The sequence below is a fragment of the Alexandromys fortis genome, unplaced genomic scaffold (genome assembly GCF_014885135.2).
Source record: "Alexandromys fortis isolate MF-2015 unplaced genomic scaffold, M_Fortis_MF-2015_v1.1 scaffold_140, whole genome shotgun sequence".
In the NCBI taxonomy this organism is placed as follows: Eukaryota; Metazoa; Chordata; class Mammalia; order Rodentia; family Cricetidae; genus Alexandromys; species Alexandromys fortis.
Window position 1 is genome coordinate 3,518,960 of NW_026068048.1, and position 52,601 is coordinate 3,571,560.

At 48.9% G+C, this 52,601-nt stretch overlaps 2 protein-coding genes across 2 annotated transcripts; both read right to left on the reverse strand.

The window, feature by feature from the left end:
• Window positions 1–3,997: 3,997 nt before the first annotated feature.
• Pdcd2l (programmed cell death 2 like) lies at window positions 3,998–18,235 on the reverse strand. The gene is made up of 7 exons (XM_050118998.1): window positions 17,225–18,235; window positions 16,958–17,124; window positions 16,800–16,860; window positions 13,591–13,967; window positions 12,084–12,194; window positions 6,375–6,523; window positions 3,998–4,285 (listed from the first exon to the last, which is right to left on the reverse strand). The coding sequence occupies exons 1-7, from the start codon at window positions 17,330–17,332 to the stop codon at window positions 4,155–4,157; spliced, it is 1,104 nt and encodes a 367-aa protein (XP_049974955.1). The 5' UTR covers window positions 17,333–18,235; the 3' UTR covers window positions 3,998–4,154.
• A 3,028-nt stretch (window positions 18,236–21,263) lies between these two features.
• On the reverse strand, window positions 21,264–49,337 carry Gpi (glucose-6-phosphate isomerase). The gene is made up of 18 exons (XM_050118977.1): window positions 49,120–49,337; window positions 48,210–48,300; window positions 47,921–47,989; window positions 46,109–46,228; window positions 39,191–39,274; window positions 38,962–39,108; window positions 37,306–37,377; window positions 36,387–36,431; window positions 34,210–34,263; window positions 26,978–27,038; window positions 26,571–26,614; window positions 26,306–26,458; window positions 25,199–25,328; window positions 24,994–25,070; window positions 22,697–22,825; window positions 21,902–21,977; window positions 21,721–21,787; window positions 21,264–21,636 (listed from the first exon to the last, which is right to left on the reverse strand). Exons 1-18 carry the CDS (start codon window positions 49,239–49,241, stop codon window positions 21,501–21,503), a joined length of 1,677 nt encoding a protein of 558 aa, XP_049974934.1. The 5' UTR covers window positions 49,242–49,337; the 3' UTR covers window positions 21,264–21,500.
• Window positions 49,338–52,601: the final 3,264 nt, after the last annotated feature.

Sequence of the window (52,601 nt, forward strand, 5' to 3'; positions counted from 1 at the left end):
CTCCTCATGAGGCACCCACTTATCAAGCTTTTTCACCTTTCCGATTTGCTCAAATGACCATTGATTGAATGGTCCGTGTTGAATTCCCTGGAAACTCCTCCTGCAGCTGTCAACTCCTGATGTCAGCCATTACCAAGTGGAACTCAGTTAGCAGTTCTGGAACCACTGCTCCGTGGACTGTTCCTTAGCCAACCAAATTTCTGTGAATGTCCAGAGTCATCTCTGCTGCTTCGCCACCTATTCTGAACTCAAACCACAAAATTATTGCAATCTGTTTGCCTCTGCCTTCCAAATGCCAGAAGTAAAGGCATGCGCAACCGCAGCCCAGCTTTGAATCTCAAGTTTGTCTAACACAATTTCCATAATATAAAATAAACCACAAGCAAGTCATTAGAAAAAAAGTAGAAAATGCATAGTAAAATGGTATACAGCACAGCCACATTGATCAGCATAGTCCAAGGGCTGGAGGGAAGACTCAGAGGTTAAGAGCATAGTGCTACTGCAGAGGACCTGAGTTCAGTTCCCAGCACTCATGTTAAGGCAGTTTACCACTGCCTGTAACCCTACCTCCTGGGCATCTAAAACCCTCTTCGGACCTCTGTAAGAAAGCACACACACGCACGTACACGTGTACACACACACACTCATACACATAAAAAAATAAAAAATAAACTGCGGCCAGGCGGTGGTGGCGCACGCCTTTAATCCCAGCACTTGGGAGGCAGAGGCAGGCAGATCTCTGTGAGTTCGAGACCAGCCTGGTCTACAAGAGCTACTTCCAGGACAGGCTTCAAAACCACAGAGAAACCCTGTCTCGAAAAAAGCAAATAAATAAATAAATAAAAATAAACTGCGATATTAAGCAAAAACTTTCGGCGATGCAAAAACTGCAATTACTTTTGCACCCACCTGATACATACTGTGGCTTTTGTCAGTCATTCTCAGCTGGTAACGCTCTCAAGGCAGGCCACAAAGACAGATAGACTGCCTCTGATGGAATCAGGTCACAGAAGCTTTCATTGGCCCATACTTTTCTGTCTTGGAACTAACTGGCCACAAAGAAGTCCCGATTTACAGACGCCAGTATAGTCAGCATTCGTCAGGATGCACTGCTGTGTGTGTCTGGGCGCATGCACATGTGGAGGCTGGCGGAGAACTGTGGTACTGTACTCTCTCTCTCTCTACCTCATTTCTATTTTTACTGAGTTCCTGTGCATCGGGTGCATACAGAGACTGTAGAGTTCCATCCAGATGCCTGGGATCTACCTTGTGGGTGCTGGTCCTCTGTAAGAGCCGTCAGTGCTCTTAACCACTGAGCTCACCCTGGTTGGTACTTTTATTTGTCTGAGGTTGTTTCTCAGTTCATGCTCATCACAGAAAACAGTAATTCTAAAGACAGAAAGCAGAAACTTTGCTATTTGAGCTGTTGTCTTTCTCTGCAGGTGACTGGCTCACAATCACACACACATTGGCCTAGAGGATTTTTTATGCACTACCTGGATACATTAAGTATAGGAAAGAAAAGACAGCTTCAACAGGGTGGAGGCACTCCTGCATATGGGCTGAGTTCTCCCCAAAACAGGCCCAATGCTCAAAAGTACCACTCTGAAGCTAATATAACAGATGCCCTTCCTAGGAGGCTGGATATTTGCCCTGCACAACAAGTTCTAATAGGAACTTATGCTGATAGGTGCAGGAAGAGCTGCAAGCCCCTCTCCCCATGCAACAACCCTGGCCTACTGTACCTCTCTATTCCCGTGTCTTTAACAGAGTACTAAGTGTGTAACTTCCTTTCTTGACATTGCTACTTCTGCAACCCATGACCTCACGCACAGTGTTGCATCTAAATGGGTTTAGAGCAGGCTTGTTTTCTTCACGTCATAGGACTGTAGGAAAGCTTCTGTCCACCTGTATGCTTTAAATAGGTAACACCCACCACAAGGGCATATAACCAAACTCGAGGATGCTTGAGCGGGGCTGGAGAAATGGTTAGGTGTGTAAGAGCACTTGCTATGCAAGCACAAGGTCCCGATTCAGATCCCAGCATCTACATAACAAGTGGGGTGTGGGCTATGAAGGCCTGTAGTTCTATAATATAGCAGTGATGGGGACACAGAAAGATCACTGGGGCTCGCTGGCTGCCATACTAGCAGAAGACATCAGCTCGAGGTTCAGGGAAATAAGATGGAGAAGCACAGAAAAGGCCATCACAGCCCCCTTCTGACTGCTGTGTACACCTACAAACGCACACGCGGGTTTGGTCAGCAGCCTACCTTCCCCAGAAAGTAGTACACAGAGAGGCAGAGGGAGAATAGGTTAGTATGAGACCAGCCTGGGATTGTGACTCAAAAAACTAAAGAAGGGTCTGAGGTAAGTTGGCATAGTGCTTGCCTAGCATGCACAGGGCCTGGCTGTGAACCCCAGTACCCTAAAATCCAAGCATGGTGGTACATTCCTCTAACTTTGATGTGCAAGTAATCATCATTAGCTACACAGCAAACTGGAGACCCTGTCTAAAAGACGCTAACAATCCGTAAAGGTATGAATGGCTTTGTTTTCTTTCTGTAATGTCAGGAATGTAACCAGAGCTTTGCCAAACTCTACCATTAAGCAACCTCCCAACCCAGCTAATCCCATGTACCATCCCCACTAGCACCTGACTCAAACTCTTCTTGTTGTCAAGATGCCCCTTGACCAGAGCAGGACGGCCCTGCCCATCTGAATAAGCTCACATCGCCACGGCTGTGATGTAATCAGTTGGAGTAACTGGTCTAGCCAGCTGCGGTAGTCTACAGCCACAGGCACGATAGAGAAGCCGGCGGGGACTTCAGGGCATGGCAGAAAAGGAGTGGACAGCTCTCTGCAGAGCTAAGGATGCTCAGGCAAGCTCTGCAGGAACCTCACTGACCAGGGCCTTCTGTCTGTGCACACAGCCACTTTCCTTAGAGAAAATTCTCACTAGGTACACTGTGCACATGACCACACCCCACACTCATCAGGGACAGTTCTCCCCATTGCATAGAGCCAAGAGCATGCTGGAACATGATCAGCGGGAGAGTTCCCAAACTGCTGTCAAGGGAGAAGAAATGGAGGTTAGTAACAGAGAAACTGAATACAGGAAGGGGAAACCGGGCAAGTGGAAGGTGGATGGGGGTCATGGCACAGAGATCCTTCCCGGGATGCTGCAAGAGCAGAATGCTGACTGGGGAAGCACAGGACAGGTCAGGGCAGGATTTCTGCAAGTCTGGAAAAGGGTGCAGCGGGGTACACTGGAGGGGGATGGAAGATGCTGACTGCTATGCTAGCGACAGAATATCCGCCAGGGTGTCTGTGGATGAGGTCACGGGCCTCCAGGCCAGGAGGGAACATGTTGTAATTGCTACCATACAGACAGTCCATTGATCCGTGCAGTCAGGAGGTAATGCATCAAGCCCATGGTCTCCAAAAGAAAGAAAAAGGCAGTATTAAAAATAGCTGTTAAGCCTGGTGGTGATTCACACCTTTAACCCCAGCACTCAGGAGACAGAGGCAGGCTTTTTTCTGATTTGAGGACAGCCTGGTCTACAGAGTGAGTGAGTGAGTTCCAGGACAGCCAGGGCTACACAGAAAAACCCTCTATCCAAAAACAAAAACAAACAAACAAACAGAAAACAAAAACAAAAGTTAATACCCGGACAGTGGTGACTCTTACCTTTAATCCTAGTATTTGGGAGGCAAGGGCAAGAGGATCTCTGTGAATTCAAGGCCAGCCTGATCTACAGAGAGACTTTCAGGACAGCCAGAGCTACACAGAGAAACCTTGTTTTGAAAATAAACAATAAATGAACAGACAAATAAATAAATCAAGATGGGCATGGCGGTCCTCACCTGTAATCCTAGCACTTGGGAGGCTAAGGTAGAAGGATTGTTGAGCTTAAGACTAGCCTAGGCTGCACTGAGAAACCATGTCTCTAACAAGACAAAATAAAGGAAAAATAACAATAAATCAAACAAAAAACATTAGTTAAAAATTTATATGCTAGTCTGAGGCAAGAAGATTGCCACAAGTTCAAGGCTACCCTGTCTCAAGGGAAGAGAGAAGCTAAAATAAGGTAAACATACATACATTTGAATATGAAAATTTGTTTTAATTTGTATAAATAAGACAAAGTGTTCTACTTAAATAAAAATTCATCTGGGTCTTCCTGTATAATACAGAATTCTTCCATGGGAGTCTTCTGATTCGCAGGCCAGCAACTCTGCTCACATGTGTAAACGAGAATTGTTCCAAACTCCACAGCAAGACCTGAAAAATACCACATGCTCTAGATTCCAACAAAGAGAAAGTTAAAAGGTACATTCATGACGAGGTGAACACAGGTTACCATCCTTGGCTAAACAAACAGTCAGATCAAGCCATCCAGGGCTACACCTTACCCCTGCCTCAGAAAATAAAAACAAAAGTCAGTTTTACTGGTAACTGCTCATAAATAAACTTTACTTTAAAACAAAACCAAAAAACCCACAACATGTCTCGGTAGGTAAAAGCTCGTGCTGCTCAAGTCAGTGATCTGAGTTTAGATCCCCAGAACCCTTGCAAAGCCAAGACAAGCCGGGCAGTGGTGGCAAACACCTTTAATCCCAGCACTTGGGAGGCAGGTGGATCTCTGTGAGTTCGAGGCCAGCCTGGTCTACAAACTGAGTTCTAGGGCAGCCATTGCTACACAGAGAAACCCTGTCTTGAAAGACACCGCCCACTATCCCCGCCAAAAAAAAGCTTTACAAGGCAAGGTCGGTATTCCCAGCACTCCTGGAGAACTGAGCTGGAGGTGGAGACACAAAGTCTCCAGGCCAGCCAGTCTGAGTACACAGCCAGCAGCAAATGAGAAAGATCCTGCCTCACACAAGGTTAAAGGTGAGGAACAATAGCTGGGCTTGTCCTCTGACCTTTACATATGTGCCATGGTACTTGAGCACATTCACACAAGAACACATGCATGTACACATACAAATACATATTAAGAAAAAGGAGGTTCAAGGGGTGGTGATGGCGCACGCCATTAATCCCAACACTCAGGAGGCAGAGGCAGGTGGATCTCTATGATTAGAGGTCAACCTGACGTGGCCCAGTGATTAAGAGCCCTTGTTGCTCTTGGAGAGCTCAGTTTGACTTCCAGCAACTTCGGGATGGCTCACAACCATGTGTAACTCCACTTTCAAGGGATATGACACCCTCTTCTTACTTCTGAGGGCACAGGCATGTATATGTGTTTTTTTTTTTTTTTCGAGACAGGGTTTCTCTGTGGTTTTGGAGCCTGTCCTGGAACTAGCTCTTGTAGACCAGGCTGGCCTCGAACTCACTGAGATCGCCTACCTCTGTCTCCCAAGCGCTGGGATTAAAGGCGTGTGCCACCACTGCCCGGCTAGGCAAGAATATGGTATACATACACACATGCAGATGAAATAAAAAATAAATCTTAAGAAAAAGAGAGAGGACTCAAATGAAAAATGGTGACGCTGCTATGAAATTTATGGAAATAAAATGATTCTGGACCAGGTAGTGGTGGCTCATGCCACCATGGGTGTGTGTGTGGGGGGGGGGTTGCTTGCATGCCACATACTCCATGTAAAATCTGGAGGATAACTTTTGGGAATCAGTTCTCTCCTTCCACTGTGGGATTCAGAGAGCAAACTCAGGTTGCCGGGTATTTGGGACAAACTCCTTTAACCACTGAGACATCAACTTTATCTTTGAGCCATCTTGCTGGCCTCTAAGCAACTTTGTTAAATGACAGTAAGTCTCATTATACAAAATTGGGTATTTTGGCACATACCTGCAAACCCCAGCACTCTGAGGTAGACACAAAAGAATAAAAGTTTATGGTTATTCTCAGCTATCTGTCAAGTTCAAAGCCAGGGTGGGACACATGAGACTCTGTCTCAGAACAAACAACAAAAATGCCACTAAAACCTGCCTGACTATAATATGTGATAAAAATATTAAGAGCAGCAGAGATGGACCAGCAGAGAAGAGCAGTGACTGCTCCTCCCGAGGACACAGCTCCAACTGCAGCACCCACAGGGCAGCTCACAACCTCTTCAACTCCAGGAAAACCAGAGCTCTCTTCTGGCCTCCTCAGGAACCAGGCACACATGTGGTGCACAGACATACTGGCAGGCAACACACCCACACACATAAATAATAAACATTTTTTAAAAGGTACAAATTAGCATGTTCAGTCTTAAATTACCAAAATGGTTATTGTTAGTGATGGTATTAGAATTTTGCTGGATTATAAATTTCTCACCTTTTCTATAGATTCTACATTTAATAATTAAAGAAAGCCTTTCATTCAAGCATCATTTCACACTGAAGTCAGCAAAGGGCTTCTTACCTAGGTTGGGACTGCTGAGCATGCTGACCAGTGCTGGCATAAGCTGAAACTCAAACGTCCTCTGGCCTCCACAGCCACTGCAGGCTGGGACCTCAGAGACTTCCAGTGTGGGACAGGCCAAAAAGAGAGGCTCTCCACTCCACGAATACCTATGGCAAGGAAGGGAAGTCACGCATCAGAGGCACACGCACCAGTGACCAGCATCTGGGAACACTGCACGGGAACAGAACTAACAGCAAGGAGAGCGCACAGCAGAGCACCCCAGCAACTGCGTGAAGCAATCAAGGGAACTGAAGTCTTGTTAACACTTGGCACAGTGCCACTGCAGGCCCCAAAGAGAGATGAGATAGGGGTCACTGGACCCTTTTATAAGTAAGTTACTCTTCCCAATCTGTTAAGTCTCCTTTTTCTGCTTTCCATATGTAATATTTTATCTTAGTTGAGATGGGGTCTCATTATGTAGACATTGGCCTGAGCTCACTCTGTAGACCAGACTGGACTGAACAGACCCACCTGCCTAACTATTATGTAGCTAAGCAACATGCATCCTGCTCCTGCAAGGTCTGGAAAAAGTCCTCCTTGCTTAGGGGACTGAGGGGCTCTCAGATGATCACTTCAGCCTCATGGATATCCACTCTAATCTGGGAGGGCCGTCTGTCCTCAAAGACTGCTCATCCAGGAGTCCAAGGTGACTACAGGTTTAGGACAATAACTTATCTTCAGCCTTGAGGGGTGAGACCAGTTGGACAAGACACTTACAGGCTAGCCTTTGAGCCCTGCCCTAATTACCCCATATTCTACCAGTCAGATTCTGGCTGAGCCATTCCCTGGTTCCATGTTGAGTACAAACTCAGAGGCAGGGTAGCTCTGCCTCACCTGGAAGACAGACAACACATTTCTGAAGGAAGAAAGGCTGCAGTTGGAGCTCACTGAAGCAGAGGGGAGCCACACATGAATACACACTCTAACTACATCAGCAAAACCAGGCCTGTGAAGTAATCCAACACACCTACCTAACCTAGGAGGACCTGAAATCAATCCTCACCTGAACCCACACAGAGGACACCTGGGTGACCATGACCTGTTCCATGACTTCTTGGTGTGTACTGCCAACTGCCCAGGGGCTCTGCTCAGCTCAGTCCCAGCTGCACATAATGACAGACCGGAACTGCCCTCTCTCCCTCCTGCAGACCCACCCAGTCCTGTTCCTCAGCTCTATGGCCTCCGTGGTCTGATTTCCAAAATATACAAAGAACTCAAGAAATTGGACACCAAAAGAACACATAATCCAATTTTTAAAAAAGACAAATGGAGTACAGACCTAAACAGAGAACACTCAACAGAGGAATCTAAAATGGCTGAAAGACACTTAAGGAAATGTTCAACATCCTTAGTCATCAGAGAAATGCAAATCACAACAACTCTGAGATTCCATCTTACACCTGTAAAAATGGCCAAGATCAAAAACACTGATGACAACTTATGCTCCAAACATGCACCATGAAAAGGAAACCAAAAACCTGGAAGTCTGGGGATACAGTTCAGTGGTAGAGTGCTTGCTTAACCTTTACAAGGCCCTGAATTTGATCCCCAGCCTTAGAACGAAAAGAAGGTGTAAGAGGTAAAAAACAAATACTTGAAAATGTAGTTCGTGTCTTTCAGTTACGGGAAGTGAGTATCAGTCACAACTGAAATGCCACCATACACCTTCTGCAACATCAAAAATTAAAACTGGGTATACCTGAGAGGTGTGAATAAGGCAATGGCACACTACGCCAATTTAAGTCTGTGTCTGCCTCGATACTTCTCAGCCTTTCACCCCTTGCCCCCTAAGAGCCACATGTGCCTTGGCAATGATTTCAGGACTATGGTGCAGATGTATTAACAAAAATAAATGATGTTTGTGCAAGCTTAAACATAAAACTAAAATAGCTAAGAGGAAGTGCAAACCAAAAAACAATTGTCATAGAGTCTGGAAAATACTTCTGAGCTATGCAAGAAAACAGATGCCACTAGACCACCCCAAGCCCCTCAATGATGTAACCCCACCTCAAGCACTGCTGCAATTGTGGTTTTGTCTTTAAAAATGCTGTACTTTGAGGTTGGACACCAAGAGATTTCAGAAGTGCGAGCATGCTCTTGGTCTTCCCATTAATAAAAGGACTCATAACTCTGTGTGTGTGTGTGTGTTACTAAACAGGGTCTCATGATGTAGCTCTTGCTATACTTGAACTCAGAGATTCACCTGCCCTGCCTTCTGAATACTGGGACTAATGGTGTGCACTAGGACTCATAAATTGTTAATTGGTTTAAGCAGTGTGATTGTCAATAACTATCTGGCATGGATCATTTCCGTATCAAGAGCTGGAGCACTGTGCAGAAACTAGGACTATGACACAGGGACATCCTGTGGGAAGGAACATAAAAGGGAAAGACTTTGGAAAATGGTTGCCTAATCATTTTAAAAAGTTGAAAGCTGGGGCTGGAAGATGGCTCAAGAGTTAAGAGCACTTGTTGCTCTTGCAGAGGACCCAGGTTCAATTATTAGCACCCACGTGATGGCTCAGAACCATTCCTAACTGCAGTTCCAGAAGATCCCATGTCTTCTTCTGGCTCCACAGGCACCCACATACACGTACAAGAGAAACAGTACGTGCTGTCTCCTGAGCTGGAGAGAGGGCTCAGTGGTTAATGGATAAAAACAGAAAATTCAGTAGTCCTGACCCAGCCACAGAAAAAGCAAGATAAGACTGCCTTGCTGAATAAGGTACCAAGCCACATGGCTAACATGGACAAGAATAATGGGCTAATATAAGTTATAAGAGTTAATAAGAAGTCTGAGCTAGGGGCTGGAGAGATGGCTCAGTGGTTAAGAGCATTGCCTGCTCTTCCAGAGGTCCTGAGTTCAATTCTCAGCAACCACATGGTGGCTCACAACCATCTGAAATGAGATCTGGTGCCCTCTTCTGGCCTGCAGGGATACACGCAGACAGAATATTGTATACATAATAAATAGATATTAAAAAAAAAAAAAAAAGTCTGAGCTACTAGGCCAATCAGTTTACAGTTACTGTAGACCTCTGCGTGATTTCTTTGGGACTTAACAACTGCGGGGACCAGGCAGGACAGAAACCCCGACAACAAATGGCACCCACGTAGACAACTGCATCCACATAAAGCCTGAGAGAGCTTGGGAAGTAATTCTAGACAAAAAAGAATAGAGTTAGGCAAAGCTTATTGACAGCAGTACTTTCTCAAGTGGGCTCTGTTCGCTAGAGGCAAACGAGCCTCACTTAAGAGAGGCTTCCTGACTCTGCTTTAGCTGTAAAACCTTGCAGCTCTTTTAAGAGGCCCCGACATGAAACACTTAGATGGTGTTGATGAAAAGCCGACCACATGTTTTTTGGTTTTCAGCCATAGCAGGAAAAAAGCCGTGCCATTTTAAAATGCCAGCTTTCTGGGCAATCCTGCCAATGCAAACTCTGACTCTTTCAGGCAGGAGGTCCTGCTACAGAGCTTTTTTTTAATTTATTTTTTATTATGTATACAATATTCTGTCTGCATGTATGCTTGTAGTCCAGAAGAGGGCACCAGACCTCATTACAGATGGCTGTGAGCCCCCATGTGGTTGTTGGGAATTGAACTCAGGACCTTTGTAAGAGCAGGCAATGCTCTTAACCGCTAAGCCATCTCTCCAGCCCATGCTACAGAGCTTTTGAGTGTGGTTTGTGAGCAGACTGTTGAAGCTTGCTTGCTGGTAGGGACCTTGAAATGCCATAGAGTTATGGCAATAAACATGGCTACAGCCAGTACCTCCACCATGAGGCTGAAATCTCAAAATGCTAAAAAAATGGCCACCAGAGCCATGGAGTTAACCTTAGCCATATCACTTAGCAAATTAAAGACTCATCCCAACATTTGGAAGACAGAGGCGGGCAGACCTCTGTGAATTCAAGGTGTGGTGGGTGGCACGCATCTTTAATCCCAGCACTTGGAGGCAGAGACAGGTGGATCTCTGGGAGTTCGAGGACAGCCTGGTCTACACAGTGAATTCCAGGACAAAGATACACAGAAACCCTGTCTCAAAAAGCCAAAAGTTAAAAATAAAAGAAATAGAGTTTAAAAATAAAGCCATGAGCCGGGCGGTGGTAGTGCACACCTTTAATCCCAGCACTCAGGAGGCAGAGGCAGGCGGATCTCTGGGAGTTCAAAGCCAGCCTGGTCTACAAGAGCTAATTCCAGGACAGGCACTAAAGCTACAAAGAAACCCTGTCTCGAAACCCCCCCCCCAAAAAAAAAGAAAAAAAAATAAAGCCACGTAAAGATGCAAAACACACAGAGAATCTGGACACTGTATGTTATTAAGTTCTTTTTAAATTGTTTAAATGCTGAGGAAGGAGTAACAGCTGCTAAAAGATATTTGTTTACAAGTGCTGCTAAATTAATCAAAGATAGTTATTTTAAAAATACCTTGACTTCAAAATTGAATTCAAAAGATATGTTACTTTGGAGAAGAGATTTTGCTTTTGTTTCCACAGAAAATGAGACGCTATGGATTCATTCTGAATTAAGAAAAATCAGGTTTAATCAAGGAAGACTACCTGAGAAATCTCTGGTAGGAACAGATGGCTCAGATGTCTGAGTTCTACATCCAGAACAGATTCAAGACTGCTGCCTGAGATGGTCAAGCCTCACAGGATACTCTAGTCAGGACTTGATCATTATTCTAAATTTTCTTTAGGCCCCCATAAGATTATCAGTGCCCCCAACCAGCAGGAAGTAGCCTGGAAAACGACACCCACATTCCCAAAAAATGGACTATGGATATTTTCCTTTGTTTAGAATGTTGGTTATAAGTTGTTATGGTTAATGGTGAGGAGAAAAGCTAAACAAAGAATACTAGATTTAGAGTTCTTGTTTTTTTTTTTTAATTTATTTATTATGAATACAATATTCTGTCTGTGTGTATGCTCGAAGGCCAGAAGAGGGCACCAGACCCAATTATAGATGGTTGTAAGCCACCATGTGGTTGCTGGGAATTGAACTCAGGACCTTTGGAAGAGCAGGCAATGCTCTTAAACTCTGAGCCATCTCTCCAGCCCCTAGAGTTCTTGTTTAAAAAAAAAAAAAGTGGGGGAAGTGCTGTGGGACATTGGTCTGTATCCTGTCAATTATATTTTAAATAAACACTGATTGGCCAGTACATAAGCAGGAAGTATAGGTGGGGCGACCAGATAGGAAGTAGAGGCAGGGTGACGACAACAGGAGAATTCTGGGAAGAGGAAAACTTGGTCTGCAGTTCTGACCCAGCCACAGAAGAAACAAGATGTGACTGCGTTGCTGAATAAGGTACCAAGCCACGTGGCTAACATAGAATAATGGGCTAATGTTAAGTCCTAATAGTTAATAACAAGTCTGAGCTAATGGGCCAATCAGTTAATAGTTAAAAAAAAAAAAAAAACAGAGAATTCAATTTCGGTTCCCAGCACCTACATGGAGCAGCTCACGATTATCTATCTCTTTTGTATTCTAAAGTCACAGGTACAAACACATATTAAAAATAAATAAAAATACATTTTAAAAATGAGTGTCTCACTGTTGCAGAGCTGGCCAGGCAACCTTTACCCTGAGGAATCCCTGAGACTGTGGGTGTGCGCTTGCCAGCAGGCTACCTCTACAGTAAAACAGAATAAAACATGTCATCTTTACCTCAGAATCTGTTCCTGGCAGGCTGCAATTCTCTTCATGAACTTGTAAAACGTTTGATCTCCATTTTTAATACTGGTCTTCTCATATTTTTCATCCCCATCACTAGAAGAACTAAAGAGAAAAGCAGAGACCATGTGAGACTATGAACGTCTGGAGAACCAGAGCATTCGCAAGAGGAAGCAAGGTGGTTTTCTTTCTCTAGTTTGTTAATTAGTGGGGGGGAGGGGCGCAAGTGCACATGGGCCACAGCACCTGCTGAGGTCAGAGTCTGTTCTTCCTCTTCAGTGCTCTGGTTCATGGCTTTTCTACATCTACTCTCTGGGGACCCACCAAAGCACGTGAAGAAAGAACAGAAACCCCACTACCCTTCCCAGCTCATAAATGAGAATCTGAAATGGTCTCAGAGTCTGAGGGAGCTCTGGAGTAAGAGCAGAGCCATGAAACAAGGAACACTGCTGCTAGCTCATCCTGCTGTTCTATAAAGACACATGAAGGCTGGGTGGTGGCACACATCTTTAATCCTAGCACTCAGGAGGCAGAGGCAGGTGGATCTCTGTGCCAGTCTGGTCTACAGAGTATGTTCTAGGACAGTCCAGGCTACAAAAAAAAAAAAAAAAAAAGACAGAAGGCCAGCAATGGCACTTGCTGTCAATTACAAAGACCAAGTTCAACTCTCAGAACCCATATGCTGAAAAAAAAGGAACAAGATGTCCTTGAATTTCACATGTGGCCATGGCAGCATATGCATGCCTGTTCATAAACATACAAGCACACACAAACTCCTTGTCAGGAATTTTAACAAGGGAAATCAAGAAAGAGGGCTGTGGATGTATCTCAGCTGGTAGAGCACTGTCCACCACCAGAGAAGCCTGGGTTCGGTTCCCAACTCTGCATAAAACCTGATCTCTACACTCAGAAAGAGGAGGCAGAAGGATCAGGAGTTCAAGGTCATCCTTGATGACACCAAGAGCTTTGAGGCCAACTTCATCTCTGCCTCAAAAATCAAGACAACAAGAAAATCAAAGCAGGCTGCAAGAGATGTTTCGGTGGGTTAAGGTGCAGGTTCTCCTCCCATGTCCCAGACCTCTATGTGTGCACGCCATGTGTGCATGTACACAAAGAAATGGACCAAGGGCACAGCTCAGTGGTAAGCTACTCATTTAACATTCTGCAGGCCCGAAGTTCAGTCCCAAATAAAACACACGAAAGAACAGAAAAGGAAGCCAGAGAAATGGGGAGTGGTCGTTCGTAAGCACCCACACTGCAAACCCATTTGCTCATCTGGGTTCAGGTCATGGGGGCACTTAGCTGCATGACTGCAAGTTAATGCGGGTTGGCTGCCACAGTCAGCCCTGGAGGCCTGAGCCTGCTTTCCTCTTCCAAAGACAGCAGAACAGGAGTCCAATCACATCCTTCTCTCTAGAACTCGCCACAGGGAGCAAGACAGTAGGGAACCAACCGTGCAGCTTCCTGCCTGAAGCGCTCAATCATGGTAGCCAGTTCTCACCACAGGGAAAGTAGGTGGTCCAGGTCCACACCTTCTCTCTGCTGGTAGTCCTGCAGAAGACTGTGGGCGTGGTCAAGACCTACAGAGTTGCCGTAGTCGTCCTCTTCGGCAACACAGATATAGTAGGGCTGGAACTGTGGCACGTCAGTATGGACGGGCGGCCCTTCCCCTGCGGGGGAAGGGTGAGTGACAGCCGGGGCAGTGTCCTGCAGGTGGAGAGCTTGGAGCTGCGCAGCAGTCCAGTCTGCAGCTCGGACTTCACTCAATTCAGTTCCCAAATCTGCAGTGGGTGCTGGTGGAGGCGTTTCCTCGCTGTCGCTTCCCCAGTCCTGCGAGCCTTCACACCAGTGCTCAGCTGCCAGGCCACTACCCTGCATCTAGAAAAATATCCAATGGAAACAGGTAACCACACTTAGATGGCTTCGTCTACACCTTCAGCCTCAGCACCAGTGAGCCTGCAGATCAGCCCCTTCCCTCATCTCACTACAACTCAACTTCCTGGATCCTAGCCACTCAAAAGCATCTTAAGACGGAGTATGGGTGGCATCCATTTAATCGAAGCATTCTTGAGGCAGAAGCTGATAGAGCTCTGTGAGTTCCAGGCCAGCCTGAGGCCTAGAGTGAGACCTTAACTCAAAACAAACACACAACAAACTGTGGCAGAAGAGATGGTTAGTGGTTAAGAGCATTTGCTGCTTTTCCAGAGGAGCCAGGTTTGGGTAGTTTGCAAGTATCTCTAACTCCAGTTCCAGGGGATAAAATGTCACCTTCAGACCTCCAAAGGCACCAGCTGTGCATGGGGTGCACACAGATTCATGCAGACAAACATTGATACACATAAAATTAAATAAACAAACCTAAAAACAAGCAAAAACAGAGGTGACTTAAATAAACAAACCTAAAAACAAGCAAAAACAGAGGTGACTTAAAACCTGTCTTTTCTGGGGCTGGAGAGATGGCTCAGAGGTTAAGAGCATTGCCCACTCTTCCAAAGGTCCTGAGTTCAATTCCCAGCAACCACATGGTGGCTCACAACCATCTGTAATGGGGTCTGGTGCCCTCTTCTGGACATCAGGCATACACACAGACAGAATATTGTATACATAATAAATAAATAATTTTTGTTTTTTAAAAAAACTGTCTTTTCTGGGCAATGTGGCACAATGATCAAGGTTTCTTCAATCTTCTGTTCCACGATATGGCTCTTCATGTATTCTAGGTACTAAGACAGGAAAAACCTATGTTTCAGGGATTTTGTCTATATTGTAATCTGATGTTCATTGGAATAGTGTGTTGGTGAAAGAGGTGGGGTTCACATTCAGAACTTACTGGAGGACTCGAGAGAGGCCCCTGGGAAGAGGAGGCGGGGCCAGAAGCTACCACTGGTGGGGTGTTTTTGTGGTCGTTTATGCCTATCTCAGGTTTTTGTCCTTAATATCTGTCCCTGAGTTGTATTTTATAATAAATGACAAAAGAGATCACTTTAAATGACATTTCCCAGACTCCTTAGCAGCTAAGATTTTGAATTAGATGTATGCAAGGGTTAGCTAGTTGGGTTCACTTAAGAGAGAGCCATAAACTTGAAGAGAGCAATGCCGTGACATGATTACATGGCTGAACATGGTGACTCATATCAGCACGGGGCAGGCTGAGGCAGGATGACGGCCGTGGGTGACACAGATTTCCAAGCTAGCCTGAGCTATGCATCCAGACCCTGTCTCCAAACACTAGAGAGAGACACAAAGAAATACGAGAAAGAGAGAGAGGGAATAACCAGGCTCTGTGACAGGGCAGCCACCATTAACACATATGACCTGATTGCTGGAGGCAGCCTAGCAGCTGGACGGACCGGTTCTGAGATGTACTTTCGGAAGTCATTGTGGGACTTCTCCCCAGGCTATCAATTTGGCTAGTAAAGACTTCCAAATGTCTTGGTTTGATAGAATCAAACTATTTTTCTACTTTACACACAACCAAGTATGTGCCACACACATGCATGAATGTGTATACTCCCCTACATTCGTTCAAATGAGAAAAATTAGTAAACTACAATCTCAAGTGCAAACTAAAAAAAGTCACAAGGACTGGAGAGATGGCTTGGCAGTTAAGAGCACTGGCTGCTCTGCCAGAGGGCCTGGGTTCAATTCCCAATGCCCACATCGGGCAGCACAGGAGATAACTGTCTCCACAGACATCAGCACTGGCATACACATAGCCACACACATATATGTGTGACTGAAAATAAAGTCTTTCTAAAAAAAAGCCACAAAAACCCGGGCGGTGGTGGCACTCGCCTTTAATCCCAGCACTTGGGAAGCAGAGGCAGGAGGATCTCTGTGAGTTTGAGGCCAACCTGGTCTCAAGAGCTAGTTCCAGGACAGGCTCCAAAGCTACAGAGAAACCATCTTGAAAAACAAAAATAAATAAATAAAAAAGCCACAAAACTATAAGGAAATAGGATTTAACACTTCTGAAAGCCTTAAAATTCATTCAGTTGCACTTTAAAAAACAGGTTTAAAAGTTTTGTCTTGGGGCCTGGAGCGACTGCTCAGCACATCCCTACATTATGTAGCTCTCAGACACCTGTGACTCCAGCTCTGTGGATCTGACACCTCTTCTGAATGTCACAGGTAGACACACACACACACACACACACACAAACACACACACACACACACACGATTGGCCTCAAACGCGAGAGATTCGCCTGCTTCTGCCTCCTAAGTGGTGATATTAAATGCACGCATCACCACCACTTCATTAAACAGAAAATTTATTTCTATTTTATGTGTATGCGTGTTTTCCCTTCGTGTGATTGTGCCCCTATTGCGTGCATGCGCGTGTCTCCCCGGTGCCACTGAGGCTAGGAGAAGACATTCCAATCCCTGAAACTGGAGTTACAGATGATTTTAAGCGGCCGTGTGAATGCTGAAAAATGATTCTGGGACCTCTGGAAGAGCAACAAGAGATCTGAGCTGCTCAACCAACTCTCCAGCCTCCAAAATAAACCTTTCTAAAAACTATCTTAAAGTAGGGGGTGGTGACGCATTAAAGATAACCACAGAAATACGGAGGGATTTAGGCCAACCGGTTTCTGGCAATTAAACGCCTCTTGGGCTACAGAGGAGGAGACTGTGTCTCAAAAACAGACCAACAAAGGTCTGTCTCAAATTACAGAAAAGCACAGGGTGCCGATCGAGAGGCTTTACCTGGGCGGTCCGAGTCTCTTTCTCTGGCACTTGCAGGCACTGGGAGCGGAACACCTTCCAGCTTAGGGGCAAGACAGAGGCCGTGAGGGCTCCACCCTCCAGTCCAGCCCCACCTAGGCTCGCCCGGCCCTCCCGGGCTCCAGGACCTCCCCGCCTACCTGCGCGTCCCTCCGTCGCCGCAGCCGGGGCGGGCACAGGCGAACACGTGCAGCAGCCGGTGGAACGGAGAGCCTTCCAGCGGACAGTACACCTGCACGACGAGCGCGAGCGGCTGCGCGCAGCGGCCACACTGCGGCCCCGGAGCGGTAACGGCAGGTAGGGCGTCCTGAGGACGGAACAGGTGCTCAGACCCTGGGACTCACTCCGCTCCCTTCCCGCGGGACACCTCCCCTCGGGCCCCGCCGAGGCCTCGCGGCCATGCTCACCGGGACGCCGCCCAGCTTGCTAGCCGTCCAGGCGGCGGGCCCCTTGGGGCAGCCCTGGACCGCCGTGTCTCGAAGTCCCAGCAGCACTGGCTTCCGGGCGGCCGCCATGACAACCGGGCACCCACGTGACAGCACGAGCTACGGTGGCGGAAAGGGCGCGCTCTCTGCGCACGCGCGCCGCCAGGACGTCCCCGCCCCAACCCGAATAAGGCCGGCCGATTGGCTAAAGGGCGGATTCCGTGGCTTGACAGACTGGTGCATGAATCCTAGGCTTGCAATCCCAGAGACAGCAGATTTTACTTCTGATATCTTGAGATAGGACCTACGAAAAAGTTTACCTGAAAATTAAACACTGGAGGCCGGATAATGGTATCGGCAGTCAACAAGAAACAGAACAAAAAGCCCTTAATTTTGAAAGACACACGGAAGACTGAGTTTAAGATTTCGAACATGCACACACGTGGATCTCAACTGCTCACAACTCCAGTTGGAGAGGATCTGTGGGTACCAGGAACACACATGGTGTACGTGAAAAAAATTCCAATGATGATTTTGTTATAGTTAAATGACACATCAATAAACACGTGAAAAAAATGCTTTGCCAGGTAAGGGTGGCTCACGCCTGCAATCCCAGCACTCTTGGGACTTCATAGTGAAACTCAGGCTAGCCTTGGTGATGAGACTACCAGGAAAAACAAACAACAAAAAAACTCCCCCAGGGCCTGTGGTGTATTTTAAGACTTATACAATGCTCGGGAAGTGATTTTGCACCTGAGCGGAGGACACACCGCCAGCCTCACAAGGGTAGGCCTCAGCCCATCCAGAGGCTGGAGATGAAATTAGCTCGCTCCTTTGGTCAGTCTTGGCTTAGCACTCTACTAACATGGCAGACTTAAAGGCTCTGTGAAGTCTGACTGACCGTGATGCTCACTTCAGGTTGAATCTGCAAATTTGGATGGCTTGGTCAGTGTTTTATCCCACCTAGCATTTCCCAAGGTGTAGTGTGTGTGTGTGTGTGTGTGTGTGTGTGTGTGTTTGTGTGTGTGTGCTGATTTTAGAGATATATAAATTTTTACATATAAAAATTTAAAATATAAAATAAATAATTATATAAATTTGTAATTTGTGTGAATGTGTAGCTATGTCCATCTGTGCGTGTGAGTGGAAATGCTTGAAGGCCTTAGATCCCCTGTGGTAGCTGGAACAGAGATTGGGTCCTCTGCAAGAGCAGTATGTGGTCTAAACCACTGAGCCATCTCTCAGATCTCAAGGGGTGTAATATTAAGCTTGTGGCATCACCCCAGCCCTCTAACACCCCTGTGTCCAAGAAGTCTGGGATGATTGGAAGCCCGTGACCTGGGAGTTGTCCAGGTCCGGACTCCAACTCCCAGTCTGCCAAGCGTTGACCTCCTCCCCCGGGGAGGGTCAGAACCACTCCCATGAGCTATTTAGGCTGGAGAAAGGAACGCATGGTTTTTGGGATTTGTGTGGGTCCTCCCCTCTGTCTCTCTCCCTCGCCATGCTCCCCGCCACCAGAGTGCCGCATTTATTAAACACGGGCATTTTAATTTGGTCTAATCTGGTCTAATTGGAGTTGTGTCGGCAGAGTGGCTTTTCTTAAACCAAACAAGGGGTATTTTTGAAATCCACGTAACAGAAAAATTCTGGTTCTGGCCAGCCCAATATTTGTTTTTTATTACTGTGAAAAACCAACTTAACGAAGTTGACTTTTCTTTGCCGTGGTTAATTTAGCATCGTGTAGAGCCACCTAAGGGAAGCCTCAGGCTAGGAATTGCGTACATCAGGGGGGTCGGTGCCACCTGTGATTGCCTTGGTTTATAACTGATGCAGGGAGCCCCAGCCCCTTGTGGGATGGAGCAGGCCAGCAAGCAGTTCTTCTATGGTTCCTACTAGGATTTCTCTCAATGATGTATCGTGACCCGAAAGGATAAGCCGAGTAGCACATCTGGGTTCCACTGCTTGGAGAACACATGGCAGTGTGAGACCGTCAAAGGTGGCAGCCAGGATGCAGAGAAAGAAGTCAGCAGCAAAATCTCTTCAAGTCACTGTTAGGGTCCAAGAAGAAAAAAACCCAAAGAAGACCAACAACCATGCATGCAATAACAAGAGTGTTCTACTGATTTTAATGTTGGGGTAGCAATAGAGCAACCCCAAAGAAGGTCACAAGCTTACGTGGAGTTAGGGGAATTCCAGAGAGGGGGGATTAATCTTGGGCTGATTGGTGGAGGAAAGATTAGAATGGGGGCTGATTGGTGGAAGGTCCTAGCGGTTAGGGACCTTCCAACAGCAGGGTAGGAGAAGCTATCTTTAGCCTGCAGAAGTCTGGGAGCATCTGCTGAGCTAGCAGAAGGGCTTTTGGGGCCTGCTGATCCAGCAGAAAGGCTTTGGGGGTGCTTGTAGATGATCACCTGTAAATTGTGGTTTTCATGAGACCTGCTTGATCAGCTCTGTCCCATTCTAGTGAAGTAAAACTAGGATCTGGTCTCTACCAGGGCTCTGGTCTGCTGCCTCCCATCTCCCACTCCAGCCTTTTCAATCTCTCCCCCTGGGAGCCAGTTTTCTCCAAGCCCCACCTTCTGCTTCTACCACTTTCCAATAGCGCCACCTGCTGGACAGGAAACCCTTACTACCCCAACCTTGGGAAAATTTGTGAAACCCAAACCATACAGTGAGTGTAGCCATCCTCCAGCAGTGACTGGCCTCCCTTGAACGTCCAGTACCCGTTTACCTCATCACAAGTCATGTCTGTATGTGCACATGATAGAATGGACCCAAGTCACCAAGCTACATCTGAGACCCTCCTAACTATCACCCTGTTTTTTGAGACAGGTTTGCACTGTTCAGCCAGACAAACCCAGAACTTGTTCCACAGCAAAGGCTAGCCTCAAATACGCTGCGGTACCATTTAATAATCTCATTACTGGGTGTGTGTCGGGTTGGGGATAGAGGCGCGTGCCAGCACATGTAGAGGTCAGAGGACAATTTCGGGGTCAGTTCTCTACTTCCACCTTTTATATGGGTTCCACGGATTGCATTCAGGTGACCAAACATGTGCCAAGTGTTCTTATTCACTGGCCCACAATTAACATGAAGTGATTTAACTGTTAGTCAATCCCACACCAAAGATTCGCCTGACAGCCAGGATGTGACAGTTATGCCCAGCTAAAACTGTCTTGAGGGCTTTAATCGATGCCTCCACAGTCAAGAGCACTCGTTGCTCTTGCAGAGTACCGAGTTCTGCTCTCAGCACTCCATCTGGGCGGCTCACAACGAATCAGCACATCTCCAGGGGATCTGATGCTCTGTCCTGGCCTCCATCAGCACCAGCACTCACTTTACACTCACACAGACATAAACACAGGTTTTTACAGGCTGGGTCTGATGAGGTGGCTCAGTGACTAAAGGAACTTAGTATCAAGCAGAATGACCCAAGTTCGATCCCCAGACAAGGTGAAAGTTGATCACTCCTAGAGAAGCTGTCATCTGACCTCCACACATGCGCATACATTCACACACTAAATAAATATATCATTTAAAGAGAGTCTATCCCAGGGGCTGGACAGATAGCTCAGAGGTTAAGGGCACTAACTGCTGTTCCAGAGTACCTGAGTTCAATTCCCAGCAAACACTTGGTGGCTCACAAGCACCTGTGATGAGATCCGGTGCCCTCTTCTGGGCTACAGGCATACATGCAGGCAGAACACTGCATACATAATAAATAAGTCTTAGAAAAACCCCTCCCATCCCTAAGTTTTGACACCAAAACAATAAGCAAACGAAAACCTAGTCAGTGGGCAGAAAGGTTTCCAGGCCTCCAATCCAAGGTGAGGAGCGGAAGGTGAAGATAAGACTGGAGGCCAAGTTGCCCTCCGACTGCACTGCAGATCCCTGTCCCCTCCACTGTGGATCTGTTCTCCACTGAGTCAAGAGCCAACGAGGGCACGAGCCAGGTCACCCACAGCCGACAGCCGACAGCCGACGCACCACCTCAGGAAACTTAAGAGGCTGAACGCACGCCTCCTCTACAGCATCTTTATTCTAGATAGGATGTGAACATGGGTGAGAACGATCAGATGCATCAAAGCACTTCAGCCTGCTTCAACAGGGTGGGTAGACGGCAACTCCACGCAAGTCTCCCCAAAGCCTTGAAGTCCAAGCCCACGAGTGGAGGTGTGCTCTGGGCAGGGAGGGGCAGGACCATGCAGTGCATACAGTGAAGAGGGACAAGGACTCGTCAACAGGGCTGTGGCTGACTTTATTCTATTTTGATGTCCCGCTGCTGCTTGATGAAGCTGATCAGCCCATTCGTGGAGGAATCGTGCGAGGTCACGGCAGAGCTGCCCTCCAGCTCAGGCTCGATTTTCTTGGCCAGCTGCTTCCCCAGCTCCACCCTGCCAGGGAGGGGCAGAAGAGGAAAATGAGCCAAGTTCCAGAGCCAACCCAAGGGCACAACAGACCCTTGCTCAGCAACTCACCCCCACTGGTCGAAGCTGTTGATGTCCCAGATGATGCCCTGAACGAAGATCTTGTGTTCATACATGGCTGCAGAGGAAGGAGCGGAGGGTGTCCATGAGGACCTGCCCTCCCTCTCTCCCTCCCTCTGCTACCCCATCCAACTGATGCCAAGCCTGTCAGTCCCATCCTCTCCCCACTCACCAATCAAGGCTCCCAGAATAAATGGTGTGAGCTTGGTGAACACAATCGAATTGGTTGGGCGATTTCCTTCAAACACCTGAAGGAAGTAAGACACATGCAGAGTGAGAGACTCTGGAGCACTCAGGCCTAAGTAGGATGTCTGTGCACACCCTCCAAAGGCTCAGGGAACTCCACCCAAGAGGGGCTGGGAAGACTCTGAGAGCCTTCCAGACACAACAGAGCTGTTAGAAACTCACGTGGACTGTGACAAGGTGCACAAGTCCAAACCTAGAGACAATCCCACACAGGAGAAGTAGACACAAAGTCACACCTCTAACCAGGAAGCTATCTGCAATGCTAGTGACTGGGAAGGGAACATCAGTTTTGTTCAACAGAGTGGCCCTGGGTCTATCAACCACATTCCAGGCCAGGATGCAGACCAAGGAACTGCTGGGTCAATACAAAGCAGGTTCCACGTCTTTTTGTTCATTTGCTTCTTATGCTTTGCTGTTGGCTTTTTATTTTTTTTTTCTTCTTTTAAGAAAAAGAATATGAAGTTGGATGGGCAGGTGGGTCTGGGAGGAATTGGGGGAGGAGAAAGAACATTGCTAACATATATTGTGTCTGGGGGAAGAAAAGGTTTTGAGAGAAAAGTCACACTGCCCCAAAGGTTGGGACATTTAAATCTGGGAGAACAGACCCTCCCCTATGTGGGACAACCAAATCATACCATGAGCCCCTACCCTGGCCCCCTCAATGCTACCCCTCGAGCTCCCGCATGTCACCCGAAAGCTGAAGTTCACAAACAAGGCTGACCTTGTGTGGCAAGAGCTTCTCCAGGTCCTCTGGGCTCTTTCCTGCAGCCTGGAGTTCCTTCTTAGCCTCTTCAAGTGACTTTCCCTTCATCAGGGCCTCCGTCTGGGCCAAGAAGTTGGCCAGGAGGATCTGCAGAGAGACATACAGTTACAGTCGCCAGTACGGCCAGAGTCCACTTCTCAGATGGGGGTAGTTCCAGCATGGTCCACTCACTCAAAGCGCAGTTGGGATGCGGAAGGAGGGCACATCTGATAACAAGAGGGCTGGGAACAATGCTAACTAGCCCTTTTCCTTTTAAGGGAGGTATTAATTGGGGACGGAACCCAAGTGCCAATCCTTTCTTGAAATCTGAGACGGGTTTTTGCTCAGTTACTCAGGCTGCCCTGAACTGGGATCCTCCTGTGGCATCTTGGCCTCCTGAATAGCTGTGATCACGGGTGTGTGCCACCTCGCCAAGCTTCCCAACACAATATTCAGTCCTTGCCAAGGTGTCATGCCAATGACTGTCTTTTACGACTTTAAGAGAGAGAGGTGCCAGCTGGAGGTGGCACATGCCTTTAATAGGAAGGCAGAGGAGAGAAGTTCTGTGAGCCAGCCTGGTCTACACAATGAATTCCAGGACAGCCAGAGGTACACAGAGATGCTGCCTCAAAACAAACAAACAAACATCAAAACCAAAAAAAAGGAGAGGCACTGACACCCCCTTTTCTTTCTTTTTTTTTTCTTTCTTTCTTTCTCTCTCTCTCTCTTTTTTTTTTTTTTTCTCAAGACAGTGTTTCCCTGTGTCACTTTGGAGTCTGTCCTGGAACTCACTCTGTAGACCAGGCTCGCCTTGAACTCACAGAGATCCACCGGCCTCTACCACCCAAGTGCTGGGATTAAAGGAATGCGCCGCCACCACCCGGTGGCACTCGCTTTTCTGGTTGAATTAAGTCAACAGTGCCACATCACAGAAGGGTAGCCTGGGATGTGCTGGCACACGCCTGGAATAACCACACTCAGGAATCAGGAGACTGCGATTTAAGGCCAGTCTGGGATGTATTGTGTGACCCTGTTGCAAAATAATAAACAAAGACACTTAGCTGCCTGTAAGGAACCAGATGTTGGTCCTCCACAGGGTGGGAGATTCTGCCAGAAGCCTGAATGAACAAGTATTTCCCCAAGAGTCTGGCTGTACCCTAACTGTTAACTCAACATAGCCTAAAGTCATCCAAGATAGGAGTTTCAACTGAGACACTGCCCAGATCAGACTGGCCTGGGGGAGGAGGAGGGGATTGTCATGACTGTGAAATGATGGAGGAAGGCCCACCCCACTGTGGGTAGGACTGTCCCTAGATAGCTGGCTCGGGACTGAATGAGAAAACTAGCTAGGCATGAACCTGAGAGCAAGTCATCAAACAGCATTCATCCGCAGTTTCCTGTTGTGGAATATTTAACTGGGCAAAGATGTGTTACATTTGTGTAAAGGTTTGTTACATTTGTCTCTGCTGCATTTGTTTAACATGTAAGGATGTGTTACGCTTGTTTGTGCTGCATCTGTTTAATTATGTAAAGCTGGGTTACATTTGTTTCACCTTGCCTGCCTAAGGCACCTGATTGGTCTAATAAAGAACTGAATGGCCGGCCAGTAGCTATGCAGGAAAAGGGATAGGCAGGGCTGACAGAAAGAGAGAATAAAGAGGAAGAGAAAGCTAGAGGGAGGAGGGAAACAAGAGAAGAGAAGGAGGGATGCACCAGGGGCAGGAAAGCGGGCAGACACCAGCCAGTCAGACGCAGAGAAGCAGTGAAAGGAGGACATACAGAAGAAAGAAAGGTAAAAGCCCAGAGGCAAAAGGCAGATAAAGAGAAACTGCTTAATTTAAGTTAAAAGAGCTAGCCGGAAACAAACCTAAGCTTGGCCCAGCATTCAAAACTAAGTCTCCAAGTCAGGACTTGGGAGCTGGTTGGTAGCCTAAAAGAAAAAGCCTGCCACATGTAGTGGTTTCGGCTTCAAGCTCTCGCCCTGGTTTCCTACAATCATGGACTGCAGCCTGTAAGCTGAAACAACCCTTCCATCCCCCAGCGTTGCTCTTGTCTAGAGGCCTCTTAACAATAGCAGAGACGGAAGGAACTAATACACCTTTTAGGAGGTAGGAACCCAACCCTGACTGATGCTGGGCTTCTGATTCTGGGAACTGAGATAACAGACTGTGTTTTAAGAGAGTAAATTTGAAGCTAACTGCTGAGCAGGGCAAAGCTGCAGGAGGGCGGTCTCAGAAGCCTGAGAAGGATGGGGAGGGCCGAGACAGGCTTCTTACCTTGTGATGCAGACCTTTCCGTATGGGGTGCTGGGTCTGGACGGGGATGAGGAAATCACAGGGTATCATCTTGGTGCCTGTGAAGGGCACAGTGGTCATCCATACAACCCCAGCCCATGGTACTGCCCGAAAAGGGAGGTCCCTGCTACCCCAGCCTCATCCGGCCAGGAACCACACCCACTTGTCCAGGACAAACGAGCCCTACCTTGGTGGATAAGCTGGTAGAATGCATGTTGGCCATTGGTCCCTGGCTCCCCCCACACAATGGGGCCTGTCTGGTGGTCTACCCGGACACCGGACTTGGTGACATACTTCCCATTGGACTCCATGTCGCCCTGGAATGAGGACAGAAACTCAACCCTCTACCTGCAAGATTCCCCTTTTATAAACTGTGCCTGGATCCTTCCTGGGGTGCCTCAGTTTCATATGGGAGCCTGTAAATGTGGGTCCTCAGGCTTCTGAGCTTTCTGGCTTAGACCACCAGGAGAAGATGGATGAGGAGGAGGAAGACTCTCTTTAAAAACAAAATTTGTTATTCCTCTAGATAGCCTGAGGTAACTTAGGAAAATGGCTCACTGTTCTCTTGATCCAGAAAATCTTTCAAAATCATGCAATTTGAGAGGTTCAAACCTTGTTCACCTTAGGAATAATGAAGGGACTTGGGAGATGGCTTAGTAGTTAAAGAGCATTTCCTGCTCTTCCAAAGGACCCAATTTCAGTTCCCAGCCCCCACATCAGGCAGTTCACAAGCATAAGTAACGCTAGCTGCAAGAGATTCCATCAACTTCTTCTGGCCTCCATGGGCACCATGCACACGTGTCATAAAGATACATACAAACACACATTAAAAGAAAAGGGGAGAGAGGAAACTGTGAGTAGATGGGTGTGCCCAGACCAAACAGTAGGGCTGAACACAGCGTCAGAGGCCCATAAGAGTGCTGATTTTTGTTGCATGTGCTTACAAATGCAGAGAGGTTGGGTGTAGTTTCTGGTCATTGACTATATCCAGGTGAACAAAGACTCCAGGTTGGGCCACTATAGGTCGTGGGGGTCCCAGCTCACACCATCACCCAGAACAACAACATGTGAGAGCCAAAGAGGAAGACACATGCCCACAACCAATCCAGGACGAGTCTGGCCAGGGCACCTCTCACAGCGGCGCGTTTCAGCTGATGACATGGGCAGAATAGATTTGTAAGCAAGATGTGCTGTGAACCCAGGAGTGAAGATGTGCCACAGACATACCCAAGGGCAAGGGGAGACCCTGGAACCTGCCACTAGACACTTCTATGGATAGCCTGGCAGCTAGTACCTGCTGGAAGTAGGCAGCAAAACGGTGCATATACTGGTCATACGGCAGCATGGCATGGGTCTCACACCCAAAGCAGTTGATATACCAGATGCCCAGAAGAGCCAGCAGGACAGGAGCATTGTTCTCCAGGGGTGCCGTGCGGAAGTGCTGGTCCTGAAAGAACAATAAGGTGGGTAGGGGCTGAGCAGCTGTCAGGAAGAGGAGGGAAATGGGGAAAGGAAGGAGGGAGCAGAACCCATAATGTCTCAGGCCACTCTGCACTCACCATCCAGTGAGCCCCAGAGAGCAGCTGTTCGAAGTGGTCAAAACCTGTGACACAAAAGTAGCATCAACAGAAGTGACCACCTGCCGTGTCTTCTTGACCACCCCACATCTTCCTGGCAGTTGGTCAGTTTTTTGTTTTTGTTTCGGGTTTTTTCTGGAACTAGGAAATGTTGGATGTGGATCCAGAAGGCGGCCTGGGAGAAAGAGGGGCCTGCAGAAAGCCTTGCTCTTCAGAGCTGGCACAGAGCAGAACACCAACCCTGGCTTTTTTCTCCCAGAACTAAAAGAATAAATGTTTCTATGTAGGAGCAGAGAGGCTGGAAGCCTATGGGATAAGCAAGGCATTCAAGGATGCCACCTCAACCTCACACTAGGATACTGCCTCCTGAAGGTGACTCAAATACATACCCACGTGCAGAGCGATGGAAAGTCCAATGGCTGACCACAGCGAGTAGCGGCCGCCTACCCACTAGGAGAGAAAGAAATGGCATTGAAGGAGGGCGGGCACACCCTACCCCCTCCCTCCTGCCACGCCTGCCCCTGGAAAGTCACTCTTCCCACAGGTACAGCTTAGAGGGCTTGACCCAAGTCAACTCTGCCCAGTCAGACAGCAAACCAGGCTTTAGTGACTGTCCACGCTGGCCAGTGACGCAGACTATACGAGGGATGTGGGATGTTACCGTGGCTGGCCTTTTCTTCTCAGCAGACCCAAGTCCTCAAACCTCTGTCAGCTCCTGTCTCCTTGGCACTGACAGGCAGCCTCATAGATGTGTCAGTCTTTGCCTTCTGAGTGTTCACAGAACCAGGACCTCATACCTGTGCTCAACACATCACGACCTGTTCCAGTCCCTGCTTTCTCAGTGCTGACAGAAAGGGATCCCAGTCTGTGCTAAACCTGCTTCCTCAGATGTTGACATACAAACCTGGTCCCAACCCAATCTCCTCAGATACTGGCAGACCAAGCCCTCCTACCTGTGCACACCTGCCTCAGACATAACTTAAGAGCCTCATACCTGGGCCTACCTTAGTGCCTCAGGCACTGATGGACTTAGTGACTCATACCTGGGTCATCCTCATCTCCTTGGATACTGGCAGACCAAACACTCATCCCTGTGCTGAACTCACCTGCTCAGACACTGATGGACTAAACCATAAACATGTGCCCACCTCATCTCCTAAGAAATTGGTAGACCAGAGCCCCATACCTGCATTTACCCTATCTCCTCAGATATTGGTAGACCAGAACCCCATACCTGCATTTACCCTTTCTCCTCAGAAGTAGGTAGACCAGAGCCCCATACCTGTACCTACCCTTTCTCCTCAGAAATTGGTAGACCAGAGCCCCATACCTGCGCTTACCCTGTCTCCTCAGAAATTGGCAGACCAGAACCTCATCCCTGTGCCTCCCCTTTCCCCTCAGCCACTGACAGACCAGAACCTCATCCCTATGCCTTTCCTGCCCCACTAATTCACCTCTATCTACTGTCTCCTAGGTTATTGACGGATCCACCTCATTTTCATATTTACCCTGTCTCTTCCTTCGGTCACCAACAGACCCCAAACCTCAGACACTCACAGCAGAGCTCATACCTCTACCTACCCTGTCGTCCCATACGCGGACAGATCCAGAATCTCGGGCCCATACCTACCATATCATCTTGGTCACTGATACACTCAGAGCCTTTGTCCAGACAAGACAGTGACTAAACTTCCACCTACCATGTCTCCTCACACACTCAGAGTCTCAGACCTGCACCCATTCCATCCCCTCAGGCACCAAAGGATCCATAGAGGGCACCAGATCTCATTATAGATGGTTGTGCATCACCCATGGGGTTGATGGGAATTGAACTCAGGACCTCTGGAAGAGCAGTCAGTGCTCTTAACCACTGAGCCATCTCTCCAGCCCAAGAGAAAATTTTTATATAGAGTCTGGAGCTGAAGTGTAACCACGTGGCATCCAGAGAAGCATTCCAGAGTAGCATACACCAGAGTCCTGTGCCAGGAACAGCCTTTTACATGAGAATTAAAACTCACAGGAAACCACAGGAGCAAATTCCTTTCTTAGGTCTCTCAGGCTGACACAGGACTAGAACCCCACGAGCTGCACAAGAGAGGTGCATTAGCTGTCTTCTGCAGGCCTGAGGAGACAGGCTGGGAGGAAGCACAGCAGTGTGAGGTGAAGGGGGGTGAGAACGACAAAGCTGAGTGGTGGGGTAGCAGACTGAGAGAGAGGCACACATGAAGACAGGAAACCCCAAGAAGCCTGAGGTTAGACCCCGGGCTGCAGAGGGCCGACGAGGAAGTTCACACAGGAGGAACGCAAAGACTTAAGGATCCAGGTTTAGGCAGAGCCTTACAACAGCAACCATCCCGCGGGCCCGTTAGGCGAGACACGGGCTCTGAGATCATGCCTAGTGGTCAGCAGCCCTCGCACTGACAAGTTTGGTTTCTGACCTCGGCTCAGAGAAACAAGGTCAGATTTCACTTCTCGGGGAGCCTCGCAATGCCAAGCAGGGCCTGACCCGAACCTCTGAGCCCTCATAATTGTCCCATTTGTATCCCTAGGGCAACTCAGACCACACAACAATGACAAAGCCAAAGATCCCCAGACTGTGGTCAGGCAGCAGGGCTGGCTTGGTGCATCCCACCTCTAGGCCGAATCCTACACACACATTATATAACTGGTTGTTTTCATCCCTTCCTGTCTTCCCTCAGTGTAGGCCCCAGGCATATCTATCTCTGGTTTCAAAGTCCTTGCTGAGAGGACCGTATCTACTTATGTTTAAATCAGGGTTTGCAGATGCCCTGCAAGGCCTACAGCACTCCTTTACGGGCCAGTGTTGTGTGTCTGACCTGAGAGGCCACGACAACCAGCATGAGCTGGGCTGTGACTCCGCAGGCCTGGTATACCTACCTTTAACGGAATCTTCTGAGAACAACTCACCCCTACCTACCCAGGTTCAACCTGAACTCCCGACACAGGCAATGCTGGGCCCACCTGCCCACCTGTGCTCAAGGAGGCTCCTTCTTAGTGGGACAAAGTTTCCATTTAAGTTCCATTAAATCTTTAACTTAAAGATTTAATTGATTATGTCTGCATGTATACCTGCAGGCCAGGAGGGCACCAAATCTCATTACAGATGGTTGTGAGCCAACATGTGGGTGCTAGGAACTGAACTCAGGTCCTCTGGAAGAGCAGCAAGTGCTCTTAACTGCTGAGCCATCTCCCCAGCCCCAAATTTCCTTCCTTGTAGTCTGATGTTGGCTCTCCTGATCTCACTTCCTGGCCAGGTCTACCCACCTGTGCTGGGCCCTTCGGTCTTCAGACAGTACCTGGCCAGTTCCACCTGCCAGTATTTGAGCCCACATCTCCAGAGCATATCCAACAGGCCATCTCTACCCGAGTCTGGCCCTAGCTTCTCAAACCTGGATGGCCCCTACTCCAAGCCTTGACCATGCTTCTCTGGCTTCTCCACAAAGGCCCAGGTGTAACTCCGACCTTTGAATCCAGCTCTAGGAAAGGCCAACTCTACCTACCCATGTTCAACTCAGGTCTCAGTCTCCATCTGGCAGACCAACGGCCTGCCTCTGACCCTGGCCCTCCAGAACACAAATGATAAGCCAAGGTCGCTTACCTGCGGTCAGCTTTAATTCCCACACTTCTAACCTGTAACTGTCAGGCCAGGTGCATCAGTGCATGCCTTTAATCCCAGCACTCGGGAGACAGAGGCAGGAGGAACTCTGTGAATTCGAGGTCAGCCTGGTCTACAGAGCGAGTTCTAGGAGACCAGCTCTGCCCAGGAGTACAGTATACATCCTGGCTTCTCTGAATGTCCTTGGCGGGTCATGGCTATCTATCAGGATGTTGACCATGACTCACCAGACATATGTGGAAGGTCAGCAAAACATACCTCTGCGTGTTGGAGCACACAGCAGATGGGCCAACTCCACTTACCTATATGAGATTCTAGGTTTTTCAGACCATGACCTCCTCATACGGTGCCTAATGAAAGAAGTCCGCTTACCTGACCCTGATCCTCACACTCCATCCATACCTGACAGGCCAGCTCTACCCGTCTCTGCAACATAGCCAGTTCTGCGACCCTGGGGCTCCACAGACTCTCACCCAAGATCCCTGTCCGCTCACGTGTTAATGTCACTCTCATCAGAATGGTAGACCAAAGATTCAAGGTAAACACTCCACGGACCTTACCCAAGAAACCGATCTCCACATCACTGTGCCTGGCCACATTCAACCTTACCGAGTGAAGCTTCACATATTGAGTGTGACCACACCCGGGAAGCAGAGGCGCCCCCTCACGCCACGCCCACTCACTCACGCCATGCCCTCTCACGTCATACCTCCTCCGTTCTCCACTCAGACACCCGTACCTCAACCTTACCTTACTTCGTTTTCCCAGCATCCCAAACATCCAATTCTTTGCCTCTGAGGCCTCACCTGACAGATGGCCTCTGCCTATTTTGCTCGACTTGCCCAACCCAAGAAAGGAATTAAAGACTAACCGCATCAACCTACCTCTGCCAGCTCTGCAGACTACGTCACACAAAAACTCCCACTGTGCTTGGCCAAGGCCAGCAGACTTGGGATCCCAGCCTGGGCCTGACCTCAGCTGCTTCTTCTGTACCTTACCTGAGAGACCAGGGCATACAAACCCGTCTCTTAGCAACCTCCCCTGCCAGTCTTACTGCACACACCCTCCAAGGGTCTGGCTTCAGTGCCTTCTGGATGGACGGCCTAGCCCACCTACCTGAGTACTACCAGAACTGTTTGAATGTCACCTAATTACAGTCAGGCCTGGCTTCAATCGCAGCACTTCGGGGCCTGTTCGGGAGACTCAGCTCCATTTGCTTCTGCCTTCCTCCCATTTCCAGTGATCCTTGGGGCAGAACCCAGGGCCTGGACTCTGTCTCCCTCCCCTGCACCTTTAGCTTCAATGTCCATACTCGACCAAGTCAGTTCTACCCCCATGTGTCTAGCCTGGCAGTCACACACTTGTCCAATTCTGACTCCTGAGACCTCAGCCACGAGATCACATCTAATAGACTCGACCACACACAGATGCCACCTGCCAATCTCAGAGTTCCCTGCTGCCAGCGTTCGACTCGGGCCTCAGCTAGCACATTCTCTGTGAAGAACCGGGTCCCCCGACCTTTATGTTTCACAAGTCTCTCAAGGTGCACCCTAAAGACACAGGTCCTCAGTGTCCCTGCCTGTGTTTGACCTGGCCAGCCGCCCCAGGCCTCACTTTTACCATCTCTCCACTCTTGCTCTTCTCACACCCTACCCGACACACACAAAGAGCGGAAGGGTTGGCCAGGATGCTGAGAACCTGGGTTCACCTCACCTGAGTACTCAGTTAACTACTCTCCAACCCTCACTTTTCAGAAGCTACCAGAGTGTATGTCTGGAATAATCAAGCCCTCTTCCTACACAGCTCAGCCAAGGTCACATGACCTTGACTTCAGATCTCAATTGTTAGAAATACATACATATACATATATATGTATGAGTGTGTGAGAGCGTGTGTGTATGTATGTGTGTGTATATATATATATATATATGGTTTAAAACAAAGTCTCACTACATAGCTCAGGCTGGCCCAGAACTCGCTGAACTTGTGATCCTTCTGTCTCAGCCTCCTGGGATTACAGAGATGTGGCCCCATACCTAGCTGATGTCACAGCTACACTTACACTTTTCTTTGTCCCAGCATGTCCCCTAATCGCATCTGTACCTGTCCTCACCCCCATTCAGACCTTTGCAGTGACAGCGTACACACCATACAGACTCCATCATACATACCTGAGGAGAGAGCGCTTGCAAGCGTCAAGCCTCAGATGGCAAAATTAGATCTCTGAAGCTGGAATGGAGCTGGGACCCCGAGACTTTACAGCTCACCAGCTTACCTCCGCTGGGTCCAGATGTCAGACACACTAGGCGGACTGAGCCTCATCATTCACACATACCTGTACTGCACCCGACTTGAGGCCTGGCCTTGCAGGAAGTGCTGTCCTCCGCTGCCTGACCTGCTGTTTATCTATCTCACCCGAGAGACTAACTGCAGACTCTTCACACAGCCCTCCTCTGGGGCTCCTCAGACATCATCTCCATTCAGCAGTATCTACCGACATCCCTTCTCATGCAGCGGGGGTATTGGCTATGTGTGGCCTGATCCACGAGGTCTCCACTGCCGTCAATGCTGGCCCTGGACTCCTGCTCCCTGCACCTAACTGCCACTCTTCGACCTTGCCTGCAAGATTCAACCTTCTCTGTCACATTCCATCAACTTTCTATACACTGGGCAGTGGCAAGCAGGGGACACCCCTCCTCCCTTGCCACCATTTGCCCAGGTGCCAAAGCCTAAGGAGGCAGGGGAAGGGCCCCTCCTCTCTTATCAGGCAGGCAGCATTCGTTAGAAGCAGCAGTTTCCCAAAGGGGTTCCTCATCTGAACCACAGGATGTGTGTCCAGGACAGTGCACAGCTGGTCCCATCTAGACAGGAGTAACCCACGCACAGTAGATGGCTGGGACATGGAGCTTCATTCTCCCCTAGAGATGGGTAGGCAAAAGCTCTTCGGCCAACTGTGGCTGCACAAGCCTATAATCTAAGCACTTGGGAGGCCAAGGCCAAGAAGATCACAAATTCAAGGCTAGCCTGAGCTACATGGTGAGTTACAAGTTAGCACTGGCTACATAGAGACCCTGTCTTTCAAAAATCATTTGAATGGGGACGGGCAGCAGCTCAGCGGTAGCAGCTGGTTTAGTATGTGCAATGTGCAGATCCTAGGCACTAAACACAAACTTCTATTTATTCAAAGAAAAGGGTGTTTTAGAACTTTCAAAACAAAGATACCCACTGGCCAATGATGCCACCAAGAAAAAGGCGGGGAGATGTCCCAAAGGGTGAACCCTCTCAGGTGGAGGCCGGACACGTGTTAGAGAGTGCACCTCTGCCCGACCACAGCCACCACACCCTCAGAGCACCCTCTGTACCCACAGGAGCCCTGCACTCAGGCTTTTACAACCTTCCCCACAGCCTGCTGTGCTCGGGCAAGCTGCCAGGCCAGTTCAGGGTCAAGTCTGCCTCCCGGTGAGTCCTACCGCGTGACCTGCACGCAGCTCTACCTTTTGAAGTGGAGTTTGCTGTGCAAGCTGCCCTGGCTTGGTGTGCCTAGATCCCAGGTCTCATGCCTCCTCCCTGACACCTCCCCGCCCGCCACTCACTCCAACTGCTCCTGCAGTCTCCAGTGGGTCTCTCCCCACACTACCAGGTCCCAGGACCTGCCTCGCCCTGCCCTTTGGCCTTTATAGACTGCCGCCGCCACAGCCTGGAGAAAGGTCATGCCTGAGAATAACTCACCTCGGCTAATCAAGAGGGCAGAGGTAGCTCTGGTTACCTCACAGTGGGTGCTGCTGGAAGGCGCCCAGGAGAGTATCGCTTCTCCCTCTGGGCTGGGAGCCTCCCGAGGGCCTCTCTGCCTTTCCCAAAGTGACAAGACATGCAGCAAATGCTCAAGAAATGCTGACCTGACCTCACAGGCCCTCCGGTCGGCTCAACGGCCAGGACTCGGCTAAGGACACGCCAAGCACACAGCACAGGAAGGGCCTTACTTACATCCCAGAACTCGAACATGTTTTGAGGGTCAATTCCGAACTCCTTCACTTTGGTCTGGAAAGCACAAAAGGAGAGAGGTCAGGAAGCATCTGTTAGAGAGACAAGAGCAGGAGGAGCAGGAGACGAGACACGTGCCAGCCCGGCGCCACCTTCTTCCCAGCGAGGGGCAGGGTGGAGCAGACACCAAGCCAGCTCACCTCCAACACACCAGGGGCCTTGCGCGCTAGACCACTGCCTCTTGGTGTCTAAGAACCAGAGACATCAGGGAACCATCCCCCACACCTTGCCCTCAACATCAGGAACTCAGACCCAGAGGCCATCCCCCAGGCTAGGCAATGAAGCCTGGACCACTACCTAGCCTTTCTCCTTTGAAGCTGATGCCACCTGAGGGTTCCCTGAGGAGACCAGTCTTGTTCTCAGGTGCTGAGGCCCTCGGGCAACCAAAGCCGGCTGCCCCACATAGCTAGCTCCTTAGAGGAGATGTACACTGACAGTGTGAGCCCTGCAGGCTGAGGTCAGACAAGGTGCTGGTTAGCAGCCTTCAGACATCTGCCTGGTCCCCTGCCCTCTTGGCACTAGTGGAGGGTGAAGTGGGTAGAAGGGGTGACAAAGGATGGTCAGAAGGACCCAGGTGAGGTTTGCGGTTCCCAGCTACTGCACTGCCACACGGCAGGGCTCAAGGTGGCAGGTGCCGCACCTCGTAGAGCCCTGCTGAGTGTCCCCTACCTCAAACAGGCTCAAGGTCAGGTCAACTGTGAGCCAGCAGACGTGAGCTGGGCTCTAATCCCATTAGCACCACCTCACATAATCCTTGGCCAGAACAAAAAGCCACACCTGGGGGCGCCCAAGAGACTTGTGGCAGCAGTCAGGAGCACATACTGCTTTAGCATTAGACCCAAGCGTGGCTCTTAACACAGGCATCACGCAGCTCTAAGTCCTGTTCCAAAGCCCTCTTTGAGGTCATCCTTACGTCATGCACACTCATATCCATGCCCCCCAAAACACACAATACACACACATACACATAATCAGCCATAAAATGAATCATATATAAAAAATAGTCATGCCAGGCAATACAGCAAATGATACATTAATCCCAGCTCTCAGGAAGCAGAGGTAGGTGGAGCTCTGTGAGTGAGGCCATCCAGTCAAGCCCTGTCAAAAAAGTTCGTCTTCAAGGTTAGCAAGATGGCTCACTGTATAAGCCTGGAGATCTGAGTCTGATCCCAAGAACCCACAAAGAAAAGGCAGGACACTCCACATGTTATCCTCTGACCTCCACTGTAACGTGTGTGGCCATACATACATAACTATGTACAGACACACACACACTCAATAAAAAAATTAATTAAAAAAAAATTACACAGACAGGCGATGGTGGTACGTGCCTTTAATCCCAGCACTGAAGAGGCAGAGGCAGGCGGATATCTGTGAGTTCAAAGCCAGTCTGGTCTACAGAGCTGGTTCCAGGACAGCTAGGGCTGTTACTCCGAGACACCTTGTCTTGAAAAACCAAAACATTGGCAGTGGGAGCTCACACCTTTAATTCCAGCAGTCAAGAGGCAGAGGCAGGCAGATCTTTGTGAGCTCGAGGCCAGACTGGTCTACATAGTGAGTTCCAGGACAGCAAAACTATTTCACAGAGAAACCATGTCTCAGGAAAAAAAAAAAAAAAAAAAAAAAAAATTACACCCAGAGCTGGCAAGATGGTTCAGTGGTTAAGAGCACTTGTTCTTATAGAGGACCCAGGTTCAATTCCCAGTAGGGTGGGTCACAACCATCCCCAACTATAGTTCTAGAAAACTAATGCCTTTTTTCTGACCTCTGTGGGCACCTGGCATGCATGCAATGCACAGACATACATGCAAAACATTCATACACATAAAATCAAATAAGTTTTTTTAAAAAGAAAAAAAAAAGGAACAAAAAAACAAAAAGCACATCAATTTACCAGGCCTAACAGCTTTAGTGAGAAGACATATGGGGAGAGACACGTTTGAGGGTGCCAAGGGCTGGGGTGCTCATGTGTATCAGTCTGGCCTGGGAGACGGGTGAGGACCTCAGGATCCCACTGACTCTCAGTGAGCCACCTATGCAGCAACCCAGCCATGATGCGGCCCTGAATCAGGAACTGGGCTTCCCCACGAGGGCACGCAGGACGCCACAGGGACACTTACTGTGTTCGTAGACAGGGCCACAAAGTGCTTTGCAACTGCGGATGGCTACAAGAGACAGAAGCACATTATAGCAAACCCATGCCAGAGGGACCACCCAAGGGTGGAGAAAGCCTGATCCTACCAGGATTGACTATTCTCTCACTTTGGCCCTGAGGATGTTAGAGGAACCCACAAAAGGTCAAGGTCAAGAGGGCAGGAACACTGGTGGAACAGAACTGCAATCCTAACACTCAGGAGTTTAAGAGCTGTCTGGACTACACAGCAAGCTCCTGCACAAACCAACAGACAACAAAAAAGTTGTTTAAGGTCCACAGACCTGCCTGCCCATACACACACAGCCAAGGAGTAAATGATTCCACCCATGTAAAATGGGTGTGGTCCCTGGGAGCAGATGATCCAAAGGGCCAGGGAACTTAAAGAAAGCATCCCGGCTGGGCAGTGGTATGGTGCACACCTTTAATCCCAGCACTCAGGAGGCAGAGGCAGGAGGATCTCAGAGTTGAAGGCCAGCCTGGTCTACAGAGCAAGGTCCAGGACAGGCTCCAAAGCTACAGAGAAACCATGTCTCAAACCCCTTCCCCTCAAGAAAGAAATAAAAAAAAAAAAGAAGGATCTTCAGTCACAGTATGGAAACTATTGAAAATGAATAAAATGAATGAAAAGGGGGCTCTTGGCCGGTTAGAGCAGGTTCTACTTGTGCTTGGGGCAAAAAAACAAAGCTATAAATAAAAAAGTCAAAAAAGGCTGACTCCTGTTCCCACCTTTAGAAGAGAGAGCTATGGAGGGAGGGAGGGGAACGCAGGAGGAGAAGGAACGTAGGACAGGCACTGCACCCCCCCACACCAACCTCATCTGGGGAGAACTGTGAATACACACCGCGCCCCCCACCAGCAGGACACCCACCCCACTGCCCACTCACATCCTTGGCCGACTTGAGAAACCACTCCTTCGCTGTCTCTGCATTAGTGATGGTCTCCTGGGTGGTGAAGGTCTGCAAGAGATCGCAAGCAGTCAGCCCAGTTCAGGGTCGGCAGCTAGGCCACACTGGAGACTGTTCAGCTAATCAGCAAGACTACAGGCATCTGCAAACACACCGTCAGTGCACTGACTACAGGTATCCGAAAACATACCAACACACCACCAGTGCACTGACTACAGGCATCCACAAACACCGTTGCAGTGCAGAGCTCACTACAGGCACCAGCAAACACACCGTCACAGTACTGACTACAGGCATCCACACACACAACTGTTACCATGCCGACTACAGGCATCCGCAAACACACTGTCACAGTGCTGACTATAGACATTGACGAACACAGTCACAGTGCTGACTACAGGCATCCGCAAACACACCGTCACAGCGCTACGTGCAGCAGCAGCCTTAATTTTCGCAGTTCACATGCAGGGAAGGAAGGACCCCATCCAAACCCTACCCAGAACCCAAATCCTGAAGGTCAGGCATCTATCTCCTAGGGGAGGGGCTGAGCATATTGAGCTCTCTCCAATTCAGCCTACCCTGGACCTCACAGTTCAGATGGAATTCTACTTTTCAGTTTTATCTAGTGTCCGTACGTGTTTGTGTGTAGGCACGAGAGTGCCTGGGCACATGTGGTGGAAATGAGAAGACAACTTTTGCGAGTAATTCTCTCCACCATACAGGACCCAGGATCAAACTCAGGTCATCAGGCTTGGCGGCAAGCCCCTTTACCTGCCGAACCATCTTGGTGACTCTCCAATGAACGCTTTATTATTTTGTGTATATTAGGGTATATGAGGCATAAAGAATAATAAACCAACTGTTACGTTCTCGGGCCTGGGCTCTGAAATCAGAAAGGCACAACATGAAGGTGTGGTAGCCCACACCTGCATTCCCAGTGCTCAGGAGGCTGCGAGAATGACACTCAGCTATAAAAGACCCTATCTCAAGACCCTGAAAGGGGAGGGTGAGGAGGGAAAGTGTGTTGATGGGGGCAGACGGAAAGAAGGTAAAAGATGGATCTACTCAGAAAGTAGTATCAGGAGGCCTAGGCAGACAGATCTCCGAGTTCGAGGTCAGCCTGGTCTACAGAGCAAGTTCCAGGGCAGCCAGGGATACATTGAGAAACCCTGTGTCAACCACCCCACCAACCAAAAACAAAAAAGAATAAAAGAATAAAGAAAGGTGTATCAGAGACATGTTGTATTAGGACAAGGACCTATCTATACACTAGCTGAGGCAGAAGGATCTAAAGTTCAAGGTGTCCCGGTGAAGACTAGCTGGGTATACGTGGAGTAGCTGCCTAGCATGTGTAAGCCCCCGAGTTCAGTCAGCAGTGCGCGCACACACACACACACACACACACACACACACACACACACACGGACACGGACACACACGGACATGCACACAGAGACAGGGCAGACAGCACATGAAGTAAGTGGCTATGGCCCATGACAAGGGTCCAAACTGAACAGGGTCAGGCTTTTATTAGGGAAACCGCTTTTGCTGCCAAAGCACCATTCACACAGAACCGGTCTTGACACTCCACTGCCCAGGGCAATCCACCTGTCCTCCCCACCCCCAGCACCATACCTTGGAGGCAATTATAAACAGGGAAGACTCGGGGGTCAGGCAGGCCAATGTTTTGGCAATGTGGGTTCCATCGATGTTAGAGACAAACCAGATGCGGGGACCTCCTGAGGAGTAGGGCTTGAGAGCTTCAGTCACCATGAGAGGTCCCTGCAGGAAGTGAGGACAAGGCTCTAAGGAGTGACTCCTCCCTCCCTTCACCCTTTCCCAAGGTGAGCTGGGCGCTATTTACCAGGTCAGAGCCTCCGATGCCGATGTTGATGATGTCTGTGATGGGTTTGCCGGTGTACCCCTTCCATTCGCCGCTCCGGACCCGCTGCCACAGAACCAGAAGATACGATTAGCCCGATGCACACGGAGAGGCTACAGCTCAGAAACCCCACCCCTTCTGGGTCATTCTGCCTCGATGACAGATTCAGGAGCCTCTGGCGGCCACAGCAACAGATCCCTGTCATGCTCCAGGACACACGTTATCCTGGCACACCGTCACATGCTATTTCCACAGACCTGGGACAAACAGGGCTGTCTTGTCTGCATGGGGCTAGAGAGACGGCTCTGTGGTTAAGAGCATGGGCTGCTCTTACAGAGGACTCAGGTTCAGTTTCTAGCACCCACATGGCGGCTCACAGCCATCTGTAACTCCAGTTCCAGGGATCTGAAGCCCTCTTCTGACCTCCATGGGCACCAAGCACGCACATGGTGCATATATACACACACAGGCACTCAAAACACACACACACACACACACACACACACACACACAAGTAAAAGCAAAAAGCCTACAGAGAGCTGGAAGTGTTCTGAAGTCTCTCACTCAGCCACACTAGCTGCCCCACTTTAGCAGGGCTTCCCCTGTCATTGCTGCTGGACGCTGCAAGCACCTGCTTTGATGATCTTGCTTAGCCTGCTCAACCAATCAGGTGACTCCAGCTGTTCTTCGGGATGTTGTAAACACCCAATTTGACAATTTGTTATCTGCTCACTGTTTTTAAACTTCTGCTAGCTACACACTTAGGCCTTGCACATACTAGGTAAGAACTCTAGCACTGAGTTAAATCCCTAGCCCGTATGGTTCTGACACAGAATCTGACTAGATACATGCACAGCACAGGCTGATCTTGTACTGGCAACCCCTCTGCTTCGGCCTCCTGACTGCTAGGGTCAAAGCTATGCTACCATGTCCAGCTGCTTCCAAACGATGCTTGACCCTGGTACATATCCTTGTAGAACTCCCACCTCTGCCTCAACAGTGCTGGCCTGCGACCCACAAGGATACGGTAAAAATGATCCCGTGTGGATGGGAAGCTTGGGCCTAACAACCTAAAGCTTCAGCGCTGCTCTGACCTCCTCCCCACATCGAGTTATTCTTTCAACTTATGTGCATGAGGTTTAGCCTGCGTGTACATACATCTGCATGTCACACGCATACTTTGTCTGTGGAGGCCAGAAGAGGGCATCAGATCAATCCCCCAGAGCTGGAGTTACAGAGGGTTGTGAGCTGCCATGTGGACGCTGGGAATCAAACCGAGCTCCTCTACAAGAGCGGGCAGTGCTCTAAACCATGGAAGCATCTCTTCAGCTCTCCAATTTCTCTCTTTAAAGAGTCCACCTACCAGGCTGGAAAGATCTCTCATCAGTTAAGAGCACTGACTGCTCTTCCAGAGGTCCTGAGTTCAATTCCCAGCAACCACATGGTGGCTCACAGCCACCTCACAGAAGCCTCTTCTGGCCAACTTCAGGCATACATGCAAGCAGAATACTGTATACATAATAAAGAAATCTTTAAAGAGCCCACCTACCACGTTGTCTGGACACCCAGCCCTGTGACTAAGGGAAAGGAACTGAGGATTCCTTCCAACAAGCAGTACCAACCAAATTCACAGAGAGAATCTTCCAGAACTGACACCTTCAGAAAACAGCAGCATGGGCCATTACTCTGATTACCACTTCAACAGAGCCCCCAAACCAAAACAATGCAGGTAAAACTGCTCCCCAACTTTTGATCCAGAGACACCAAGTGAAATAGCCACGCCAACCCTCTGTGTGCCAAGTTCTGGTGTGATTACCAAAGAATGACCTATCACTGAACTAATGCAAGTCACAGGATATGATTCTAGTCAAAACATGAACAAAGGACTGGAGAGATGGCTCAGCAGTTGAACACTGACTGCTCTTCCAGAGGACCCAGTTCAGCTCCCAATACCCACATGGCAGCTTCACAACCAACTGTAATCCCAGTTCCAGAGAATCTAACAGTCTCTTCTAGCCTCTGAACACTGTATGCATATATACACACACTACGCTGAAGTACACACAGGCAAAATACATAAAAGAAAATATTTGAGATAACAAATTAACAAGCTGGATATGGTAGCTCATGCCGATAATTCCAGCATTCGGGAGGCTGGACTATCCTGACACCATCCATAAAGAAACAAACCTAACACTTTGATAGAAAATTTTTAAGAGTAAGTGAAAAAGATTAGACTGCCTAGAAGCAGCTGCTGGTATAGGTTTAAAGCATGGGCAGGAAAATGATCACTGAAAATTGTAGGGAAAATAATTTTTGTAGGTCAGACTTGGTGGTACACCCCTGTAATCTCAGCCCTAGAGAGGCAGAGGCAGGTGGACCTCAGTAAGTTTGAGGCCAGCCTGGTCTACAGAGAGAGTTCTAGGACAGTCAGTGCTACACAGAGAAACCCTGTCTTAAAAAAAAAAAAAAAAAATAGGGGCTAGGGAGATGGTTCAGCAGTTAAGGGCACTGGCTGCTCTTCCAGTGGTCCTGAGTTCAATTCCCAGCAACCACATGGTGGCTCACAAAGATCTATAGAGACTGGTACCCTCTTCTGGCCTGCAGGCACACATACAGACAGAACACTGTATACATATTAAATAAATAAAATCTTTTAAGAAAAAAGAAAAAGAGGCTGGAGAGATGGCTCAGAGCACTGGCTGCTCTTCCAGAGGTCCTGAGTTCAATTCCCAGCGACCATATGGTGGCTCACAACCATCTGTAATGAGATCTGGCGCCCTCCTCTGGTGTGCAGGCATACATCGAGGCAGACTGTTGTATACATAATAAATAAACAAATCTTTTAAAAAAAGAGAGAAAAAAGAGAAAGAAAAAAATTCCCAGTGTTTTTGGATTAAAAAAAAAAAAAAACACCATAGAAACACAATGTGGTGCTGTGTGGAAGATCAAATACAGGAAACTCCCAAAAACACAGCAAAAAAGATGAAGCTAAAAATACTATAAAACAGCTGGGTGGTGGTGGCGCACACCTTTAATCCCAGCACTCGGGAGGCAGAGGCAGGGGCAGGTGAATCTCTGTGAGTTTGAGGCCAGCCTGGACAGGACAGGTTCCAAAGCTACAGAAGAACCCTGTCTCGAAAAACAAAACAAACAAACAAAAAAACCTATAAAACTCTTTGCTGGTGCTGAAAGGATGGCTCTGCAGTGCAAAGTGTGCATTGCTCAGCCTGCAGGGTGGCGCATGCCTATGATCCCAGCGCTCGGGAGGCAGAGGCCAGTCCAATCTACAGAGCAGTTCCAGGACAGTTGAGGTTACACAGAGAGACCTTATCTTAAAAAAACAAAACAACCAAAAACCCATGCACTGCCCTTGCAGAGGTCCCAAGTTCAATTACCAGCACCCACACCGGTGGGTCACAACGGCCTGTAGTTCCAGAGTATGACACCCTTCTTCAGGACTCCACGGGCACCTGAACTCCCAATGCGCATACCCACAGACACACAAATATACATACAATAAAAATAAAATAAATCTATTCTTAAAACCCCTTTGTTTCCAGGCTAGGTGGTGCATAACCTTTAATCCTAGTACCCGGGAGGAAGAGGCAGGCAGATCTCTGAATCTAACCTACAAAATGAATTCTCGGAGAGCCAGGTCTATGTTTCTCTACAGAAAAACCAAACAAACAAAAAGCCCTTTGTTGGCCTGGGATACAGCTCAGTTGACAGAGGGTTGGCCTAGCAGGCACTAGGTTCTGGGTTTAATCCCCAGCACTGTATAAACGGGGCAAGGTGTCTCACACCTGTTATTCCGGTACTCCAAAGGCAGGAAGATCAGAAGCTCGATGTCATCCTCAGCTACTTATGAAGGACGGGCTACATGAGACCCTTTCCATGAACAAAGATCCTTTGTTAAAACTTCAGAGAGAGGGAGCTGGAGAGATGGCTCAGAGGTTAAGAGCATTGCCTGCTCTTCCAAAGGTCCTGAGTTCAATTCCCAGCAACCACATGGTGGCTCACAACAATCTGTAATGAGGTCTGGTGCCCTCTTCTGGCCTTCAGGCATACACACAAACAGAATATTGTAATATTGTATACTAAATAAATAAATACATACATACATACATACCATGTGGCACCAAAAAAAAAAAAAAAAACTTCAGAGAGAGCTAAGGCAGGTTACACAAACACCTGGTCAAAGACAAGATCCCCAAGTGACATCATGGTCCCATCACGGTGAGCTCAGAAGCAAAGGTATAAATGAATTCATCTCAAGCCAGTGAGACAGCTCTATGGCGGGGAACGCTTGCCCCCAAGCCTGATCCCTTGAGTTCATTCCCCAGGACCACAGGGCGCGTGAGAAAACTGAGTCCCATGAGTTGTACTCTGACCTCCACATGTATGCTCGCATACAAATGAACACATGTAAGTATAAGAACTTATTTTTGTTTTGTTTTGTTTTTCAAGACAGGGTTTCTCCGTGTAATAGTCCTAGCTATCCTGGAACTCACTCTGTAGACCAGGCTGGTCTAGAACTCACAGAGACCCACCAGCGTCTGCCTCCGAGTGCTGGGATTAAAGACGTGAGCCACCACTGCCTGGCAAGAAATAATTTTTAATAGCTTTATAATATGTATCTCCAGCCCCTGCTTCTCACTTCAATCAAGGTTTACTAAAACAATGGACTCCCCTCCACACAAACAAATTATGAGAAAGACACCCTTTTAATATAATATTCACGTACGTGGGGCTTTAGAACACATGACATTTTTGTTTTGTATTGTTTTCTGCTCGGAAATAGCATCATCATCCTCCTGCATCAGCCCCCAGGGCTCTAGGATGGCAGGCGTGGGCCACCACACACCATCCCATAACTTCCTACTATGTAATAAACAGCAGCTCAGGACAGGGCAGCGACAGCTACTGACAATCCAGATGAACAATGGTAGTTTTTAATCGTTTTTTGACATGTTCCTCTTTGGTTTTCAGACAGGGTTTCTCTGTAGCTTTGGAGCCTGTCCTAGAACTCACTCTGTAGACCAGGCTGGCCTCGAACTCACGGAGAACCGCCTGTCTCTGCCTCCCAAGTGCTGGGGTTAAAGGTGTGAGCCACCACCGCCCAGCTGATTGTAAATTTTCAACTGACAGATGACACACATTTATGAGCACACAGTGATATTCTGATAACTGGGTCAAGCCTAACTGCTATATTCAGTGCTTCCGACAGTTAGCGTTTCTCCCTTCAAGCGCTTGCCTGTCACATACCAGACTCTGAATTCAACTTCCAAAATCAAGAGAGACAGACTGACAGACATTGATTGGTCTCTCAGCTTTTCTTTTGGGTTGATTGGTTTGTGGGGCTCACTACCCAGCCTAGGCTGGTGCTGACCTTGTGACTCTCCTGCCTCCCCACTACTGGGATCATGGGCATGAACCACTGTGCCTGCCTATACTGTTTACTTTTGAGAGGAGCAGCCACGGGAAGTAGAATTCCTCACTGGGACTGCCCTTGGTTAGCAGTGGTTGCGTGTTCATTGGGCTTTTTTGGAGAAAGGGTCTCCTCAAGTAGCCCAGGCTGGCCAGGGACTGACAATCCTCCTACTTCAGCCTCCTAGGTGCTAGGATTACAGGCATGATCCACCAGACGAAGCAGCACATGTTGAACTAAAAATACCTGGTCATCCTGAGTCAGCCAATCTGACAGGAAATGGTAAGGGAGTGTCGTTCTGCAAGAGCGCTGAAGATAACCCCACAGGGGCCACCCAGTGCACCTGAGCATACACAAGATCGTCAGAGCACCTGGGTCCACTCTGCCACACACAGCAGCCGACTAGGAATGCTCTCTAGGGGACATTCTGAAATCCAGACTCCCACCAGGGATTCCTAGCCTTCCTCCTCCCAGGAAGCCCTGCACCCAGGTGACTGCCAGGCCTTTACGATGAATGCCCGTGTCATTTTCTAGTCTGAAAACGGTTCTTGGCCACGGCAAGCAGACTTTGGCCAGCCACACGTGGGAGCTGTTGCTTTCTGGCACAAACCCAGAACAATCACAGCTGATCAGATAGATGATCACGCTCATAGCATGCCCAACCCATACAAACAGGCACACACCCATAGGATCACCCTTGTACCCCAGACTTGGTAACGTCTTCCATCCTGTGGAAGGCTATCCCAGGGATACACACTGAGGCCACAATGGAGTATGAGGTAAATTTAGCTGCCTCCCCGACACCCATAAACACTGATAGAAGAGGAGGTCAGTTACATATGGTGTGATATAACCCCTAGAACTCGTTCTATAGACCAGGCTGGCCTTGAACTCAGAGATCCACCTGCCTTTGCCTCTCAAGGGCTGGGATTAAAGGCATGCGTCACCACTGCCCTTGTAACATATCTTTAATCCCAGAACTAGGAAGGCAGAGGTGAGGGGACCTCTATGAGTCCTAGGTCAGGCCAGCCAGGGCTATAGAGTTAGACTCTGCTCTAGAGAGAGGAGAGAGAGAGAGAGAGAGAGAGAGAGAGAGAGAGAGAGAGAGAGAGAGAGAGAGAGAACACGAAAAAAGGGGTCCGTGTATGGTGCAGTTACATGCAAGATACTGACCCAGAAGTACCTTTACCTATTTTCTAGTGTAAATAAGCTTGGGGGGGGGGGGAGATGACACAGGATGTAGCTCAGTTGGTAGTGTGCTTTCTTATTATGTAAAGCCTCAAGTTTGACCCTTCCCACCCCTGCAATCCCAGACCTCCACCAGGCAGAGAGGGTGTTCTCACTCTGAAAAGAACCTAAGGGAAATTCAGGCCTCAGAAGAGAATCACACAGGTCACTGCTACCTGAGGCTGCAGCAGGAGGGCCAGATTCCCGTGGCTGAAGGCTCATCCAGGCTAGCATCCGCTTACCTGGCAGAAAGACTTCATCTTCTCCAGCACCTTGTTGACCTCCGGCATCACGTCTCTGCCATCCACCACAATGGGTGTGTTAGAGCGGTTCCGGAGGGCCACATGCAGCACTGCCCGATCCTAGAGATGACAGTCGGAGAATGAGAAGCTACCACATAGCCTAGAGGGAGAGAGGTCCCAGCTGGCGAAGGGCAGTGTGGCTCAGCCCTCGATGCACAAGACAAGCAGGTCCCCAGGCCCTCATTACCACCCACCACAGTCTTATACAGAGATCCTGTGCCCACCTTGCACGCTGTGAACAGTCAGAAGCAGATCCAGTGGGACCTGAACGTGCCTAAAAGGCTCTCATGCCTGAAGGAGCCCCTGCTTCATGCATGACTGAAGAGAACAGAGTGACCAAAGGCTTAGTGACAACACAGGCCAGAGATGAGAGGTAAGACCCTTCAGCGGACCAGCAACCGGTGGGGCTAACATAGCCTCAGCCCTCCTGATGAGAGGACTCAGGATGTGAAGCAGACAGGCAAGCGAACAGCCTCACGGCCACAACTGCCACAAACCAAAACTTCACTTGTCACTGAAGTTGGTAACAAGTGCCAAGCAGCTCAGCTGCTCATAAGAGGGAAATGGCCGGGGCTGGAGAGATGGCTCAGTGGTTAAGAGCATTGCCTGGTCTTCCAAAGGTCCTGAGTTCAATTCCCAGCAACCACATGGTGGCTCACCACCATCTGTAATGGGGGTCTGGTGCCCTCTTCTGGCCGCAGGCATACAGCTAGACTATTGTATACATAATAAATAAATATTTAAAAAAAAAAAAAAAAGAGGGAAATGGCCCACCCACCTAAAGACACCGGCAGTCTTGGAAGGAAGCAGGTGTGAGGGTTCCAGACAGCTGGGAAAACAACTGCAACCCAGGGAGAGCTCCCTGTGAGTGGAGAGGCCGATGCCAGCCCACCTACCCTATCTAGCCCTATGACTTTCCCATGTTCCCCAAGCAAAAGCACCTCTGCAGAGAACCCTCCTTGACTGCGGCCTCCCTCACACAAGCCCAGCAGGGCAAGATTAACTGCATCTCTGAGGTCTAAGCCTCAGAGTCCTGACGTGTAAAAAGACTCGGGCTGGAGAGATGGCTCAGCAGTCAAGAGCATATGTTCCTCTTTCAAAGGGCCAGAGTTTGATTCTCAGTACACAAAATGGCGGCTCACAACCGCCTCTAACTCCAGTTCCAGGGGAATCTGACACCTCTGTACGTATGTGCACATACCTACACACTCAAAAAAAAAAAAAAGAAAAAAAGAAAAACCACAGAGAACAAGTGTGGAGTGTTTATTATGCCTGCGGGCTTCCACATCACGTCAAGGGCAGGATTCCAACATTTATCTTACCCCCACTTCTTAATCACTCCTACTGCCAAAGAGACTAAGGACTTTGGTGACACGATTCTTCTTGCCCCTAATGTAACTTGCAGCACGGATCCATCCGAGTATCAAAGCTGAAATTCTCCAAGAAAATGTCTGAGCAAACCTTAAGCAAATCTCTCCCTTCAGGCTTGAGCTGTGCCCCTCCCTGGACAGACACCAGGCACTACTCCAATGTGCTCGCCAAGTCCAGGCTGCCAGTCCCAGTGAAGACACACCCCAAAGCTCGGCAACCACCCCCACAGAAGAAAAGTCTTTTAGCACCTTCATGAGGCAAAAGCATTGCTTAAGCGGAAGGGTGAAGACACAGGGTGATGAGGACAGTCTTGACGAGCAAAGGGGGAAGGAAGAGGCCTGGGGTGGGTACCCAGAACCTGAGTCCACTAGAACCACTCACCTCGGTGGAGTTGATCTTCGCACCACTGAACATGTTGTCCCGTGCAGCCTCCACGCCCCTGGACTTAGCCTAGAAGGAGAAGACACTGAGGCCTGGTGTCCCATCCCCACTAGCCGTCACAAGTCCAAACCCCTAGTGAGGCTCTTTTCCATTCCTGTGGCCTTCCAAGAGTCTGCTCAAATGGCAGGCCCTGGAGATCCCTGGGATATCACTCCAAACCTGGACCTGGAACCCAAAACACCCCCCCACACCCAAACCAGAGATGCCAGTTCCCCAATTAGAACATTACCAGGTCCACCAGCATCTGCATCACCTCCTTGTTCACAAGGTTCTTGGAGTAATCCACCAGAATATGCCCATGGTTGGTGTTGAGGTTCAAGCTGCAGGAAGATGCAGAAGCTATTGGCCACACCCAAGCCCACCCTCTCTGTGCCACACCCCAGTGGCAGTGCCCGTTGCCTGGCCACACGGGCTGACCTGCAGCAGTATCGTGGAAGAAGCCACGCCACAAAACCAAGATGCAGACGGATCCTGAGCCAGGAGCATGGTTTAGACGGAGAAGGGTGCGGCGGCCCTGCAGAACGACCCCACCTCTGAGCTTCCCCTCCACGCTCCACGTCTCAAACTTACTATGGAACACCAATGCAGAAATATCGGGGACTTCGGAGTAAGGAGCCACAGGTGGTTATCTCATGTCCCTAGCCTTCCAGCATCAGTGACAAGGAATACCCGGATGTATCACATGCAAGATTTCCTCCACCCTCCCTTCCATTTAGCAGTCGTTCACGGGTCTCTCTGGCCTCTGCATCGTGCTTCCACGGCTCTATTTATACACTGTGGCTCCCAGCAAATCTCAGCCTACCCACCCTTCCCGACCCAAGCCCAGGAGAAACAGGTGGGAGGGGACAGCTCCCTCCAGTCCCTCTTGGCAGCAGGGGCTCCTCCTCCTCCTCCAGGGTGGTTAGAAATCCCTTCTCGAAGGGCTGGGATTGGAAGGCGGGGGCGAAGGGACTGGAGGGTCCCGGTGGGAGGGGGGGGAGCGCCTCCTCATGACTAAGCAGCCCCGTCCCTCCGGTGAGCACGCGGGTACCAAGAACCCACTCCAAGGAGGAGTCAAGGACGAAATGTGGCCCCGGGCTTAGCCCTGCGGAGCGCCTGGGGGTCCCGGAGGCCCTTTGGCCCCGACCCTGAGAGCACACCTGAAGTGTTTGAAGCGCTCCGGATCCTCTTCAAAAAGTCTCCTCAGGTTGAGCTCGGCGTGGTTCACACTGTGCCATTCCTGCAGCTTCTGGAACTGCGGGTTCCGGGTGAGCGCGGCCATGGCGGGACCGAAGAGGGACACGGAGCTGGACGTGCGCGGAAGAGGAAAGAAAAAGCAGCGGCAGCGCGCAGCAAGCCCGGTGTCCGTGTGCGCAGCGGTCTTTATGGCGCAGGCGCCTGGCCCCGCCCCTCCCGGTCACGCCTCTGGTCGCCCCGGCCCCGCCCCGCCCGTGTCCTCCGCGTCCGCTACACGACCTTGCCTGCGGCTGCAGATCTGGGGGCCTCTGCTGGCCACTCTGTAATACAAGTGTGGCCATTTGCGATGTCCCTTGGTTGACTTCTGCCCGGAAGTGGCTTGAAGGGCAGAGGTGGAGCTTCCCATGCCCGGTCCGCTTGCTTCTTTCATTCATTTATTCAATTCAGCAAAACTCTAATGGAACAAAATTCTAGAGAACTCTAGTACTGCAAATATTATGGATACATAGACCATGTAAGTAAACATGGTTTATGGAATTTCAGAGCTGGCAAGTGCGCCTGAAAAGGAGCAAACTGGTTTTGGGCAGGAGACATGAGTCAGTGGTTAAGAGCATATATTGCATTCATCTCTTTGCAGAGGACCGGAATTGAGGTCCCAGCACCCGCATAGAATGGCTTACCTGCCAGTTAACTCCTGCATTCTCCTGCACATACCTACCCCCCGCACATGGTTAATAAAATTATATGCATACATTTAAAGGCATATTGGAAATAAGCAGTGCAATTTTATTTATTTATTTATTATGTATACAATATTCTGCCTGTGTGTATGCCCGAAGGCCAGAAGAGGGCATCAGACCCCATTACAGATGGTTGTGAACCACCATGTGGTTGCTGGGAATTGAACTCAGGACCTTTGGAAGAGCAGGCGATGCTCTTACCCTCTGAGCCATTTCTCCAGCCCCCAGCAGTGCAATTTTAAATAAAGGATTAAGAAAAAACTCACCCTTTATTATACTTGAGTAAGAATATGAATGTGAAGAAATGAGCCAGTTTGCTACCTGGGAGGAAACTGTTCTGTCAAAGGGAAGAGAAATTGCAGAATCTGAGAGAGGAGCACCCATAGATGTCCCGCTCACAGAAGGCGGATGTGGCCCGAGTGGAGCAGAGGGGAAAACCTAGAGGATGACATTAGGGAGAAGGCAGTTCTCCCTGTGCCTCGCAAATCCTTGAGACAGTGTTGGTTTTTGTTTAGAGATGAGACGGCACTGAAAGACTCTAAACAGCAGGGACTTCGTCTGACACATTGTGTAAAGGGTCGGAGTGATACAGGAGGTCAGTGACATACACCAGGTCCCGAGGGACCAGCTTCAAGGCAGGAGGAGGTGGACATGGAAGACCGAGTGAATGAAGAATCCACAAATTCCTAAGGAGAAAGGCCAAGATACCCAGTCTGGGATCCAGCTTCCTGGAAAAGATGGAATTCTCACCCACAATTCTGATGAGGCACAAGGCAGACTTGTAATGGGGAAGGGTGGGTGAGGTACAAGTGGGCGGTGGGTATCGTTTTCCAGACATGCTAGATTTTCAAGGCAACGCTGCACATCAACAACTGGGCTTCCAGTATCATTTCAATACTTGGGAAGGAAAGGCAGAAAAATCAAGAGTTGAAAGCCTGCATCAGCAACTGGCAAGGCGTTGGAAGGCAGCATGTCTAAAAAAAAAAGGGCGTGGGAGATGACAACTGAGGCGATAGTTTAGTAAAGCACCTGCCCTGGAGGTGAGGACATATTTACTCTCCAGAGCCAACGGCAAAAGCTGCAAATGGTGGCCTCTTGCGGGCAGTGGTGGCCAGTTACCACAAAGGACAGGCCTGCCAGAAAGAGGAACCTTGTGCTAATTACCTTCATATATGCAGTTTGGTTTGTTTGGTTGTTTGTTTGTTTGATTGGTTGGTTTAGGGATGGCACCAAGGGCTAAGCTTATGCTAGGGCTGGACAAATGCTCTATCACTAAGCTACACGTCAGCCCAACAAACAAGTTCATTTTTTTAAAGTTACATTTCGTGTGTGTGTGTGTGTGTGTGTATGTATGTAAAAGAGAGAGAGAGACATGCCACAGTGAGTGTAGGTCAAAGGGCAACTCTTCTTCTACCACGTGGTTGCCTGCTAAGTAATCTTAACTGCTGGATAATGAAGACAAATCAAAATGACATCAAGAGACACTAAACCAGGTGTGGTAGCACATGCTACTAATTCCAGCACTCAGGAGGGCAGAAGTAAGATGATCTCGGTGAATTTGAGACCAGAATGGGCTTCATAGTGAGAGCTTTTCAAACAAAACAAAACAAAGTAAAAAAACTAAGATGAAAAGATCAGTTCTTTAAAAAATAAACCTTATTTTATTCTGTGCACAGGGTCTTATGCAGCGCAGGGCTGGCTTCAAACTCACTATATAATGCCAGCAATGTTGGCGCACACCTTTAATCCCAGCACTTGAAAGGCAGGGGCAGGTGGATGTCTGTGAGTTCCAGGTCAGCCTGGTCTACAGAGCAAGTTCTAGGACTATCTAGAAAAACCCTGTCTCAAAAAAAAAAAAAAAACAAAAAAAAAAAAACAACTAAACTAAACAAAAGCTGCTCATGGTGGGTGGCCTTTTGGAATCTCAAAGCTAGGGAGGCAGAGACAGGAGGATCCTAGGAATCAAGGGCCAGCCAGCCTCAATGGTAAGCCCCAGTTCTCACCAATAGACCCTGCCTCAAAAAAAAAAAGAAGCTGAAAATGAATAAAATATATTATTAAGCTGGGTAGTAGTGGCACATACCTTTAATTCCAGCACTCAGGAGGCAGACCCAGCAGATACCTGAGTTCAAGCACTGGTCTACAGTGAGCTACATAGTTATGACCCTGTTTTGAAAAAAAAGGGGGGGGGTAGGATAGGGGCTGGCAAGATAGCTCATCAGCCAAAGGCACTTCCTGCCAAAGCTGACAAGCTAAGTTTGATCCCTGGAATTCACATAACAGAAAAGAACCCCCATAAATTGTTCTTTGACCACAGGCACACCATGGCATAACCTCTTTGAATAAATAAGTGTAATTAAAAATAAAAAAAATGAGCCGGGCTGTGATGGTGCACACCTTTAATCCCAGCACTCTGGAGGCAGAGGCAGGTGGATCTCTGTGAGTTTGAGGTCAGCCTGGTCTACAGAGTGAGTGCCAAGACAAGTCAGGGCTACACAGAGAAACCATGTCTCGAAAATCCAAAATAAATAAACAAATAAAAACGGTGGACAGCAGTCCTAATGAATTGTCACTCAAGGTTGTCCTCTGGCCTCCACATGCATTTGTAAATGCGCGCGCAAACACACACACACACACACACACACACACACACACCGAGAGAGAGAGAGAGAGAGAGAGAGAGAGAGAGAGAGAGAGAGAGAGAG

Excerpts from the sequence above, each read along its gene's own strand:
- Pdcd2l (XM_050118998.1), bottom strand. The coding sequence starts at position 17,332 with ATGGCGGCCGCCCGGAAGCCAGTGCTGCTGGGACTTCGAGACACGGCG. Across the intron at positions 13,968-16,799 it reads AAGAGACTCGGACCGCCCAG|ATGCAGGGTAGTGGCCTGGC; the intron begins GTAAAGCCTCTC and ends ATATTTTTCTAG. Across the intron at positions 6,524-12,083 it reads TGCCAGGAACAGATTCTGAG|GTATTCGTGGAGTGGAGAGC; the intron begins GTAAAGATGACA and ends TCCTTGCCATAG.
- Gpi (XM_050118977.1), bottom strand. The coding sequence starts at position 49,241 with ATGGCCGCGCTCACCCGGAACCCGCAGTTCCAGAAGCTGCAGGAATGG. Across the intron at positions 39,275-46,108 it reads AGATGAAGTCTTTCTGCCAG|CGGGTCCGGAGCGGCGAATG; the intron begins GTAAGCGGATGC and ends GTTCTGTGGCAG. Across the intron at positions 39,109-39,190 it reads GCATCGGAGGCTCTGACCTG|GGACCTCTCATGGTGACTGA; the intron begins GTAAATAGCGCC and ends CACTTCCTGCAG.